This window comes from Anomaloglossus baeobatrachus, chromosome 9 (assembly GCF_048569485.1).
Source record: "Anomaloglossus baeobatrachus isolate aAnoBae1 chromosome 9, aAnoBae1.hap1, whole genome shotgun sequence".
NCBI lineage: Eukaryota > Metazoa > Chordata > Amphibia > Anura > Aromobatidae > Anomaloglossus > Anomaloglossus baeobatrachus.
In genome coordinates this window covers 200,668,957-200,737,032 of record NC_134361.1, presented here as the reverse complement: position 1 = coordinate 200,737,032, position 68,076 = coordinate 200,668,957, and the positions used below count along the sequence as shown (strand labels likewise).

Genomic DNA, 68,076 nt, shown 5'->3' with positions numbered 1-68,076 from the left:
ATACGATTAGTTTGAAGAAAACAAGATAAAGTATTACTTACGGTTGAAGCGGAGTGGAGTTCTCCGCATTGCTCTTGGGTGGAGGACACGCTGAGGTTCTCCGTCTCCGTACCGAGCGACATCTGGCAGGAATCCGAAGAAGATGGCAGACATTCTTTAGACTGTGTGGTGGTGGTGAGTAGTTGTTCTTTGGTCTCTACAGCGCCCCCTGCGGATCGTTGCTTGGACCGATCAGATCTTCGTTTGCAGGAACAGGAGACAAACAGAATTGCAACAAGAAGTAAAGTGCAACCTCCTGATAGCACGGCAATAAAGATTATAGACAAATCTACTTCATGTTGTTCCTCTTCAGACGGTTCCATGATGTCCATGTGTGATGGAGAAGCATCGGTGAGAGTTAATCTAATGGTGGCATTTGCGGACAAGGATGGTCTACCATTGTCATATACCGCCACCACTATGCTCAGGTCCTTATCCGGTATTGGGATGATTCTTCTATGTAGGTAGACCTCCCCGGTGTCTCTATTCATGGTAAATAGCTTATGTCTGTCCTCCTGGAGAGTGTAGGATAATTGAGCGTTTACCCCATGATCTGCATCAGTGGCTTTCATCTGAAATACTAAGTAATTTTGTGGCGCGTTGACCGGCACCGGGATCTCTGCTGCTCCATGGTCCAGCACAGGGAAGGTGATCACCGGACGGTTGTCGTTTTGATCAATTATCTTAATCTTCATGTGAGTACGTGTCGAATGTTTGGGAATACCATGATCATAGGCCTCAATATTAAGGCCAAGTTCCTTAATTTTCTCATAGTCCAATGACCGTACAGCCCGAAGTACTCCTGAGTCTACGTCAATGACCACAAAAGTAGACAATGACTGTCCCATTATCTTCGTATCCAACAATCTGTAAGATACTTTACCGTTGTGGCCAACGTCAAGGTCTTTAGCCGATACTGTGGTGATATAAGATCCGGCGGCATTATTTTCTGGAATGGACACTTCATACATTGGTTTCGTAAAGGAAGGGGCATTGTCATTCTCATCGGTCAACCTGATCGTATACTTTTTGATTGTCTTCAATGAAGGGACACCCATATCTTCAACCACCAGTGTGAGGTTGTATTCAGGTATGGTCTCCCGGTCTAGATGTGAGGTGGTGACTATCATGAAGCTTTCCTTGTTGGCTTGTTGCAACTTAAAGTGATCTTGCCCATAAAGAGTTATGTGGACTTTGCCATTCAGACCCGAGTCTCTGTCTGAGGTGCTGATCAATGCGATTAAACTCTCTTTCGGAGCTGCCTCGGTGATATAAGCCACCCCATGGCTGAAGAAAGTTAAGGGAGTAAAAGTAATATCTGGAGCATTATCATTGACATCTACAATGTTCACGGTAACTTTACAAGTTGCTGTTAATGGGATAGGTCCAAGATCCTGGGCCTGGACATCGAATTCATAGGAATGCTTAGTTTCAAAATCAACTTCACCCTCCAAAATCACGCCACCCGATTTTGGGTCAATTTGGAAAAGTTCACGTACCTCATGAGACACTTGGGTAGTGAAACCATACACAATCTCACCATTTGCTCCTTCGTCTAGGTCGATGGCACTTAAATCAGCTATAAGATGTCCTACAGGAGCGTTCTCCCTCAAGTCTACAGTGACCCAGGTTTCCAGGAAGATTGGACTGTTGTCATTGAAGTCCAGGATGTGAACAATCACAATTGCATTGCCAGAAAGTGAAGGGCTTCCACCATCACTGGCCTCCAGCTCTAGCCTGTATAAAGATTGCCTTTCTCTATCAAGTTCCTTCATCAGAATTAAGTCTGCATATTTAAGTCCATCCGACCTGGTCTGGACATCAAGGCCAAAGTGACTGTTACCAGAAATTAGGTAGTCCTGAATAGAATTTAAACCTATGTCTTCATCTACTGCCATCTGTAATGGGATCCTGGTACCCACCATAGCTGCTTCAGAAACATCCACATGCATTTCGGGACTGGGAAAATGGGGGGTATTATCATTAATGTCTCTCACCTCTACTTTCACAGTAATCAGTTTGTAGGTGTCCTTCGAAAAACTGAAGAGGTCCAGAACAAGGACGCAATTTAGGGTCCTTCTGCAGATCTGCTCCCGGTCTATTCTTTCTTGGATGCTAAGCCGTCCATCGCTCTCTCGGACATGGATAAAGGAGCTGTTGAGCTGCTTCATGAGACGGAAATTGGTGGCAGGACCTTCAGTGGAGTTGAACATGGGATGATGTTGTAGAACAGCAATAATAGTTCCTGGAGCTTCTTCTTCATAGGTATAAAAATGGAAGGTCTCACCATGGCATATTGTTAAGTAGAGGCCCAGTAGTAATGCTGGGGTAATTATGGAAACAATCATCATGTTTAGTCTCTGGACTTTAGGTTGGAGATTCAGTAATGCTATCAACCTTGATGTTTGAAATTCAGCATCCAAGAAGCTAAGTCAGTTGTGAGATGGTCCAGAGGAGTTATCCAAGAAGCTAAATCAGTTGTGAGATGGTCCAGAGGATTTATCCAAGAAGCCAAGTCAGTTGTGAGATGGTCCAGAGGAGTTATCCAAGAAGCTAAATCAGTTGTGAGATGGTCCAGAGGAGTTATCCAAGAAGCCAAGTCAGTTGTGAGATGGTCCACAGGAGTTATCCAAGAAGCTAAGTCAGTTGTGAGATGGTCCAGAGGATTTATCCAAGAAGCCAAGTCAGTTGTGAGATGGCCCAGAGGATGTATCCAAGAAGCCAAGTCAGTTGTGAGATGACCCAGAGGATGTATCCAAGAAGCCAAGTCAGTTGTGAGATGGCCCAGAGGAGTTATCCAAGAAGCCAAGTCAGTTGTGTGATGGCCCAGAGGATGTATCCAAGAAGCTAAATCAGTTGTGAGATTGCCCAGAGGACTTCTAAGGAAGAATCCGAGAGAATGCAAGTCTGATCCTCCTCCCACCTTTTGAGTTAGGGGCTCATGACTATGTAAATTTGTCTCTCATCTCCAACAGCCTTCACCAATCTATGTGTCTCTAGGACAAATGGTCATTGAGATGGACAAATGCAGTGGTCTCAGCTGGGGTCCGGCTAATATACCGTAGACTGTAGGGTGTAAGTCAAATACACATAGTAAACTTTTACACAGGAAACTCAATTAACACCGAATTAGAAGGGAAAAAAAAGAGTTGATTAGACTAAATGAGTTGGGTTTCAGATGGAAATGTTACCAGTAATGAGTTTGGACAAGTCTTTTGAAAGAAATAAAAACTCTGCAAATGATAAAAATGCACTTAATAAACCTTCCAAGAAAAAGGGAACGCAAATCGACCCCCGAGTAAATTAAAAAATTATCGGAATATTTACATTGTGCTTTTTTTTTTTTTAAATTAAGGGGGATTGTAAAGTCAGACCTAAACATGTTGCATTTAATTTTAGATTTTATGTATGTTATAAACCCATTTTCAATGACCAATGTTAGTTAATAGGAGGTGGGGGGGGGTTATCCATTTGGGACCCTCATCTTGTAAAAAGAATAGAGCAACTATAAAGAACATCCCACGTTCTGGAAGACCCATCATCATTGATTTCATCTGTGTAATACTTATTTTCACCAGCAGTGGCGCTGTTGTAGAATCGTATAGTTACTGCCAAGTTTCTCCATTGGGGATCCTAGCAATGGGAAAAGTCCATAATAAACTTACTATTGGGGACCTCTCTAAAAATGGGGATTATTCAAAGTGGACAACCCCTTTAATAAGCCCCGGGTGGCTTCTCTCTGCCTGCTCCCCTTGGAAATGAAAGGCTGTCCTCTGTGTCTTCTCTCCACCTGCTCCCCTTCTTGAACAAGCCGCCCCCCCGTGGCCTTTCTCCACCTGCTCCACTTGCAAAAGCCGCTCCCAGAGGCTTATCTCCGCTTGCTCTTTTTGAAAATGTTGCCCCCGGTGGCTTCTATCCACCCGCTCCCCTTGAAAAGGCCGCCTACAGTGGCTTATCTCCACCTGTTCCCCTTGAAAAGGCCGCCCTTCATGGCTTCTCTCCACCCCCTCCCCTTGAAAAGGCTTCCCCTGGTGACCTCTTTCCGCCCGCTCCCCTCGAAAAGGCTGCCCCTGGTGACCTCTTTCTGCCCGCTCCCCTTTAATAGGCTGCCCCTTTTGGCCTCTTTCCATCCACTCCCCTTGAAAAGCCTGCCCCTGGTGGCCTCTCTCTGCCCGCTCCACGTGAAAAAGCCGTCCCCCGTGGCTTCTTGCCTACTACTTCCATTAAAAAGGCAGCCCTCAGTGGCTTATCTCCGCCCACTTGCCTTGAAAAGACTGCCCCGGTGGCTTCTCTCCGCTTGCTCCCTTTGAAAGGTCTCTGGTGGCTTCTCTCCACCCGTTCCCCTGGAGGCTTCTCCCCACCTGTTCCCTGGGTGTGTATAGGGAAAGACCAATCACTGGCAGTGGGCGGGGTGAAACTTCCGGGGACCCGCCTTTCTGACTTGTCACTCTTTCGGTTTGGTCCCCAACAGCAAATTGCTTGAAAAACTCTTGGAAACTACTCCAGGAGAAGAAAACGTCCACCAAAAACTTCTTAAAGGACAGTTTTCTACAAGAAGACTTTGTCTTTTTTGAGCACCTAAAAAAAAACCCATAATTGTGCACATTCTCTTACTCTTTTTGTCATGAGTTGGAGCTCCTTTTAGGACCATATGGATAATACAGACTAAGGCCTCATTCAGATGTCTGTTTTTCATGGGCATGTTCTTTCCAGGATTCTTACGAATAGAAGACGTACCCATTATTGTCCTTGATGCTATACAACAACCCCGGGCCCTTACGAAGGAGCTCAAACAGGTGAGAAAACTGCTTGCTTTGACTCAGCTTAGGCAAAATGTGAACACTGCAGTCAATCATTGGCTGCAGTGCTCAGACGATGCCCATGACGGATGTTGACACCAGTAGACCGGCAAGGTACTGACCGGTCTTAGAGATGAGTAGCCTTTCTTATTTTTCTCACCTCCATGGACCCATGTCCAATTTTGACATGAGCATTTCCCTATTTTCTAAGCAAATTGTGTTTTTTCTTAGGTTTTACCCACAGTGAAACTTTAACCCCATAGTGACCGAGCCGATGACCAGGCCAAATTTTGGAAATCTGACCAGTGTTCCTTTATACCTTAAATGGACTTTGAGGGGTTATATATTGAAAACTCCCCCAAAGTGATGACATTTTAAAAACTGCACCCCTCAAATACTTCAAAACTGCTGGCAGAATTTTTTTTAACCCTTCAAGTGCTATACAGCAATTAATGCAAAATGGAATAAAAAAAATAATTTTGCTTTAGCCCCAATTTTTTTCAGTTTTACAAGTGATAGAGCGAAAAAATGGACCCCATAATTTGTTACCCAGTTTCTTCTGATGCACTGATACCCCACATATTGTCAGAAACCTCTGTTTGGACAAACAGACTGGCACGGAAAGGGAAGGATAGGGATAGATTGCAGGCACTATGTCGCATTTACGGGGCTCTTAAGGTGGCAAAACAGACGAAACCCCCACAAGTGATGCCATTTTGGAAACTAGACCCTTCAAGGAATTCAGTAGATAATAGGAGAAAACAAATCCCATAATTTGTTAGGGCGGTTTCACATTGCATTTTCACCTACGTTCACTGGTCCCATCGGGAGCATCCGTCCAAACCCCCACACCCCCGCAAAACGTGTTTTGGACGCATACGCCGACTGGGCCATTGACTATAATGGAGCAGACTGAGTCAGCGTGTGCTCTGTCTTGCTCCATTTTCGGGCATATACATCTTCTGCAGGCAGACACCTGAATGTAGTCTGCTACGTTTTGGTGTCCACCTGCAGAATACGTATATGCCCGAAAACAGAGCAAGACAGAGCACACGCTGACTCAGTCTGCTCCATTATAGTCAATGGCCCCATCAGCGTATGCGTCCGAAACACGTTTTGCGGGGGGAGTGGAAGGGGGGTTCGGACAGATGCCCCGACGAGACCAAAGAACGTAGGTAGAAACGCAATGTGAAAGTGCCCTTAGGAATTTTCTCCCGAATACAATGATACCTTATATGTGGTCAAAAACTGTTGTTTGGACACATGAGAGACTTTGTAAAGTAGAGTGCTATTTGACTTTTGGAGCGTAAATTTGTCTAGAATAGATTGCAAACACACACCATGTTGTACTTGCAGAGCCCCTGAGGTGCCAAAACAGACGAATCCCCCACAAGTGACCCAATTTTGGAAACAAGACCCCCTCAAGGAATTATTCTAGGGGTATACTGAGCATTTTTATCCCTCAGGTGATTCACAAAACTTTATAACATATAGCTGTGAAAATAAAAAATTGCATTTTTGTTTCCACTAAAATACTGTTTTAGCACCAAATGTATCATTTACATGAGGGGTATTAGGGGAAAATTTACCCCATAATTAGTTATGCAATTTCTACCAAACACAGTGATACCCCAGATGTGGTCAAAAACTAATGTTTGGGTACATAAAAACTCAGAAAGCAAAGAACGCTGTTTCATTTTTGGAACGCAAATTGGGATATTGTGTTTCCTTTGTAGATCCCCCAAGGTGCCAAAAAACAAACACCCTAAAAGTGACACCACTGTACAAATTGCACCTCTCAGTGTCTAATTTGTATCACCCACTCCATACGTTTCGGGGTTTTTTTCTGGAGCATTGCAAATGTACCAGCCTAGCACCCAAACATTGTGCCCAGTTTGTGCTTCTGGCAACATGCACCCCCACTACAATAATGCCACACGCATGGTCGCTTATGGTTTAGGCACAGGAGACACAAGATGGGGGGGGGGGGGGGTATTTGAATTTGGGATCACAGATTTCACTGGATTTTATTTGGGAGTGAAGTCATTGCTTTTCCAGAGTCATTGTTCCACCGTCAGTAATGTGGTACCCCCCCCCCCCCATATTTCCAGTGACAGATGACGGACCTGATTGGGGAGCGGTTTTTTTTTTTGCCTGAAAAGTTAGGGGCTTTATTGGTAACATTTTGGGGTACAGAACCTTTTTGTAATCACTTTTAATATAAGGCCGGGGTCACATTCTTCTGTACTGCACTTTTAGGAATGGGGCACGCAGCGCAATTGGGTTGGGTCTGATCTAGGATTCAAAGTAATTGTCGTTTGTACAATTTTTCCTAATCCTCTTGTGTTGGTAAAGTCCAAAAAAATCAATACTTATTTGATGGACAGTGGGTATAAATGATAATCCCTGATCATTTTTAGTAATAAAGTCCCAGGAGTCGCATATGATTCACTGACTGTGCCTGTTAGACTCTGCTTATAGCAGGATCTAACAGGCCACTGTACCCTAAATGATCTCAGAGTACCATGGCAGTGATGAGCACCTGATTAAGATCGTGGGGGCTAATCCTGCCAAAGGGGGTCTTTAAACCCCCTTTTAACCTTGTAAATGCTGCTGTCTGTATTTAACAGGCTAATTGTCCCAGATCTGTTCCAAAACTAGTTGAAGCCGATGCCCTTGGGTGTCAGCTGTCATGAACAGTTGTCACCCACAGGATTTTTGGCCGGGGGGGGGCACTATTTACTTATTCCTGATCGACATTTCAAAATGGCGATGAGGGAATAAGGTCCAGTAAGTGTTGCCATTTTTATGAGTATCTGCAGTCGCTAAATGGTTAAAGAGGAGCAATCACTTGCCATAAATATGTATTTTTTTAGCTTGGTGTAAATGCCGCTGTTCTCCTGAATCCGGCGATGTTTTTTTTTTGTTTCTGCGCCTTGCCGTTCCTGAGATATAACCCTCTCTTAATCTTGTCTTATTAGCCAAGGGGGCAAGGTCCCCAAGAACACACCCATAAAGAAGAGTTGAAGACCACACCCACTTGGTCAACAAGAGTAGATTTATACACAGGAAAGAAAAGGCCATATCTCAGGAAAAGAAAGGCGCAGGAACAAAATAAAAACGACGCCGGATTCAGGAAAACAGCGGCATTTACACCAGGTATGAAATATTGTAGGTCCTCTTTAATTGTCCTATAGAATGGCATTGGACATCAATGTATATTAATGAATTGCGCATAATTTCCTGTCTGACAATGGTACAGGTATAGGTGTGGTGGGAGAAGGTTATAAAGAAATCATTGCAATTGTTGCTGAAATTGGAAAGGATGTTTGACCATTAATGGTCTATTGTGTACGTCACCGATTCCAACAAGCCCTGAATTTACCAGACCAATACAATTAAAGTAGTGCTAATTAGTGTTAATGCCTGCAGAGCTCACAATACAAGGAGTTTATATGTTTACTAACTGTAATTAAAGGGATACTCCTTTGGGGGGGGGGTTTAAATTGGCTGTATAAATGTCAATAGGCTCCAAATCTGGCCAACAATCCAATATATTTCACTCTTGGGACATAGATATGACAAAATATGTAAAATCATTCTGATCATCACCAATATCTACTTTCCAATACATTCATAACTGAAAGGGGTTGACCAGTTTCGTTGCCATTTTTTTTTTGTACTTAAAGAGAATCTGTCACCAAGCTTTTGCCACCAAATCTGAGAGCAGCATAATGTAGGGGCAGAGATCATGATTCCAGCGATGTGTCACTTACTAGGCTGCTTAGTGTAGCTTTCATAAAATCACAGTTTAATCAGCAGTAGATTATCATTACAGGACTACTTGGTGTGCTGCAGGTAGTCCAGCAAATTCCTGAGCTCTGTATAAGGCCGGTTTCACACATCTGGCATTTCGCCGCTTTGCCCAATCTGTCACACTCCAGTACAGTACAATACAGTACAATGGCATCGCGGCAAGCTCCGGTTACATGCTCCGGTCACATGACAGCATGTGACTGGAGCTTTCTGCGATGCCATTGTACAGTATTGCACTGTACTGGAGTGTGATGGATCCGGCAAAGCGACGAAATGCCGGATGTGTGAAACCGCCCTAACTGCTAGATCTGCAGCAGAGAAAACATTGATTTTATCAAAATGACAGCAAACAGCTCAGTAAGTGACACATCGCTGGAATCAGGGTCTCCGTCTCTACAGATGGGGGAGCAAAAACCTGGTGACAGATTCCCTTTAAATGAATATATTTGAGGCTAAAAATCCTTTTTCAGTCGGGTTTCAGTGAACAATTTGCATGTTGGCCATTGTTAGGATTGTCTATTGCTATTGTGAAGCCCCGCAGGTGCAGTGTCGGTGCATTACCTTCAGGGACTCCACGCAGCTGGATCCTGTCACCGGTAGCAGGTAGGAAATCTTCTTCTTGTCGTGACGCCACTCTCAGATTTGCGGTCAGTGGGGACCGCCACTGCAGGTTAAGGGCTGCCTGGGGCTGATGGTGGGTGCAGTCGGATGTAGTAGCCTCCTGAGAGTGAGGCAAGCCCCAGGGCCCCGTGTAGATGTGTAGAACTACAAGGCGCAGAATGACTCCACACAAGCAGGATGTCTTTCAGGGTTTTTACTCACAGTTGATGGCAGGGTGAGTAACCCGGGCATAGCTGGGATGAACCAAGTGGGAACCAGGTGTCCTTCAGGCTGACTTGTGAGGGTGACTACTAACTCGCCTTCCTTAGCCCTTGGTGGTTTGGGGTAACCCCGACTTTTAGTCCCTATGGGGGTCACCCAGGGAAGATGCTGCAGCCTCTCTCCCCTTCGTTTGCCGTGTGCTTGTCGCCTGGACCAGGCCACTCCAGCTGCTTGCCTCCTGTGACCTATGGGCCCTAACTGTGGCTACGTGGCTGCGGCTTTTGGTAGTGTTGTGGCGTGGTCTTTGAGAGCCCCACACCGGCAGGTTTAGCAAAAGAAAGTTGGATCTATCTCCGCTCCGGGATCTGCCGCCCGTTTGGGCCTGGTACTCTCTAGCAGTCTCCTTACTTCCCACTCCGTGCCCTCTCTTTAGCTGAAGATGGATTTCGGGTAGCACTCCTAGTTGACCGTTCTCCCCCGTCAGTAGCCACTGCGCGGGCGCTGTTAGACAGCAACAGCCCCACAGGTCTGCTCCTCACTGAGCCCTATGGAGTTCTGCTCTAACTGACTCACTGCCCCTCCTCTCCTGTTCTTGCCTACGCCACCTAGCAACCAGACTCTCTTACCACACCCCTTGAGAGGAGATGGAGGCCATGCTCATGCTTCACCCCCTCCTGGGATCCCTAGGGGTCCTCTCATAGGTACATGTGTGAGACCTGATCACTATGCGCCTGTGTACCACACCCCGGTCAGCCTTCTGGATTACCTGTATTGTACTGTTCCCAGTATGGGTGCAGTACTCAGTGGTGCCTGACCAGGTCAGGGGCGCCACATTCCCCCTTAGTTATCACCAGCACGTCCTCGGGCTGCAAGACAACATTTTAAAATGCGTAAAACAGTAAAAGCATGGTAAAACATTTTAAGACCACCAGCTATCATACATCACCACCCTCCACCCACAAGTCCGTTAACCCACCCAAAACCCTCTCAGGAGGCAGGTCACCGGTTTCTTTTGGTAACCAGGTCTGGGCCATCCACTTCCCCAGACCTTTCCTCCAATCTGCCTCTCCCGTTGGCCGCGCCTTCAGCCACTTCTGGCAGGATGTAGAGGCGGCTTTCATGGGCTGGTGGTTTCAGGGTGTACCTGGCCTGGTGGATCCGCGCCTTCAGCCTCTTCTGGCAGGATGTAGAGGCGGCCTCCACAGTTGGTGCTGACCAGGTACCCTCTTTGTGGTGGAGAGCCAGGCCCCATAAACAGGCATGCTCTCTGGTCGCAGGCGAGCCAAGGCCCTATATACGGACGGACTCCTCCTGGTTGCAGACGAGCCAAGCCCCTAAACAGGCTGGCTCTGGTGGTGGTGCCACTAGTGTAACTATTTACACTGCGAGAGTTTGTGGCTATAGCAAGTTCATAGCCTTAAGGTTTATTTCTCACAATAGTTTTTGTGGGCACATACTTAAACGTAAACGTTGCAAAACAAACTTTTCAAAACTTTAACTTTCTAACTGCTGAACTTCTTACTTTTCTTTACTCCTCCATACCAGGGCTTGGGCCTGTTGGGCTGCGGCACCTGCTGCTTTCTTGCTCTTTGTCGTCGTCTGAGGTAGTCTCATCTGTAGGTTCCTTGTCTTTTCTTTCTTGATCTTCATCTGTTTCCTTTGCTGCATCTGTTTCTTTATCTCTGTCTTTTCTTTCTTCTTTGGGACATGGTGCTACATCTAAGGCATACCAGCCTCTTTCTCCCTGATGCATAGTGAACTGTACTGAGTCTCCAATTTTTAAATTCCTTCCAGGGTGTCCTCTGGACAAGTGGGCTCTCACATCCCTCCTATTAACGAAAATGCCCTCTTTCATACCCGGTGCCACAATAAAGCCGTATCCGCTTTTCAAGTTAAAGTCTTCCACGACTCCTCTACAAAGGGGTCCTCTGACCTGTGCTTTGGCTCTTCTCAGGAACCTTTTTTCTTGTAGGTCTCTGGCCGTGACTTCTCTCTGCTCTGGAGATGGCGGTGCAGGGGACAGCGTTGTTCTGTTGCGACGCTTTGTCTTGCGGCCTGAACTCTGCGTGGTACAGCTTGCAAGCTCCCAGGTGAGACTTTTAGGCAGATCTTCGTCAGCGGACGGTGTCAGGTCTTCCTCATCCCAACGGGAATAGGGCAACATCTCCGGCTCTGAGTATGGATCCACTGCTGGTGGCTCCGGAGTCAGCTCCTCAGCTTCCTGGCCTCCTCTCCCCCTTAGTTCTTCGCTGCACTCTGGTTGTGGCAGCGCTGGGGATGAGTGTTCCTCAGCTGGCCCGGGCGGTGGACTCTTCGGCGTGGTGGCTACAGGGGTTGCCGGAATCTCCTTGGGGGTGCGCGGAGGGAGCAGGTACTGATCCACCATCCACTTCGGAAACTTGGCCTCCATGTCAGCCTTCAGCTGCCAGTAGGTGGAGTTCTCTCCCAGCATGGGCTTCCCAGCGGGGACCTCCTTGGGCTGAGGAGCGGTGTCTGCTCTGGCCTTGCAGGCCGGGGTAAATGGTGAGGTGGTCTTTTCTTGGCGGGCCGCGCCTGTCATGGCGGCGGCCTGGTCTTGGCGGGCCGGGCAGGGCATCGCTGCGGCTGCCTGGTCTTGGCGGGCCGGGCAGGGCATCGCTGCGGCGGCCTGGTCTTGGCGGGCCGCGCCTGGCATGGCGGCGGCCTGGATCAGCGTCGCTGTTGCAGAGGGCTCTGTGCAGGCTGAGCTGGGCGTCGCTGCAGTGATCGGGGCTTGATGGGCCGCACCTGGCGTGGCTGCGGCCTGGTTCAGCATCTCACTTGCGGCGCGGACGAGCGTCACTGCTGCAGTGGGGTCTTGGCGGACTGGGCTCAGCAGGGTGGCAGCCTGGGTCAGCGTCACACCTGCGGCACGGATCAGTATCGCAGTGGTAGTCGGACCTTTGCGGGCCAGGCGGGGCATGGCGGCGGCGGCCTGGATTTGGCGGGCCGCATCTAGCGTGGCTGCGGCCTGGTCCGGTGGCGCCGCGCCTCTTCTGGGACCGCGGGCGTGGCAGCAGGGGTCGGGGCACTTGCGCTGGCCGGGGCATCTCTGGACTCACCCATCGGTGGCACCATCGGGGTCTGAGTCGTCGCCGCTCGGTCTGGCATGCGTCGCGCGGCTCCCTCCTCATAGGTCTGGACCGCCGCAGCCATCTCCAGAAGCTCCGTGCGTTCTTCTCTGAGCTGTCGCACAATCCTGGCCTCCAGCTGGTCGCAGAAGATAGCAAGCTCCCGGCACCACCAGGCAGCAGAGCCTGGCTCTGGGTATCCGCGTCTGGACTCCATTTTCTCTAGCAAGCTGCTGGCTTCTCTTCTGCTCCGCCGTCTCTGGACGCTTCCGCTTTCTTTCCAAGCGAGGTCAGGACTCTGCAGGGGATCTCTGGGTAGCCACACCTCTTCGTGGGCGTTAACTTCTTCCAGCGCGGGCTGCTGTTGTTTTTCAGCGCGCTTTTCATGGTGGCAATATGGCGGCGCTTCCAATTTTTCAAGCGGACCGCCTAGGCACATGGTCACCTGTCTGAACAGGTCTAGTCCTTATCCTGTTCGTGACGCCAGATGTGAAGCCCCGCAGGTGCAGTGTCGGTGCATTACCTTCAGGGACTCCACGCAGCTGGATCCTGTCACCGGTAGCAGGTAGGAAATCTTCTTCTTGTCGTGACGCCACTCTCAGATTTGCGGTCAGTGGGGACCGCCACTGCAGGTTAAGGGCTGCCTGGGGCAGATGGTGGGTGCAGTCGGATGTAGTAGCCTCCTGAGAGTGAGGCAAGCCCCAGGGCCCCGTGTAGATGTGTAGAACTACAAGGCGCAGAATGACTCCACACAAGCAGGATGTCTTTCAGGGTTTTTACTCACAGTTGATGGCAGGGTGAGTAACCCGGGCATAGCTGGGATGAACCAAGTGGGAACCAGGTGTCCTTCAGGCTGACTTGTGAGGGTGACTACTAACTCGCCTTCCTTAGCCCTTGGTGGTTTGGGGTAACCCCGACTTTTAGTCCCTATGGGGGTCACCCAGGGAAGATGCTGCAGCCTCTCTCCCCTTCGTTTGCCGTGTGCTTGTCGCCTGGACCAGGCCACTCCAGCTGCTTGCCTCCTGTGACCTATGGGCCCTAACTGTGGCTACGTGGCTGCGGCTTTTGGTAGTGTTGTGGCGTGGTCTTTGAGAGCCCCACACCGGCAGGTTTAGCAAAAGAAAGTTGGATCTATCTCCGCTCCGGGATCTGCCGCCCGTTTGGGCCTGGTACTCTCTAGCAGTCTCCTTACTTCCCACTCCGTGCCCTCTCTTTAGCTGAAGATGGATTTCGGGTAGCACTCCTAGTTGACCGTTCTCCCCAGTCAGTAGCCACTGCGCGGGCGCTGTTAGACAGCAACAGCCCCACAGGTCTGCTCCTCACTGAGCCCTATGGAGTTCTGCTCTAACTGACTCACTGCCCCTCCTCTCCTGTTCTTGCCTACGCCACCTAGCAACCAGACTCTCTTACCACACCCCTTGAGAGGAGATGGAGGCCATGCTCATGCTTCACCCCCTCCTGGGATCCCCAGGGGTCCTCTCATAGGTACATGTGTGAGACCTGATCACTATGCGCCTGTGTACCACACCCCGGTCAGCCTTCTGGATTACCTGTATTGTACTGTTCCCAGTATGGGTGCAGTACTCAGTGGTGCCTGACCAGGTCAGGGGCGCCACATTATCTGCCAATTGAGTTAACTGAGAATCCATCAGTGAGCTCATTCTGACAGCCTTTTGGGAATCTTTCTCTTATCTGTCTTTTTTAGCTTCTCACAGCTGATTTATGACCACAGACCACAACAAAGTTGAATGTGCAGGAAAACAAAGTCCTGTAAAAGCGAAAGGTGCAACATTTTTCATGAAACCCAATTGCAAAAATGATTTTTAGTCCCAAATATATGCACTTAAAGGGTTTTCCCCAAACACTAGTTCCTATTATGGATCAGAGGGGCCATTGACTCCCCTTATGCCCCTGTACAAGTAACCATAAGGCCTCGTTCAGACGTCCGTGAAACATAGTCAGAGTATGGACCGTGCTATAAGGACCTGAAATTGAAAGCTGTATTATGATTGGTTTCTATAGGCAGAAAGTTTTAATAAATGGACCCCTCTATATATATATATTAATAGCAGCATTATCTTGGGGTATGTTTTTCAGTTGGATTTTCTCTTTTTACTTCCATCCCCCCACCCCTCAAAATTAGTTATCAATAGAAATGAGGCTTCACTCAACACTAAGTGAAACAAGGCCTTGTTGCTCCTAGCAACCAATCATAGCTCTCCTTACATTTCTTAAACTGCTGTGGACAAATGAAAGCTGCGCTGTGGTTGGTTGCTATGGGCGACAAGGCTTGTTTTCATGATACCCATATGTCCCAGTGTGTAGAGGCCCTTAGAAAAATAAAGGAAAATGTTCCTAACAGCCCCACTATACTTTTCCTCACACACGGCTCCGTAAACACGAACAGCCGACAGCTGCCTCATATTTTTGAAAGGCTTGTACTTTTCTATTAGGCCGCTTTCACATTGCGTTCCTCTCCCCGTTCAGAGGTCCCTTCGGGGCTTCCGTCCGAAACCCCCCGGAAAATGGGTTTTGGATGTATGCGCCAAAGGGGCCATTGACTCTAATGGTGCAGATAGCGTCACCGTGTGCTCTGTCATGCACCATTTTTGGGAGTATACGTTTTCTGCAGGCAAACACACAGACGTTGTATACTGCCTTTGGGTGTCCGCCTCCATAAAGTGTATACTCCCGAAAATGAAGCATGACAGAGCACACGGTGACCCCATCTGCACCATTATAGTCAATGGCCCTGTTGGCGCATATGTACAAAAAATATTTTGCAGGGGATTCGGACAGGAACCGCGACAGGACAACTGAATGGGGAGAGGAACGCAATGTGAAAGGGGCCTTAATCATTACCACATAGGTTGCCATATCCCTCTCCTTCACAGGCCCCTTGTTCCTTACACATTTGTCCCATTTGTACAGACATTAAACAAATGGCCATTTTCTCTGACAAAATGGAAGTCCGGAACCTTGTAGCTAAAATATTAGTGTGCCTCCGCCATGTGTCTTCTGTCAGACAGCAAAAGTGTCAGATGGGCAGGAGGTGACACAATTTACCCCTTTGCTCAATTTGCTGTGTGCCTTTTTGTGGCTGACTAATACCCCCCTGAGAGTTTAATGCCATTTCGAGGGTCTGTGCTAATTTCCTCAGTATGATGCTAATTTACACCGCAAAATTGGATTTTCAATGAATCATTACTCTAAAGGGTTTATTCAGGCCACATTATGTAATGGAAAGATTCACTACAAGTGCCAGGAGTTCAAGTGTTCTGAATTATCACGTTCCTTTCAGTCGCCACAAACTGCATGCTTTTTCTTCCCCAGCAAAGTCTATGAGACTTCAGATTTTCTGTGCGCACGTTGCTTTTTTTGGCTGCAGTTTTGCGGTGACAACAAAACCGCAGCATATCAATTCTTTTTGCGTTGTTCACCCAATGGCGATTAAAAACGCAAAGAAAAACACATAGTCAAACACACAACAACAACGCTTCAAAAAACGCATAAAAAAGCACGTTTTTTGGCAACAAGATGCATTTTTTTTGTCACATGGTGCATATTTGTGGTTACGACAAAACTGCAGGGTGTGTACATACCCTTAATATCTGCTAGTCCACTTGCTCCTTTAATCATGTTATGGGGAGACCTATTACTCTGCTCCCCTCCTATTTATGCTGGTGGAATCCTTCTACCTATGCCAGCTATAGTTTATTCTGTGAGGTGTGGTGTCCCAGACTCACTCTGGTGAAAGTTATGCTTAGTTGTTGCTTTTTGCTTGTAGCGGTTGTGGAGTTTACCCCTGATGTTTTGTATTTCCTTCCTGCTCTTGTTTTCCTCCTGAATCCCTTATGCCTCTTTCACATTGCGTTCAGCTCTCCATTCAGTGGGCCCATCGGGGCTTCAGTCTGCACTTCCGCAAAACGGGTTTCGGATGTATGCGCCAACGGGACCACTGACTATAATGGTGCAGATGGAGTCACCGTGTGCTCTGTCCTGCACCATTTTCAGGCATATACCCTTTCTGGAGGCGGGCACCTGGACGTAGTAGACTGCGTCTGGTTGTTTGAATCCAGAAAGCGTATACACCCGAAAATGGTGCATGACAGATCACATAGTGACTCCATTTCCACCATTATAGTCAGTGGCCCTGTCGGCGCATACGTCCGAAACCCATTTTGCGGGGGGTTTGTACAGAAGCCCCGATAGGACAAGTGAACAGAGAACTGAAAGCAATGTAAAAGGGGCCTTATTGTCTTATGTGTGCGTGCATGCTCTGTGTGACCGAGTTTTGGGGTTTTTTTTTCCCCCCTGTCTGTCTTTTTCTGTGGTTTCAGCATACTCCTGTCCCGTCCCTCCCTGCGGAATGGGGAATTAGATCAGGACTGGTCAGGAGCAGGACCAGGAAGAAGACTCAGACATCCCCACCATTAGGGGTATCTCTGAGAATAGGGATCAGGACTGGTCAGGAGCAGGGCCAGTAAGGAGACTCAGGCCTCTCCACCATTAGGATTATCCCTTAGAATAGGGATATCATAGGGCTCCATAGCTTGAGGGACAACTTAGGAGTCCTGGTTGCCCGCTAGCCCAAAGTCATTGTGACAATAATAAGTCGCTACATGATAACGATGTTAGCCTTTACAGTGCCCATAGGGGTTACCAACCAGAAATTCATAAACTTTGACTGATTCTGAATCAACCTTTGACTTCATTAATATGAGAAAAACTTACGATCTTAATTTCATGACGCCATTGCTAGGCTGGAACCCAACTCTGTGGGGCAGCAATACATCTCCATGAACCAATTGACAATATCTTATGCCTTTTGCCCATTTATATGCAGTATTGTATCACAGAAAGATCTGTTGTGATCAATCAACGTCCAAAAAATACATTAAAATAAAGGATTGCAGAATTCTATCACAGCCATTCAAACCTGTCCTCAAGAGCAAAGTGTATCATAGAGGCAGCCTATGTAGGTGCTATATGGCTCTTGGAAATTGGGAGGCCAGACTTAGCCTTATCCACAGGCGATGTATTAAAGGGATGGGATGCAATCACTCAAATGCATCCTCTTCAAAAGGATTGGAGGTGTCAACCAGTACCAGATGTAGGGGTCCTTTAATTTAATTACCATTGGATTCTCTTTCCTCTGTGCACATCCATGTGTGAGTGTATAGTACAGTGCATAAAATAATGGGGTGGTTAATCTAAAGCGATCGCTATGCTTAATTCCAACATAAACAATCATAAATATACAACATTACCAAACCAAAGCCATGCAAATGTAGAGTGTAATGACTATACTGGACAAACAAAGCACTGTCCATCATTTGCATGATTGAAGTCACAAGTCTGGCATCAGTTAATGAATCGGCAGGGGGCAGATAGGACATCCTGCCCTTGTCCTATAGATTAGTACACTTAATGCCATTTTGGTACATTGACGATTCACATTTCATATTCACTACATATAACATCAAAATATAATTGGGATTAAGATTGGATTTGCTGGTATAGTGAAAACTGAGATTTTCCTAAAATTCTGGAAATTCTCTATTGATCTACCCATAGGGTCTGAGGGTTAGATACGGTTATGGGCAGCTATATTCAGGATTCCCCTTTATTAAATTACCGTAAATACTCAATAGTTGCACGGGTTCGTATGTTTTTCCAGTTCTTGCAAAGGTTTCATTCTGATAGGGAATTTATATTGTGAACCCCAATGGGGAAGGTGTACGACAGTGGTCCACAACCTTTCTTACCTTGAGAGCCACCTTAGGCTTTGAGAAAAGATTATGAGCCACAATGAGTTCCCCAAGTAGAGACATCCCGTTCCCCCCCACTCAATGGTGACATTCAGAGCCACCATTACCAGTGTAATAGCCCAAACTTTCCCATAGAAATCATACAGAGACAGTATTCTTGCATCCAGAGGATCCCACCTTACCCCCATTTCAGAGATAGACATTGACAGTAGAAGGCCTCTGTGGAAGAACAGTATTTGGACCCTTTACATTCCAATAGGTCGTCATAATACATGATTCCACCTACTGAAGAGGTGAAATGAGAGCCCCGTTATCTCTTGGGTCTCTATGTGGTTGCATAGATTGCACTGATGTTATGTCCATTGTTGCCCCATTTGGTATTCTCACATCAGGCACTCCCACCAAACTTTTGCATCCAGCTTCAAGCAACCCTTTAACTGGCAGTATCCTCTTATCCCCAGCTTCTTTCTTAAAACGGCCATCAGCTCGATCTCAAACCATGGCAACTTGATGAATGAACACTCTGTAGGTAGATGGATCTTGGGCAAGCCTAGATAGGTCCACAAGGGTCTCCTCCTCCTAGATAGGTCCACCAGGGTCTTCTCCGCCTAGATAGGTCCACCAGGGTATTCTCCTCCTAGATAGGTCCACCAGGGTATTCTCCTCCTAGATAGGTCCACCAGGGTCTGATACACCTAGATAGGTCCACCAGTGTCTTCTCTCCTGTTTGTATCTATGATTGCACAAGATCAATTTTCTTACAAAGTGTTCATCTCCAGCTTACCAGACTTCAAGGGGTAGTCCAAAATTTGGAAACCCACTTCTGTAGAGCCCCTGAAGCCATCAGGGAGCTGCAAGGTTCTGCATCCTCACCGGGATGCAGGGCCTACCCCTAGGAACCCGGAAGCCCAGTGCCAGTAACACACAAACACTTCACAAAATCCCAGTTTTTCCCCAACAATCCCCCATAGAATGGTACCTAGCTAGGGTCGGACCAATGGATGGCCGCCTAGAGGTGGAGCCAGTCCAGTCCACTAGTTGACCAGGTGGGAAGGGCGGACTGTGGAGAGTGGACAGAAAGACAGTGAGAGTTGAGCAGTGAAGGTGGACGTGAAGAGACGGACTGTCCTGGAGTGAGCAGTAACCTGGTGCCAAGGAGGATAGTTGCTGGTGGAGTAATCCTGGAACTACACACCGACGGGATACAGGACCCTAGGACAGGCAGAAGCTCCAGGCAGGCCTGTTAACACCTGCACAGCAAGGGAACCATCAAGTACCTCGCTGACCTTAAAAATCTGAGACTCAGTAGCAACGGGAGAACAGCCGAGGACAGGACCAGAGACTCCAACCCCACAGAGTTCACGCTACCGTCAGTCGGACAGCAATGGAAAAAAATACCGGACAGGGACCCCCAGTTGCTCTACGCTACGGGGACCCACCAACCAGAGACAGGTGCAGGGGAAGAAGGTACCAGATTACTAAACTGGCACTGGGACTAAGGGAACCTGGAGGCAAAACCAGCTGGCTTCGGTTAATCAGTTACAACCAACAAAAGTGAGTAAAAACCCAGTTGCACTGAACTCTTGTGTGGACTCCCTTCTTCCGACATTCGTCACATCACCTACCCTGTGTAACACCTGCCTGGATCCACAGACTCAGATGGGATGTAATAGATGGGCTAGAGGGAAGCCACCCACCAAGCAGGACCCCTAAAACCCTGAAACCCTTTAACCCCTATACAGGGATTTGGAATTACACAGGGCCTTGGAGATCACTACTTGTGGAAGGCTGCAGCCCGGAGAGTAGTCATCAGGCAGGGTCAAACCAGGAATAGCAGAACAGGGACAGAATCGGCAGGCAAGGACGTAATCAGCAAACGAAGCAGAGGTCAAATCCGGATCGGGCAGCGAGGTACATAAACGACAGGTAGAAGGGTAGTCAGAACACAAGCAAGGTCAGCGCACAGGAATCAAAATACAAACAGCACAGAAACCAGGAATACAAACTATCTCTGGCAGTGGTCACATGACAGGAGGGGAAATAAGAAGGGTGTGGTGTCTTCCCATAGGCTGCAGGTGAATGATGGTAACTTCAGCTGGAAGACACACGCCACCTACAGTCATCCAGTGGTACTGCAGGTTCCAGGGAAATCCAGCCTAGTGGATGAGGGGAGCTTGTGCTCAGCAGAGACACTGGCACCGACTCCTCTCCCATCACCAACACTATCCATGGTGGGAACACGGCGTCGCCTGGCGATCGGAGCAGAAGTCGCACTAGCAGACTCTGGTGGGGACATGACACCCTCTGGGGCCCGGCCCTGCTTGCGGAGGGCCTACCATCCAGGCTGCCATTAACACCAGCCGCACCAGTGGAGATTGTGCAGCGGCGGCTCCACCTACATAGCCGCAACACCGCAGGTGGCGTCACGTGTGAACATTATTCTAATCCCCTGTAAATATTCCCCTTCACAAAAAGGGCCCAGGGCACGGAAATGGGAAACGGCCACGAAAGTGACATTCTCCAGTTATACACCGCTTGGGATCGAGTACCCATATCCCTGGGCGACACAACCCTTATTCCCCTTGTTTGATCCCATTACAGTAAAGCTTATACTCCCCTCCCGTGCTGGGCTGTTTCAGCTGTACCGGCTCATGTTCATGGAGCTTATGTGAGGTTGTGACACCACCCCCTTCCCGTCGTCAGACATATAAGTAATCAACAGGAAATCAGAGCTGTGGTTGCCACGCGCTTCCTGTTGATTACTTATACATTTGAAGGTGAGGATAAGCCGGTGGTGATTGGGCGCGGGGCTTATGTGACGTCACAACCTCACGTGAGCCCCGGGAATGAGAGCGCTAATACCGCTGGAACAGCCCAGCACGGGAGAGGAGTATAAGCCTTTTCTATTTTAATAGGACCAAACATGGGGAATGAGAAGGGGTTGTCCAAGTAGTGAATAACCGCTTTAATTTCTCTCTTTAACCCTTTAGCTAATATATGTGTATCTAGAGCTACTCTTCTCACAAAAGTCAGAATCTGGAGAGCTGCTTTTCATAGGTGTTTGTTAGACATGGTCTTCAACTAACACATTATGGGCCCACGAGCCAGAGCTTCGGGACCCCTGGTGTATAATATGTTGCATTGGTGCTATAGAAGCAAATATAATAATAATTTATTGATTGTTCCAGTAACTTTTGTTTGTGTTCACATTTTTAAGGTCTAGGGTCACCATAAGAACTTACAATTGGCCATTCTTGTCTATGGGTTGCGAATGGAATATCAAAAAGTCTCCTGAGGATCTCAGGTTTTCATGAGTCTAAGACAAAACCAGTGGAAATGAGTGGATACAGAAAAGACATTAGGCATAACTCTACCATTATTACATGGATTGTAAGCTCCTACGGTGCACAATTTCTCTTATAAACCTCTTAAAAATAGGAAAAAATCAACCCCGCGATGGTGTTCCTGGAGATTTTGGCCCTGTGGTTATAGATGGTGATGGGAGGGTCTCTTGCTGTTTGATCCCCTCACCCTGACAACTGTTCTTAGTCTATATTGAAAGTATGGCTGAAGATCCAAGACCCATCACCTCCTCATTTCATACACTTGGCTCATAAAGTCACACTTGCTGCATTTGGTCCTTGGACACACATGGTTGAGGGTATGGTAGCAGATGGGTTTGGAGAAGTGGTGGCTTTCACACTTTGGCTTTGTTTGACTGCAGCAGATAGTGGCCTCCAGAAGGATCTGATCTGGATGTTATTAGTGAGGTGGCTCTTCCAGCTGTTCCAGATCCCCCTTATCTCCAGCCTGGCATGTGTGTGACCTCCTGACAAATGCCAGTGCATCCTGAGCAGATGTGGCTTATAAACCTGATGGTTCCATATCTTACATATCCATCACCCACTGATAACAGTGACAGACCATCTACAGGGTCAGCCACATGCCTTGTTTTGTTAAGCTGGCCAAGCAAATGGTTAGAGAGACAAGGAGCTTATCTGGGGGATAACACCAAATTACTGCCCAGCACTATGAAGTATGAGCGAGACCTCCTAGAAGTCACCATTGCTTTAAAGAGAACAAACTCAATTTGTGTGCTATATTAGGGCTTATAAATGTCAAAGATGGAAGGTCTAAGGTGCCCCATAGACAGTAGGTACCGTAGCTGTTGGCTGAATTATGAATCAGCTCATCAATTGCCCACTGCTTTCTCTATAACTCTTACATATACAGAATGCTCCTGTATTCTTTATGTGAGAATTGCTGCCACCGTCCTCTTTCACAGCTAAAAAAGGATCTGCAGTCTGAAATAATGTCCCTGATATCTTTTGTCATTAGACTCTCCACTACTTCAGTAGACATTCCAAGAGTAGGGAGATGTATTGTCAATTGAATTATGGTATTGTACATTTCAATGGTGTACATGGGAGTAACTGGGTACCCATGGCGGTGCCTGGTAGAAAAAAAATTAATTAACTTTTTATTGAGTTTTATGCATAAAAATGAAATAGTATAACATAGTTTTATGAGTATAAGACATATTGGATATATTTTCATGTTTCACTTAGGCTTGGTTCACATTTGCATGGCTGCATTGGACGTATACATCCACATCGTATGAAAGTGTCTGCCATATGTTGAACTATGTATTACTGAATTCTAACATATATGTTGAATGTATGTAATATATTGTTTTATGTCTGTACATATTGTTTTTTATTTAAAAACAAATACAAAAAACCCCACAAATTTATAGGCGATTTCTTTTTTTTTTTTAAATTTTATTTTCTAAACTCATTTTTTATTGGTACAGGCATGAAATTCATAGTGTGTAAATATAAAATACTTGTCTGAATGAGCCAAAAAGGGTAGAAGTTATTAGGAGCCAAAAGTACACATGGCGTTGGTTAACATTTTTGTTCTTTGCAAAAAATTCTTTGAACTGGAATCTTGGGCATACCTATCGGGGTGCAGAGGTAGAAGTTGGCACATAAGAAATCAATAAGTGGATGCCCTGTTATAGACGTATTGGGGCTAAAATGACAAAAGTTCTGCCTCCTGTGTTCCTGGAGAAGAATGGCTCTTAGGTACAGTTATAAAGCGAGGATATATACTGTAGACACTTATGGAAAATTCATTAATATGTGTCACCCAACATCATCTGTCGGGGACTCCAACGTATTAAACTATGGGCCGAATCCGTCCATATCGATGGATTCAGCCAACTTAGGAGGCCAATAGTCATGAGTGTTTATATAGTCTCCTGCTATGCACATATTGCATACATTTCAGCACTGGCACCAACATGAGTATCTGGGAGGATTTTTATCTCCTTCTGGAGATTTTCTTTGAACTGATGATTTCTAAAAACTATTCCAATTACATCAAAGTGCCCAGTGTGTTCTCCAGCAGAGGAGATCTGGAGTTGTGACTTGAGATACTGGAAAATCCATTAATTACCAGATAAGATCTCTTATCTGGCTTGTGAGGGTCTGCTGTCTGGAGAACATTGCTAGCAGAGATTAGACATGGTCTGCAGATTATAGGGTATTTAGCTTTCAAATTTCTGCCTTGTATATTCCACAGGTTCCTCTAAAGAGATACGGGTTTTGCAGCTTTTCTTCTAAATATCAACTGTGCAATTTAGGATTACAATGTATAGTTAGGCTGTGTGCGCACAGTGCATTTTTGATGTAGATTTTGTGCAGATTTTTCACAAATCTGCATGCCCATCAGACTGTGTGTGCACATGTGGCACCCCTGATGCTTCGGTCGCCACAGGGTACTGCACCTCACTTATGGTACGGTACTCATCCCGGGTCCGGAGGAAGTCTGTGTCGGTTCCACATCCATTCATTCCATACATATAGTAGGTAGCCCTCTCCCCTGGGGACCGGGCTAGGGTAGGGTCTTAAGGTTGCCAACCAAACACTGGAGCTTCCACCCACTAGCGACTGGAACTCAGGGGAGGAGCAACCACTTGGGGGAGGTAGAAGGGGGAACGGACAGTAAGTGTTGGGGAGCAGTCAAGAGAGGAGCTGGTTCACTGGTAGCTCCTGTGGGACATAGGAGAAAATACGGTTGCTGAGGGGAGAGCTTAATTGCTCCCTCGGAACCGGCGCAGTTGGGGTGCAGAGCCCTAAGGTCGCGTATACTTCAGGTTTCAGGTTGCGCCACCAGAATCTGCCGGACAGGGGAATTTCATGTCCCTATGGCCACACAAGATCCTGGAGCACAGTAGCAAAGAGAGCCCGGAGTCGTGATTACGGTCAGGCCCCAAAATGGACTTGCGCTGCCTGCAAACGGGACGGGAACTAACATACTACCACCGGAGACCCTGTGTAGCTTCATACACAGCACAGGAAGGAAGGGCTCACAGACTACCGTACCGGTGTTGACCTCCAAAGGATCCGGAATCAGCTGGGGCCCATCACGGCTGAAATCGGCACCCCGTGGGCAGCTAATGGACAGTGAGTTAAACCTTGAACTGCAAAGACTGTCAGGTCGTCCTTACCGGTGCTCCGCGCTTTGGCGCCAACGGCCGCTACCACTACTATCATCCTCCCTGGGGCCCACTCTACCTGTGGAAAGCCGAACCATCCGAGATGCGACAACACCCGCATCGGCTAAATCCTGGCCGCATACCACAGGTGGCGTCACGAGACAACTACTCCCAACATCCCCACCATCATCCAATCTATCCATTCCCTTCGTGAACACCTCGGGGTTACAACACCAGGCAGGGCCACCTGTGACATCCCCTGACCCTCACTGGCCCGGTGACGAGTATTACCCAAGGCCCCGTGGGGTGCTCCACACAGTGCATTTTTGATGCAGATTTGTCACAAATCTGCATGCCTATCTTTATGCCAGCTTTTACATTGTGGCCTAGAAATTTCATGAATCCATGACCAAGTTAATATTGCAGTAAAATTCCTTTAATCCACTATCAATGACACATAATGAGTGTCAGAAAATCAAACATTAAGATATGCCAGAGTGATAGAAAAGTGTAAAGAATTTTTAGGAATAAAGATGAAAACTCAACGTATTATACAAATGAAAAATGTCAGTGAAAATACAGAAATGATATAGATTTAAAAATTTACACTCCTTTTATAAAGGATGTTGGCATCAGAAATGGTGGCATTGATTTTGCACTCGGTCCCAAAATGTTGGTTTGATTGTTGTCCTGGTTCTGAACGCTTTGTCTCTGTGTGGGCACTTTGTGTGTTCTTTGCCTTTCTGCCAACAAGTGTTTCCTATGCTGTCATTTAGTCTGCCCTATCACCTGGAAGGTGTAACTATTTAAAGCTTCCCCAGGCTTCCATTTCCCACTGGTGATATTTCTGAAGTGGACCCTGCTTGGAACTACAGTCTGTTTGTCTTGGGTTACTCCTGGCAGATTATTGCTTTTGGTTTACCCTATTTTACTCTGTATCTTTCCCCAGATACCTAAGGAGGTATGTGGAACCCTTGTTAGCTGCTTAGGAAGCAAAGGTCCGAGTGGTCATCTGAGTTATCGAGTTAGGGTTGTTTCATTGTGTGCAGGGACTTTTCGGGTCTGTGCAGCTGGGACCCCTAGTCTGTACAAGAACCAGGTGCGTCAGGTGTAGTAGGTTTTGTAAGACCTTATTGTATGTTATTTACCATGTGTGCACTTTAGTGCCCATAACACTACTTCTAATATCAAACCTGTGTCACATTAGGTACGGAGAAGTACCAAGCGAAAGGAAAGGGAAACCTTGCGTGTAGGGAAGGGGGAGATGGTGACCCCACACAAAACCTACAGCTGGGCCTTGGGGTCCCTCGCCACCCTAAATAGGTTCTGCATCTATTCGCCGAGCCGGATACCTGACCCCAGGATGACCCTATAGCTGGGCCCTAGTTATGGAACGAATGGGATGAGCTCTTAGTCAACTCCACTAAATACTAAAGAAGACACAGGGCGCACAAACATGGGGGAGAGCAAATGAACAACTTCTCTCCAGATGTCTCAGGACAAAGTTCAGCAAAGAACAGGAACGATTCTATAGATGAGTGCAAGCCGCCTGCTTGCATCCAGAGCTTGTGAAGGAACTGAATATCACCAGCACAAGTCCAGGGAAAATGAGTGTTTAAACCAAACAAAATACAGATGATTAGCAGCTGAAGGGAAGAGGATCTCTGTAGGGTCCTAAAGGGAAAAGAAAGAAATCCCAGCAGAGGAGATAACTAGTACACTGAATACTAACAGAAGGTCAGGGAGCATTTTGTACAGCCAAATGCTGTGACCTTCTATTGCCGGGCACCACATGACTCTGTAACCCATGACACTATGTAGCTATATATACAAGGACTAGCTATGGAAGGGCAGGACACGTAAGTCAAGTACGTAGTGTTAAAAGCCACCTAGTATGGCAGCAACCATGCAACCAATACACTCACCAGTCAAACCTTACTTGCCAAATATCCTAAAATTGCTGGCATTGGGGTCATTCCTGGGGGTTTAGTTTATATGTCTCCATTTTGGGCTTTAAAATATTGGTAAGTATAACATAATGTCCATTGTATGAACCCTACTGTGTATTTTGATATCAATCAAGACTACATTAAAATGTGTCCAAATTTTTGGGATATTCATATAATTGCCTTGCTTTACTAAAGCGGCCGAATCTTCATCTCTACATGCTTGAATGAGTAGTTATGCCCTTTTGCAGAAAACCAGTTGATGCCATCCCCATAAGACGTGTGCGCTCCTAGGTGGTATAATCCATTGAGGTTTGCCCCGTGACAATTGCTGTACCACCAGCCCCCTTTATACATCATGGAACAACTGCCCTCATAGGTGTCGTTGTCTTCATCTTTGGTGCTGAACTTAATGTTGCTTAGACTTCCGATGGAATCTCCTGCGAAGTGACGGACATGACAAATATCAGAATGGCTTGTCATAAACTGAACATCCATCAGTCCTTACATCTACTGAAAACATGGAGATATGAGGGCTCCATATCAAAGGTCAAAATGTCCCACCATCCCTAATGATGTTTCTTCAACCAAGGACAGTTGGGATTTTCCTTTTGCTTAACCCATCGACCTACCAGTTTATTACTACTAGCGTTCCTTTGGAAAGTTCTGTTTTATATGGAATTAAACTTTAATTAAGGACATTTTGTCCATGTTCTCTCTCACCTGCAGTTCCTTCCTTAAAGGCGCCAATTAATAACTCATATTTCTTAGATTCATCCAAAACTTTGAAGCTCGAGTACTTGGCAAACACCTTTTTACCTTCAAAATCTTGTAGATCAACACGCAATTCCCATGTTCCTTTATAGAGAAAGATATTTTAGAAACTGGAAGCTAAAATGGTTAACAAAATACTAAGCAATGAAGAACTTGACCAAAACTGTAGCTCCTAAGCTGACCCTCAAGCTAGGAGGCCCTAAGCTATCCCTAATCTCAGGGATACTCCTGATGGTGGAGAGGTCTGAGTCTCCTTCCTGGCCCTGCTCCTGACCAGTCCTGATCTGATTCCCCCTCTTCTTAGGGAGGGACAGGACAGCAGTGTGTTTAAAAACCACAGATAAAGACAGACAAGGGAAAACCAAAACTCTGTCACACTGCACAAACACACAAAGGTAAAGACAATAAGAGATTCAGGAGGAAAAACAAGAGCAGGAAGGAAGTATAAAACAACAGGAGTAAACTCCACAACCACTCCAAGAAACAAGCACAACTTAAGCACAACTTTCACCAGAGAGTCTGGGACACCACACCATACAGACCAACATAGAATAAACTATAGCTGGCACGGGTAGAAGGATTCAACCAGCATAAATAGGAGTAGAGCAGATGTGATAGGTTGCCCAACAACATGTTGCAAACTAGCAGAGATTAACTCTTGCCAACCTGTCTATGAATCAGCACACAGCAGGTCGATGCCCGAGTCTGAGTGTGTTGATACCAGAGAAACCATCGGGTGTAGTGTCAGAATCTGCAATCTGAACAGAGCTCAATGCCACCATGACAGTCAGTGATGTGTGTGACAAAAACCTAACCCAATCAGAAAACAGGAGCCCATAAAATCCTTTGTCTTGTAGTGAACCATTCTAGGCAACATTACATGGAGCAGGTATCTAGTGTCCTATATTCAGGTCAGCCAATCTTTTCCTGGTCTTATAACTATAATTGACCTGAAAAATTTAGATCACAAGAGGTGCTGGAGGTGAATATTTAGCTGTTGCGCCAAAAATTATGTGTATGGAACGATTAGCTTTACATAGTCATTAGGTGTGACCTAGCAGAGGTCTTAAGGGACCTTGAGAATAGTGTGGTGGTGTGACGCCCTGGCCTATCAGGTCGTCACAGGGTATTGTGCAATCTGCCCTTCTGCACGGTATCCAATCCTCCTTGGTTACGGGTCCCTGGCCTTTGGTGTTGCTAAGAACAAGCTAATTAAAATCCTAGGAACACTCTGCACCACAGTGACCAAACACACCAATGGGTAGCCTGAAGGGAATATGGCCGCCCACTTGGAGGGTTGGTTAGGGAGGGTCAGGAGTAGTCAGTTGTGTGGTGACTTTCGTGAGGAGAGGTCACAAGTCAGTTGGAGGAGGTCAGGAGCTGGGCTTCTTGTTAATACTAGGTGGCAGACGTTGGTCTGGGCCTGGTAGGAGCTGGAACCCCGGTCGCAGGGGATCGTGTCAAGGGGCAAGGAACTACCGAGGAGGGCAGCCGGTGGCCTTGTGCCATCTCCGGGCAGGGGCCAGGGCACGACGGGGTACGTGGACCCTAGGCCGGGAAATAGCTTCAAGCGTCCTGGTAATTCACCCGACGAGAACGAAGTCTTCAAGAGTCGTTCTCAACCCGCTCCAAAATCGGGGTACTAGCGCAACGAGGGGGATAGGACTTTCCCAATACACAGTCCAGAAAATCCCAAGCGTGAACCCTGAGAGCAAGGTCACTCAGTTAGCCATACTGGTGAGCGGGACCTGATTACTTCTATACTACAGGGGCCAACCAGGAAAGAAGGTGCCAAGGGAAAGGTCACAGGCTAACAAGCAACACCATCGGGCATGGGATCCAGGCGTGCTCCCTCCCTGCTGCAGCAGTGCTCAGAATTTCGGTTTACGAGTTGTCGATGTCAGCGTTATTGGACTGAGTGAGTACGCAGTGGCCCCTTTCCTCCCCAATGGCATCCCCATTTCACCATCACCGAGCCCCGGGGCATTCCCCCCTACCCACGGAGGGGTTAAACACCTAGCTGCCATCCCATCGACACCGGGCGCTCCCAACAGCAGCGGTGGTACTCCCCCTTACCACACACCGTAGGTGGCGTCACAAACTCTACATACAAAACTCCCTGTAAATACCCCCCTTTTTAGTTCAAGTGGCCTCGCGACCCCTCCCGGGTCCGGAGATCTCTCAAGCCATCGCGGATCCGGATCCGAGCAGTCTTGGCTGCTGACGCTGGGGCGGTACAGTGGTTCTCAAATAAGTCCAACTTTCGGTGGATGTAGACCACCAAGACACTTCTCTTTTTTTCCCCCAAAGTTTTCCTTAAAAGCATTGGCAGAAGATAGAGCACGGCTTTCAAATGAAGAAACGCCAAGTCAACTAGTCCATGACAAACCATTATCAACCAGTTATGGATCCTTTAGCCTTCGGTAGACAATATGAGTCTATCAATAGACAGAAATGTCAATAAGGAGATGATCTGCAGGTCTATCATTACCTGTTGAGGTTATTTGATGAATATGGTCATTCCCCAGCCAAAATTCATTCAGCCGACTTCCAAACCCTTTCTTATAAGCATCCCAAGTACGGAAGAAGTCCACCGAACCATCCCAACGTCTTTGTATCACCTAAAATGTAGATTTACAAAGGCTGTAACTTAATGTTCTTGGAGTCCTAATGCAAAAAATGTGACTAAGTCACGACCTATTATATGCCATGTTGTCTTTTTATATGGCAGAGGGCCCTTTCGGTCACGTTAGGCACGAAGTCCCACGTTTGACTGATTCCTTTCTGGACCACTGTTCTGTTCAATAGGAAAGGGATACGATCGCAATGGACCTTATTTTCCAGAAAAACCTTCCGATTGTGACTTCTGTTGACGTTATATATACTTACAATCCATCCTCCTTCATCTGTGTCCATATCGCATAGGACCTTCAGAGGCCGGCTGCCATCTGGGTATATGGTGTACCAGTCACTGAACACTGCCCCCTGATTCTGTACTTCTTTGCAGTTCCTGGCAGCTATGAGACATATATAAAAATACAACCTAATTTAACAGTTTTTTTAAAAAAAAAAATCTTCAAACACCAATTTTTGGTTCAGTTTCAGTAATTATGAATCATCTATGGGTCTAAATGGAGAAGAGTTCATAAGAACACTCAGGAGGACCCAGCATACACCCAGACAAATGAGTTTCATGGGACATGTGTAATACTCCACTTCTCCTCTGGGTGTGCTGTAGATGTTCTGCTCACTTATGGAGAGGTTCCATCACCGATTACATCTGATCGCTGGTGGACCAACTTAAAACAGTCTATCCTTTTTAATCCTATGAAAAATTGTCCCAACCCAGAATCCCAGAATGTGGTTTAGGAATATTCAAAGGATAGACCTATTGTCACTCTAGGTACGCGGGAAGTACCAAGCGAATGGTGAAAGGAAAGGGAAACCCTGTGTTTAGGGAAGGGGGAGATGGTGACCCCTGACCAAACCTACTGGTGGTCCCTGAGGTCCCTCACCAGTCTAGATAGGTTTTGCAGCTATGCACCTAGCCGGTTACCTGACCCTAGGTATCATTAGTGCTGAACCGTAAATAGAGAATGGATGGGTTCAGCTCTTTGTCAACCCCACTAAACACTATAGATGACACAAGGAGGATACATAGTGGAAAGTGCATGAACTACTCATCCACAGATGACTCGGGTAGAAGTTCAGCAAAGTTACAGCAATGTTTTCCACAAATAAGTACAAGCCACCTGCTTGCAACCAGAGCTTGAATGAACTGATAATATCACCAGCACCATTCCAAGGAAGATGGGAGTATTTAAGCAGAAGGGAAATACTGATTATCAGCAACTGGATGGAAGGAGAGCTCCGCTAGGTCCTAAAGGGGAATAGATGAAAATCCAGGAAGTAATTTTCCTAGTACAATGAATACTAACATTGGTTTATTTTTTAAATTTGCATTTGGAAAATGCAGACTTTGGACTGATGGAGTTGGAGTAGATGTTCATTCCTCACGTAGAAATCTTACCATATACCGGCTCAGCGAAACCACTTTCTCCTTTCTCTCCTATAAGAAAAAAATGCATAAGAGCAGTTATCACTCCATCCTCCACAGAACCCAGTTGGCATGGCATACAACTCTTCCGAAACCGCACCCATTGTTTAGACTCTAGAAGATTGAAAATATCCCATGGAAAGAATCATGTCCAAGACCTGTCAGTATTTGCTAAAATATCAAAGCCACATGTTCTATTTACGGTATATGTGCCTCAATTCCTTCTTTTTTTTTCAAAGAGAAGCCATATTAGCAGCTATGGGGACATCATTTTGTCACAGAGTCACCCAGGCTTCGTAATGTTACATCATTGGTGCTCCCGTCCCAGGGGCTTTGACGCTCTTGTTCGCTCACTCCCCCAGCTCCTGTATTTCCTGATTTATCCTGCTGTCCTCGGGTCTCACCTGGGTCTACGTCGGCGCCCCCACACTCCTTGTCTCAGGGGCGCAAACACTGTGTCACTGCTGCTCCTTCCTCCCTGACTGTGCCTGTCACGTCCTTTGGCCCCCAAGGTCTGCACATTCGCAGCAGGGCACTCGGGAGCACGCTTAGGATGCGGCCCTGTTGCTCTCCCTGTGCTGAGAGGCACAGTGTATTTTAGGTATCTTCCCCCATTGGGAGGTGCCTGTTCAACGTGTTCCTGTAGTTAGTGTGCTCATGCTAGTTGCCAGGTCCCTGTGCTTCTACCTACACTCCTTATACTGTCTGGTGATCCTGTTTCTAACTCCACCTCGCACTGTCGATGAACCTGCCTGTACCTGTGCTAAGCCCGCCTGTCTCAGCAAGTACCCATCCACCTGTCTGTGTTTTCCGGTACCAGTCTGCACCATCCTCTACTTCATCCATAACGGTTCCTGGTCTCCATCCGGTGGCGCCAGCTGACGAGGTACCGGAATCCCCCAGAGTGGCCTACCAGTTACCTACCAGCGTGTTTAGCTATTTCCACCTCCTGTGGTTGTAGTGAATACTCGGTAGCCACTCTGGTCTGATCCTCTGGGTCAGTGACCGGTTTCTTGGACCAGTGGATCCACTCCTCCCATGCCTGGTTCACGGGGCGTGACACCTAGAAATACTGATTCTCTGCTCTTTCCTCCTTTTTTCATGATGGCTACTTCTTATATGTCTCATATACCCAACATAGCCATGTATTGATGCTTTATGGAGGCCCAAGGAGTCTCTGAGGACTATTTCAGGACCGTAGCCCCTCTTTCTGGACCACGTATAACGGACCCATTCATGCTACATGATAACTCCTGACTGATGGAAATCAGACTCCAATATCTTATTTTTTTATGTTAACGGCCCGGAAGCTCAGCTATGTGGAGATGTGGTGGAGTTCTCAACATGAAGAGCTACCTCAGCTATCCATGGTCAAAACAAACAACTACCTGCAAATATCACAACTAAGTTGGAACTTGATACTTTGGTAAGATCAAATTACCAAAGTCTCAGTATCCATGGTGAGAAAAGTCCTTGAAAGTGAGTAGTAGAAGAAAAATCTCATCCTCACCATACTCCAAGTTACCCAGACACTTTTGTTATGACATATACTATAAATTCTTTACTAACCCTTTTGTCCTGGAGGTCCAACCTTCCCTGGTCCACCTATGGATCCCTTTTGTCCTGGAGAAAAATAGTAAAACTGGCTATTGTACATGGAGAACAAGGGCCTTGTTCAGTTTCTGCTTGATCCAACCACTACTACTCTACTTGATAACCTGATGATCGTTGGGGGTCGAAATGCCAGGAACCTATCTGATCCCAAGAAATGGCCTCTGAAGACCCCATTAGAATGGAATGGTGGCACTATTCATTCTCTAGGGTAGTGTTCCTCAACTCCGGTCCTCAAGGCCCACCAACAGTGCGTGTTTTTAGGATACCCTTAGTATTGTACAGGTGATAGTTTAATCACCTGTACCGGGGATGATTCCAACACTTGTGCAATGCTAAGAAAATCCTTATGGTGGGCCTTGAGGACTAGAGTTGGGGAACCCTGCTCTAGGAGACTGCCAGAGATAGCCAAGCACTGTACTCTACTATCTTGGGTAGTCCCAAGAACAGTGAATGGACCGGTGGCGCACACGGAAGGTCACCCCTTCATTCTAAAAGGACCCCGACCCCAGGGATCAACGAGTTATCCCCATATGCTGTTAAAGTAAAACTTTCCAAATTCGGATTAACCCTTTACACCCAATAGAATAGGTTTCCTTATGGCACATACTATTGTAAATTTAATTGGATTCTTCCATTGATCCATCTTCAAACAAATGTCCATACGTTATAGATGATAACTGTAATAGAAATTCACTTTGTACCAACCTGCCTCTCCTGGTGCCCCAATATCTCCTTTTTGACCCGGATGTCCAGGATGACCAGGGCAGCCTCGAAGAATGGACAATTTATCCGAATCCCCAATTCCTAAAACTTTTACTTCTGTCGGTGATAAAGAAACATGTGACATAAATGTATACTGTACAACTAAAAAACGTGAACATGTAATATAAAGCGAAGACCACTCATCCATACAAGTCAACCGCCAGGAACCACCTATGTGTATGAAGCTGTGGGGCTATGTCCGAGAAGGATGATGGAAAATCACTACAATAATTGGTGCAGAATACATGATCGGTCACAGATTTTGGGGTGATCCCTTAATTTTGACTCACACTCATATTACTATATAAGTAAGGCTTATTTTATTATTTTTTTTTTTTTCCCTATTTTTTCAAAATTTTTTTTAATTCATTAATTCATGCAATGATTTCACACGTGCCCCCATGAGATCAATTGAGGGGAAGAGGGGACATTTTTGCGGGCGCTATTTGACTTACTTCCAAAGCAAATTGAACCTCCTGTCTGCACAGCAGAGCTGATCTTGGTCTTGATTGGGAAGGCAAACGTAGTAATAACCAACTCTGCCTTCTCCGTGGCTCCTGATGTCATGAAGCTGCACTGCTATATAGGGATATTTTAGGATGTTACTACAGAGTAACGTGCACTATTCAGACTTGAAAAGTGTATGGGTAGTCCACATCAGTGGCGTAACTAGAGTGCGATGGGCCCCGGTGCGAAATTTAGACCTGGGCCCCCCTCCGGACGTTGGTCAGTAGAGTTCTAAGTCATATATATATACATAGATACATACAGTGCATACACACACACTAGGCTGGGATAAATATACTGTATATATATATACATATATATATATATTAGGATAGGCCCACACCCAGGGGGACAAATATATCTGTATATATATAATAGGGCCCAGTCTGGGAGACAAAAATATGTATATATATATGCATGTATATATATATATATATATATATATATATATATATATATATATATAATTTGTCTCCCAGCCTGGGCCCTATTGTGACATATATTTATCCCCCAGGGTGTGGGCCTCTCCTGATTATATATATATATATATATAATCTCCTGATTATATATATATATATATATATATATAATCAGGAGAGGCCCACACCCTGGGGGATAAATATATGTCACAATAGGGCCCAGGCTGGGAGACAAATTATATATATATATATATATATACTTTTGTCCCCCAGGGTGTGGGCCTATCCTAATATGTGTATATATATATATATATATATATATATATATATATATATACATATATATATATATATACAGTATATTTATCCCAGCCTAGTGTGTGTGTATGCACTGTATGTATATATATATATATATATATATATATATATATATATATATATATATATATATATATATAGAGAGAGAGAGAGAGAGATATGATACATACATACACACACACTAGGCTGGGATTTTATATATATATATATATATATATATATATATAATGTCCCCCAGGCTGGCCCCTACGCTGCTATATATATATATATATATATATATCTATATATGCCCCCCATACTGCAGTGAACAAATACAGCCTTCAAACTCACCTGCTTCAGGGTTCTCCTGGTGGCCCCAGCGCCGACGGATCAGAGCAGTCACGGCGCTTTGTGGTGACGTCACCACACTGGGACTCTGATGTCCTGTGCGTGCGCTCATGCAGCAGTGCAGGGAAATCCTATTTCCCAGCACTACCGCAGAGGTTAACTACATTGGCGTGCTGTATGCGCCGATATAGTTAACAGTAGCGCAGCTCCGGTTGGGCGTCCTCTGAGCACGGGCCCCCCCTCCCCCGGTAGCTGCGCTACTGTTTGAAAGTAAAGTAACAGCTGAGAGGAGCCGGCTGTTTCTCTGAACGGCAGGCGCCGGCCGCGGGCCCCAAACCTGCCCGGGCCCGGTCGCAGTGGCGACCGCTGCGACCGCGGTCGTTACGCCCCTGGTCCACATATATTTTAAGGGCACCTGTCAGCCAAAACTGATGGTATAAACCAAGCACATAACCTCATAGGGATTTCAAACCTATAAAAACGCATTTTTAGTGCACTAATCGCTGCCTCTGAAATTTAACAAAATATGCTAATCAGGGTGCTCTGTGCACACTGGGTGTAGCCAAGAGGCTCCGCCCACTGATTTTGCATGCCCCACCTCCTTTACTGGTGATTGACAGTGCTACATTTCCTTGGGAGCACTATTTGCAGATAAGGATCAGACAAACCAGAGCTGTCACTCACAAGTAAAGGAGGCGGGGAATTCAAGTCCAGTGGGCGGAGCAATGCATTGAGCCTTTTGGCCACACCCAGGGCGCAACAAGGAATTGATTAGAATAATTGATTAAACTTTAGTTTTTGCAGAATAGAAGCTCATTATAACGTACGGTCAGCTTAAAAGATATAGAAACATATAAGACGTACTCACCAGGACACGATGGATCAGTCCCCGGGATCCCAGAAACCATTCCAAGTAATAGTAGTACTGACATAGACATGGCGGACTCAAGACGTGTAGATCAGTTTTCTTTCTGAATAAATCTATAGCTAAGACCTACACTTTATACATATATCTTGTGACCCCAACTACTAATTCCAAGGGATCTGTACTGGACGGGTTAAATATTTCTCGAGAGTCTGGATAGGCTTTAATTATTTACTCTTCGATAGTTGGGTGTTCTACTGAATTGGTCGATAATTTACAGCAATCAGCAGGGTAAATCCAGAGAAAAACATCCTAAATCAATGTCCACCTCCTCACTTTATTTTTTACATATTAGGGCCTTTCCACTGTTGTTTGAAGTACCTGCCCATGTTTCCCAGCTGTTTTTTATAGTGTTTGTTTTTGGCTTGACCTAATTTTGTTCATAGACTGACAGCACCACCTTTAAGTTAAAGTTGGCCATTAACAATTAACAATTAATGTAGATTAACAGCGGTATAACTAGAGTCCATGGCCATTGGTGCAAAATAAAGACCCCCGTTAGGTAGTAATGTCACCAATCCTGGGCCCCTTTCAGGTATATATATTCCCCATCCTGGGCCTTTTCTAGGTCTATATGTCCCCCATCCTGGCCACATTCCTGGTATGTATATATATTCCCCATCCTGGGCCCTTTCCTGGTATATATGTCCCCTTCCTCTGCCCCTTCTTGGTATATATGTCCCCCATGTTGGGTCACTTCCTGGTATATATATATCCCCCAACCTAGGCTCCTTCAAGGAATATATGTGCTCCATCCTGGGCCCTTTCCAGATATACATGTCTCCATTCTGGGCCCCTTCTTAGTATATACTGAAAATGCTCCCCATCCTGGACTCCTTCCAGATATATATGTCCCCCATCCTGAGCCCCTTCCTGCTATATGTCCCCCATCCTGGGCACCTTCGTAGTTTATATGTCCCTCATCCTGGGACCCTTCAAGGTATATATGTCCCTCATCCTGGGCTCCTCCCAGGTATATAGGAGACCATCCTGAGCCCCTTCCTGCTATATGTCCCCCATTCTGGGTCCCTTCCTGGTATATATCTCCCTCATCTGGAGCCCCTTCCTGGTATATATGTCCCCCATCCTGGGCACCTTCCTGGTATATATCTCCCTCATCTGGAGCCCCTTCCTGGTATATATGTCCCCCATCCTGGGCACCTTCCTGGTATATATGACCCCATACTGGGTCCCTTCTTACTTTATATGTCCCACATCCTGACCCATTTCCTGGTATATATGTCCCCCATCCTGGGTCCCTTCCAGGTGTATATCTCCTCTATCCTGGACACCTGCCAGGTATATATCTCTCTCACATCCTTGTCCCCTTCCTGGAAAACAAAGTATTTTTTTCCCAGAAAATTAATGCAATTACTCGTTTTGTTATACACATGTTTATTTCCTTTGGGTGTATTGGAACAATATGAAAAGAAAAAAAAACAGAGAAAAAAGGGGCAAATTAGATATAATTTCACACAAAACCCAAAAAAATTGGTTGGAAAAAAACTGTTGTTCATCCTCAAATTACAAGATACGGCATAAGACAATGTGTGTTTAATACATAAATATGTTGGTTTTGCGAAGAATACCTCAAGCAAAGTACATTCATATAAGCCGGGGGTTTTTAAATACCGGCTGGAGCAGCAAACTAAAATGTTCACCCCAAGTGAAGAAAAGCCAGAAACCAAAATACTCTGCTGGTCTATCACATCCAAGCTTAGAAGGTTATATGGCAACATGTAAATATGAAACTAATTTAAATGTAAAATAATAAAACTTTCTAATGTAATAATTCTCTATTGTACCATTTTATCTGTTGCAGATTGTCAGCTTTCAGCAGAATTATTAGTAGTCAGACACAAGATGGGAGACATAAAGCAGAAACGGGCTCAGGATGGGGGACATATATACCAGGAAGGGGCCCAAGATGGGGGACATATATACCAGGAATGAGCCCAGAATGGGGTACATATATACCAGGAAGGGGCCCAAGATGGGGTACATATATACTAGGAAGGGGCCCAGGATGGGTACATATATAAAAGGAAGGGTCTAAAGATGGTGGACATATATAGCTGACAGGAGCCCAGGATGGGGGACATATATACCAAGAAGGGGTTCAGGATGGGGGACATGAATACCAAGAAGGAGCCAAGAATGGGGGACATATATATCAAGAAGGAGCCCAGAATGGGACACATATATACAGGAAGGGGCCCAAGATGGGAGACATATATAACAAAAGGAGCCCAGGATGGGGGACATATATACCAAGAAGAAGCCCAGGATGGGGGACATATATACCAAGAAGAAGCCCAGGATGGGGGACATATATACCTGGAAGGAGCCCAGGATGGGAGACATATACCAAGAAGTGGTCCAGGATGGGGGACATATATACCAGGAAAGATGGGAGACATATATACTAGGAAAGAGCCCAGAATGGGGCACATATATACAGGAAGGGGACCAAGATGGGGGACATATATACCAAGAAGGATCCCAGCATGGGGTACATATATACAGGAAGGGGAAGAAGATGGGAGACATATATACCAGGATTGAGGCCATATAGTAGGAAGGGGCCCAGGAAGAGGGATTTATATACCTGGAAGGGGCCCAGGAAGAGGGACATATATACCTGGAAGGGGCTTAGGATGGGTATATATTGTAATTAAAAGAAAGGGACCCAAGATGGGGGACATACAGTATATACCTGACAGGAGCCCAGGATGGGATATATATATATATACCAGAAAAGGGACCAAGCTGGGGGACATATATACCTGGAAGGGGGCCAGGAATAAGGACATTTATATCTGGAAGGGGCCCAGGATGGGTACATATATAAAAGGAAGGGGGCCAAGATGAGGGACATATATACCTGGAAGGAGCCCAGGATGGAGGACATATATTCCAAGAACGGGCCCAGGATGGGGGACATATATATCAGAAAAAGATAATGGTTACTGTATGTGCCAAATAAGACCGTTTATTCTCCCACAATGTCAAAATATTGATTCTGTTGAAAGCTAAAAATCTGCAATTGGTTATGCTCCAAACTATGTGGCATGACCTCTCCTGGTTTGCTTAGTGTTGTTCTATTATGTTGAGATGATGCAAGTAATGGATTCTATATGTCCCTAATAAAACAGTTCATCCTTCCACAATGTCTGAGTGCTGATGAGTCTGCTGAAAGCTGAAATCTGCAACAGACACAATTTCAGATTCCCCCTGGGAGCACAACTTCTGCTTCCTTCCAACACGGGCAGAAGCCTCCTTTCTCCTTGTGATGTGCTTGAAGGACGCTAGTTGACTTAGTTCAATAGATAAGACAGGCCACTTTTCTGCCTTTGCATTAGTTAGAAGAAGGGGCAAAAATTTTCCCCGATTATAAGTTTTAATCATTTACATTTGTACAACCCCTTTAACTCTTCACTATCTCGTATCCACCCTCGTTATATGTTTTGTTGCCCATCAAGACACTTAAAAAAAATCAATACAAACACTTGGTAAGTCACAAATTGCAGGCAGTGCTCCTCTGTCGTTCTCTAAACTGCCCTGATCTTCATCTCTGAATGCTTGAACGAGTAATCATACCCTCTTGCAGTAAGCCAGTTAACACCAACCGCATTGCTTGTTTGCTCTCCTATGTGGTATAGTCCATTGAGGTTTGCCTTGTGACAGTTGTTATACCACCAGCCTCCTTTATAGAGTTGGGAACAATTGTCCTCATAAATGTCATTGTCTTGATCTTTAGTGCTGAACTTGATGTTGTTTAGTTCTCCCATAGAATCACCTGCAAATGACGAAGACGGGTCAAATATCAGAACGTCCTGTCACACGCTAATTCATCAGGTTTTACATTACAAAAAGCTGCTATATACAGTTCATATAGTCGTAGTATCTACATAGAAGAAAGATGGACCCATAACACAGATCAAAAAGCCCCCTCTACTCTAATTATGGCTTTTCTATGAAAGACATAATGGTTTTTCTTTTGTAAACCAACCAGATCATTAGTATGGCCCTTAGGACAATTCTCAATTGCTCGTTTGCTCTCTGGCGAGTCCTACACAGGTTCCGTCAGGCCACCTGTACTTGTACCAGGCCAGCATACTGGAGGTTATTTTGTCTGTCCTTCCTTCCCTTCCCTTCCTTCCCTTTTTTGCCTTCCTTGCTTTTTCCCATCCTTCCCTTTCCCCTTCCTTCCGTCCCTTTCCCCTTCCTTCTGTCCCTTTCCCCTTCCTTCCGTCCCTTTTCCCTTCCTTCCGTCCCTTTCCCCTTTTTTCCATCCCTTTCCCCTTTCTTCCTTCCTTTTTTCCCTTCCCTTTTTCCCTTTTTCTCTTCCTTCCCTTCTCCTTTTTCCCTTCCTTCCCTTTTTCCACTTCCTTCCCTTCCCTTTTTCCCCTTCGTTCCCTCCCCTTTTTCCCTTCCTTCCCTTTTTTGCCTTCCTTCCTTTTTCCCTTCCTTCCCTTTCCCCTTCCTTCCATCCCTTTCCCCTTTCTTCCTTCCTTTTTTCCCTTCCCTTTTTCCTTCCTTCCCTCCCCTTTTTCCCTTCCTTCCCTTTTTTGCCTTCCTTCCTTCCTTTTTCCCTTCCTTCCCTTTCCCCCTCCTTCCTTCCATCCCTTTTTCCCTTCCTTCCATCCCTTTTTCCCTTCCTTCCCTCCCATTTTTCCCTTTCTTCCCTTTTTCCCTTCCTTCCCTTTTTTGCCTTCCTTGCTTTTTCCCTTCCTTCCCTTTCCCCTTCCTTCCGTCCCTTTCCCCTTCCTTCCGTCCCTTTCCCCTTCCTTCCGTCCCTTTTCCCTTCCTTCCCTTCTTTTTCCCTTCCTTCCCTTCTTTTTCCCCTTCCTTCCCTTTTTTGCCTTCCTTATTTCCTTTTTTCCCTTCCTTCCCCCTCCTTCCTTCCCTTTTCCCTTCCTTCCGTCCCTTTTCCGTTCCTTCCGTCCCTTTTCCTTTCCTTCTTTTTCCCTTCCTTCCCTTTATCTCTTCATTCCTTCCATTTCTCCCTTCCTTCCTTACCTTTTTATCTCCCTTCCCTTCTCCTTTTCCCCTTCCTTCCCTTTTTCCCCTTCGTTCCCTCCCCTTTTTCCCTTCCTTCCCTTTCCCCTTCCTTCCATCCCTTTCCCCATTCTTCCTTCCTTTTTTCCCTTCCCTTTTTCCTTCCTCCCCTTCCCTTTTTCCCTCCCCTTTTTCCCTTCCTTCCCTCCCCTTTTTCCCCTCCTTCTCTTTTTTGCCTTCCTTCCTTCCTTTTTCCCTTCCTTCCCTTTCCCCCTCCTTCCTTCCATCCCTTTTTACCTTCCTTACCTTCTCTTTTTCCCTTCCTTCCCTCCCATTTTTCCCTTCCTTCCCTTTTTTGCCTTCCTTCCTTTTCCCCCTCCTTCCGTCCCTTTTTCCCTTCCTTCCCTTCTCTTTTTCCCTTCCTTCCCTTCCCTTTTTCCCTTCCTTCCCTTCTCTTTTTCCCTTCCTTCCCTTTCCCCTTCCTTCCATCTCTTTCCCCTTTCTTCCTTCCTTTTTTCCCTTCCCTTTTTCTCTTCCTTCCCTCACCCTTTTTCCCTTCCTTCCTTTTCCCCTTCCTTCCCTTTCCCCCTCCTTCCTTCCCTTTCCCCTTCCTTCCTTCCCTTTTTCCCTTCCTTCCCTTTTTCTCTTCCTTCCCTCACCCTTTTTCCCTTTCTTCCCTTTTTTGCCTTCATTCCTTTTCCCCTTCCTTCCTTTTCCCCCTCCTTCCTTCCCTTTCCCCCTCCTTCCTTCCCTTTCCCCTTCCTTCCTTTCCCTTTTTCCCTTCCTTCCCTTCTCTTTGTTTAGGCCACCACCCCTTCCATTAAGCTCAAGTCTCATGTTTTTCCTCTGGAGAGGCCTACATAGGTTCCCCTGGGAAGTTACACCAGACCAGTCCAGACATTTTGGCTATCTTCTCTCTCACCTGCAGTTCCTTCTTTAAAGGCTCCAATTAATAACTCATATTTCTTAGATTCATCCAATACTTTGAAGCTTGAATATTTGGCGAACACCTTCTTACTTTCAAAATCTTGAAGATCAATACGTAATTCCCATGTTCCTTTATAAAAAAAAAAACGTTTTATAAAATGGAAGCTAAAATGGTTAAAAAACAAAAAAAAAAAATTACAATAAACTTGTCCAAAAGTGGGGTCTTGATTGTGGGTATAGGTCACTGCGTTTGGGCTAGGTCTTCTGTTCCTTCTTATGACCCATTATTTAGCTGAGAAATAAATACTGCATCTTAGAGAAGTGATAAAAGAGAGACCTGTCAGCCACAAACTATCTTATGTGTGTTCCATTTCTACACTACATAGTTATTAGGTGTTGTCATGGGGTCCTTCTCCAATATTACATAATCAACAGAACGAGAGATCAGTGAAAAATCAAAAGAACATTTATTCCAAGCAAAATGAGACAGGCCATAAAAATAATCCACCACACGGAGGGTAAAATAGTCCAGTAATGGGATAAATGTCCAGAGATGAGTCACAGTCCTCCAGCAGTCCTTTTTCAGCCAAATGGGGATTTCTCAATGTACACACAAGGAATACAGAATGGACAAAGCTCCACTCCCAAAATACGAACCCACACAAAACCACACGCAACCCACAATATCCCACCATCACAGGTGTGTCCTAGAAAATATGGGAACTGATTCATAAGAAAATTCCAAAATTGGGTACATGTAGACCACCAAAACTTACAGTATCAGTCTTTGCAAAGCTGTGAATCTTTGTTTTATACAGTACTCCTTTATCCTATCTTGCTTTCTACACTCTTAAACCCCATTCTGAAAGAGCTGTTTTACCTTCCTAGCTGATGCTCCTTTAGAAGCTGCTTTGACAATCATCCATTCTAGAACATTATCTACAAACGTTCTTATTGTCTGAGCATGGGGAAGGGGAGCAGAGAAGCTTGAGAAGAGCCAGTGTTAGTAAAAAGTGTGCGAGCAGCTTCTAAAAGAGCATGAAATAGGCAGTTAAAACAGCACTTTCATGGTGTTAGAGAGTGAAGGAAGCAAAATACAGATATAAAGTATATTACAAAGATTCATAACTTTGCAAAGGCTGATCAATAATTGAAAAAAATAGTTAGGCTTCAACTTTTCTTTTCCATTCAATGAATCAGGGACACATCATGGAGCACTACCCTTAAATAATGGAGCACCAGATCGAATAGTCCCTAATAAGCCAGCCCTTTCACTTTGGACACACAGTCCCAAGAGTGAAGGGGAAAAAAAACCCAGAAAATAAATCACTCATTACCTGTTGAAGTTATTTGATGAATATTTTCATTCCCCAGCCAAAATTCATTCAGCCGACTTCCAAAACCCTTCTTATAAACATCCCATGTGCGGACGAAATCCACCGATCCGTCCCAACGTCTCTGTATCACCTAAAGCAAGAAAACGATCAGATATTTTCAAGATGTGCATAGTTATTGGTGCAGGTTATAGCTAGGAGTAGATAAAGTCTAGACCGTGAAAGGTAACCCCCAACCAACCCAAACTATATAGGGTTCTACAGCAAAAATGTCTTCCCCAAAGGAAAAAGGGCCTGAGTGCACCCAATATAGTGTCACCCATGCAACCACTCAATAGGAAGGGATATGTCACGCACATGACCAGCAGGGTTTACCTAGTACCTGGTAAAACCCCAGAAGATGTTACCATACTCAGGGGACACAGGGATCACAGTAAAATGGAGGCCCATGATGCTAGGGAGAGGGGTGAGGGGACACCTCCTGAATAGTGTTGAGCGAGTATGCTTGTCACTACTCGGTACTCGCACGAGTATCTCTGTACTCGGGCTACTCGGCGGGGACCGAGTAATTTCGCGATACTCGTGCTGTACTCGTGATCTCCATGTTGGCGCTCTTTTTACAGCCATCCCTTATGCAGGGATTGGCTGGCAGACCACTGCAATGCCACAGCCCTGTTACTTGTGGAATTGCAGTGATTGGCCGGCCCTCACAGCATGACCGTGCCTTTAGCCCGACACTTCCCCGCTCGGCTACGGCCCCTCCCGCACTCCACTCCGCGTGTATATATATATGCACGCTTACACACACACGCACGTTTTTTTTTTTAATTTACAGTTTTATGGTTTCTACATGCTGCCGGGGGTCATTTCAGAATAATACTCGGGTCTCCCATAGGATAACATTGGGCTCGGTGCTCGGGCCGAGTACACGAGTATTTTGAGATGCTCGGCCCGAGCCTCGAGCTCCCGAGCTTTTTAGTACTCGCTCATCACTACTCCTGAACTCGCCTCAAGCTGACTCCTGAGCTCCCTAGCATCCCTATATAGGTTCTTTCAACCTATCAGTGAGCAGGATACCTTAGAATCTCAGCTAGCCCTGCACTCACCCTGGCTAGTGAGCAGGCTGACGAGATCACTAGTCTCGCCACTACAATATATTGACACAAGGGAAGGAATACAAAATGGAGAAATAGACATGCAAGGAAAAACACTCCAGACGGCTTCCACCACTGCTGCACCCAACAAGACAAACTTCTTCCACAGCAGGCTGCTTCCAAAGTGGACCACATAGAAATGAGGATTCAGTTTCTATCACAGGCATCATATGATCAGATCACAAGCCTTAAATAGGGAAGGGGAGTGATCCTAAAGAGCCGTACCTGAGATTAGCAGCTACAGCCCGCAGCCAGGCGCAGCACCACAAGCAAGGAGATGCTATCAAATAACAGTAGTGAACCTTCCAGTAGCGAGTCGCTGTGACCTTCTGACACCAGATTCACTCGGGGTCTCCGCTGATTGAGATACACTCATGACAGGAGACTATTGCAATGGGTCCAAAATTTCTAAGAAAACCCCTTCTCATTGCGAGTTCTGTTGATGTTTTAAATACTTACAATCCATCCCCCTTCATCAGTGTCCATATCGCACAGGACTTTCAGAGGCCGGCTGCCATCTGGGTATATGGTGTACCAGTCACTGAACACTGCCCCCTGATTCTGTACTTCTTTACAGTTCCTGGCAGCTATGAGACATATAGAATAAAAGGGGTTGTCTGGTTTAGAAAATTATTTTCAAGCACTCTTAGGGCATACTAAGTTACGGGGTTAGGGTTCCTTATAGTCAAAGAGGAAATGGGTACAAAGAATAATCAGGAGGACCCCACACGTTTGACACAGAAACCATAAAGTAAAATAAGCTCTGAGTGCAATACTTTATTTCCCCTGCGGGAGTGCTGTGTTGAAGCAACACACTTGCTGAGAAGGTCCTTCTATCTCTGATCCCATTATCGTCATTGGAATCCTCTATTAAGAAGAGAATGTTTTTTTAAATTCCATGTATAACATAATGAAGAATGGTCAGGTCGTCACTTTTTGCAGGTTCACAGAATTCAAGGCAAAAAGAGGTTAAAAGAAGCGACAAAAGACTAAACATACGCACAGCAAGTCGTTTTGACATTGCTGGGCACTTGATTGTTTTTTGGTTGTTTTTAGCTTTTTTTATCAGGTGAAAAGGTTATTGCGTGCTCATACCCTAAGTTTGGCGGCAATTATATATGGTCAAATTAGGGCATGTTACCAATGGGCTAAAGGAAGGAATTTCTTATAATGTATTAAAAAACAATTTTTTTTTTATTTTGTGTTTTTTTTTTTTATTTTATTGTTGCTAGTATTTTAGCATTTTGGACAATTTTGGATCTAGAACAGATAGCAAAGGAGTGGAAGACATTTGCTTCTCACATAGAAGTCTAACTTACCATATGCTGGTTCCATAACACCACTTTCCCCTTTCTCTCCTAAAAGAAATACATGTAATTGCATTATAACAGGCTTTATAGGTGCAGCTTTTACCCCACATCCCCCCCACTGCTTTCCAGGTTTGCCCATAAATCAGTTAGATGTTGACTAAAATTTCACAATTTCTTGTTCTAAGCCACCTTTCACCCTTTACTGACTGTGTTACGGTGAATGCGGAGAAAGCAGGGGACCCTAGCTATCCCTGATCTCAGAGTTACCTCTGAAGGGGAGGATGTCTGAGCCGCGTTCCGGGCCCTTATCCTGACCAGCCCTCATTATACCCCTCCCTTCAACCCCTGGGGTGGCCAGGGCAGAAGTGACTGTGTATCATAGTGAGTGGTGAGAAAGTAGGGGAGAGGGGCTCCTTGACTGGCCCTTAGGTTAGCTATCCCTGATCTCAGATTATCTCTGAAGGAGAGGATGTCTGAGCCGCCTTCTTGGCCCTGCTCCTGACCAATCCTGATCTTATACCCCCTCCCCCCAGCCCTTGGGGAGGTCCAGGGCAGAAGTGATAAAGCCAACAGAAGTAGACAAACGGAAGAATTCCACAACCACTCCAAGCACAAATCAACACAATCACCAGCACGACTGGGACACAACAGCACACAGACCAACACCGCAATAAACTGTAGTCAGCATGAGTTGACAGATTCCACCATCTTAAATAGGAAGCAAGCTAATGTGATAGGCTTCCAACAACACGTAATCCCCGAAGTAACAAGCAGGCTGGTAGAGGATAACTCTTGCTAGCCTGATCATGAATGATCCCACAGCTGGTCGATGCCCGAGCCTGCCGGTGTAACTCAGAGACACCAGAGAAACCATATGGTGAAGAGTCAGGATCTGTAATGTGAACAGCGACTGATTCTGCCAAAACTCCTAATGACACTATGACCACATGACAGCAGTCATAGTAGAAGCTATGGGGGTCATCATTTTGTCATAGAGTCATTGAATGCGGATTCTCTGCTCATTCCTCCTCTTCTCTTTTTCTGGTGGCCTCATGTACACAAAAAAGCTATAAATTGGTGCTTTACAGTGGTACAAAGTTCTTGACTCACCTCTTTGTCCTGGAGGTCCGGCCATTCCTGGTCCTCCTGGAGACCCCATTTGCCCTGGAAAACAAAATAGGAATAGGTTTATACACCGTGAAGTTCGTGAAGTTGGGCTTGTAGTCAAGATCAACTCTTAGGCGGGCTTTGCACGCTGCGACATCGCAAGCCGATGCTGCGATGTCGCACGCGATAGTCCCCGCCCCCGTCGCAGGTACGATATCTTGTGATAGCTGGCATAGCGAACATTATCGCTACGCCAGCTTCACATGCACTCACCTGCCCTGCGACCGTCGCTCTGGCCGGCGACCCGCCTCCTTCCTAAGGGGGCGGGTCGTGCGGCGTCATAGCGACGTCACAAGGCAGGCAGCCAATAGCGGCGGAGGGGCGGAGATGAGCAGGATGTAAACATCCCGCCCACCTCCTTCCTTCCGTAAAGCCGCCGGTGGCAGGTAAGGAAATGTTCCTCGTTCCTGCGGCTTCATACACAGCGATGTGCGCTGCCGCAGGAACGAGGAACTACATCGTACCTGTCGCGGCACCGGCATTATGGAAATATCGGTGAATGCAACGATGATACGATAACGACGTTTTTGCGCTCGTTAATCGTATCATCTAGCATTTACACAGTATGATGTCGAAAGTGACGCCGGATGTGCGTCACTTTCGATTTGACCCCACCGACATCGCACGTGCGATGTCGCAACGTGCAAAGCCGCCCTTAGCCCCTTTTAGGTTTTGCTTGACACCATCACATCCCAGTAAAGGGTCTCACCATTTATTAAGATGGGAGAAAACCAAAAACTGCAATAGTTATTCTCTTGGTACCAACCTTTTTCTCCTGGTTTTCCATCGTCTCCTTTTTGACCCAGAGGACCAGGATGACCAGGACAACCTCGAAGAATGGACAATTTATCCGATTCTCCAATTCCTAAAACTTTTACTTCTGTCAAAAAAACCCAAAAAAAATTACAAAAAATATAAAACTGTAATAATTAAAACATGTAAAACACATTGTGTGTAAGATGACGGCGGTGTTCTCACAATGTGACCGCATTTCTTTTTTTTCCTTGCTGTTTTTTTTAACCATTTTTTGAGTATTTTCCAAAAATTATACAATCATAATGAGTAGAAATGGCATTAAAAGTAATGAAAAAAATATTGAATAAAACTATTATCAGAGAAAAAAAATTAGAAAAACTCACCCGGACAGGACTGATCGCTGCTACAGAGGCCAGAGACTATTCCAAGGAGAAGCAGTGCTGAGACGCCCATGGTGGCCTCAGGAGATTAGATCCGTCCTCCAGAACTTCTTCAGAATGTAGCTGAGATCTTCCCGTTTATATGTCTTGTGTCCCCTTACGCTCCTCCCGAGGGATCTGGACTTTCCCAGCCGCGTCCTTGAGAAATATTTCCCAAATGTGATACATAAGGGGTACTTCACACACAGCGAGATTGCTAACGAGATCGCTAACGAGATCGCTGCTGAGTCACGGTTTTTGTGACGCAGCAGTGACCTCATTAGCGATCTCGCTGTGTGTGACACTGGGTCATTTTTTGGTCTTTGCTCTCCCGCTGATAAGCACACATCGCTGTTACACTGTAACACATATATATATTTTTATTTTTTTTATTTATATATATATATATATTTTTTTAAACTTGTTTTTATTGAAGTTTTAATAGTAACTTTTAATCATCCAAAAAATCACAACCTGGCAACACAGGGTTCAGAGAATTACATAAAATGTTCCTACAATTAATAGTAGATGTACATAGACAATATAAACAGATAAGAAACCAAACCACTAAGGAGAGGAAAAGAAAAAAGACAAAAGGTCCAGTCACACTAAGCAACTTACCAGCGATCCCAACAACGATAGGGATCGCTGGTAAGTTGCTAGGAGGTTGCTGGTGAGATGTCACACTGCGACGCTCCAGCGATCCCACCAGCAACCTGACCTGGCAGGGATCGCTGGAGCGTCGCTACACGAGTTGCTGGTGAGCTCACCAGCAACCAGTGTACCAGCCCCCAGCGCCGCGTGGAAGATGCTGCGCTTGGTAACTAAGGTAAATATTGGGTAACCAACCCGATATTTACCTTGGTTACCACCGCACGGAGCTACACGTGCAGAGAGCAGGGAGCAGCGCACACTGAGCGCTGGCTCCCTGCTCTCCTAGTTACAGCACACATCGGGTTAATTAACCCGATGTGTGCTGCAGCTACATGTGCACAGAGCAGGAGCCGGCACTGACAGTGAGAGCGGCGGAGGCTGGTAACAAAGGTAAATATCGGGTAACCAAGGACAGGGCTTCTTGGTTACCCGATGTTTACCGTGGTTACCAGCCTCCGCAGAAGCCGGCTCCTGCTGCCTGCACATTTAGTTGTTGCTGTCTCGCTGTCACACACAGCGATCTGTGCTTCACAGCGGGACAGCAACAACTAAAAAATGGCCCAGGACATTCAGCAACAACCAACGACCTCACAGCAGGGGCCAGGTTGTTGCTGGATGTCACACACAGCAACATCGCTAGCAACGTCACAAAAGTTGTTCGTTAGCAGCGATGTTGCTAGCGATGTTGCTTAGTGTGACGGGGCCTAAAGGGATAGAGGAGAATGAAGGGGGAAGGGTTGGCCCATGGCTCCTACTTTTGGTTCTTCAAGGATAGACGCTTCCATCCAATCCATACGAAATAGAAAGGGTGATTTTTTAAGAATAGCTTGCTTCTGCAGATTTGTCTATGGATGATGAGTGTTCGAAATTTCAGTTCAATAAGCAAGTAAGAAACGGCGTGACCACTCGAAAATTCAGCTCTCTGAAAAGGCCATTGTCGCGGGCGGCGGGGCGCTGCGCTCGCACTACACGCTCGGGTCCAGTGCTGCTGCTGCTGCTGCTCGGTGGCTCGAGCGGTGGGCCGGATCCGGGGACTCGAGCGGCGCTCCTCGCCCGTGAGTGAAAAGGGGTAGTTTTGGTTTGGGGATTGAGTCCGTGACGCCACCCACGGGTCGTGGTGAAGATGGGCACCACCGCTGCTGGTGACAGGGATCCCGGGAGCGATGGCGGGGAGCAGCTGGGATGTTGTTTTCCCCCTCCTTGGGTAGGGGTTGGTGGTCCCGGGGCTCGGTGAGGTGACGGGGAGGCTGGATAGCTGGGGAGGTGCAGGGTCGCAGGGAGCGCGGTGCCTGATGGCGCCGGTGTACTCACTCAGGCAGAAAGTCCCACAGTCTCCGGTAAACTAAACGGCTGGATGGACGGGTCCCGCAGCCGGCTGCCGTGTCTTTTCTCTCCCCGGACAGGTGATGGCGGCTGTCTTTCCCTGCACCTATGTAATGTTCTGGCTCCGATGGCTTCCCAGCGGTAGCCCGCTCCCCGGCGTATAGGTGCCAGAGGAGCCCGGTTTTCCGCAGGCGCTGGCCCTCGGATCTCTAGCCTGTGGCGGTGGCTGTATATCCTCACGGTGCGGATGGTTGCCTTCTAACGGGTCTTTGGCTGTTAGGAAACCCCTGGGGTTCCGGTCACTAACGGATTTGACCTTTTTCGGCGGCTCCAAGCCTGGTCGGGGTCCGCAGGCCCTGCCTGTGTGTGCTGGCTTCACTTCGCTCCCCGGTTCGGTACCGGCGGGCCACTGCCCGACCCCGGTCCTACGGTTCCACGTCGATCCACCACTCCTGCAGACGGCCACCACCGTCTGCCAACTTTGCTGACGGTGCCTGGGCTCCTTCCCAGACACCAGCAGTAGCTCCTCACACTTTCACTGCTCAGCACTCCACTTCCCTAACTCCACTGACTGCTCCTTTTCCCGCCTCCAGGCCTGTGAACTCATCAGTGGGTGGGGCCAACAGCCTGGCTCCACCCCACCTGGTGTGGACATCAGCCCCTGGAGGGAGGCAACAAGGATTTTGTGTCTGACTCTGGTGTTACTGTCCGGGGGTGGGGTGTGTGAGTGTTTTCCATGTGGCTACCTGGCTAGTCCAGGGTGCCACACCATCAGGTCCTTGAGTTTGATTTCTTGAGGTGGAACATATGGCTTGTCTCATTTCTTTCTTTGATATATCCATTCAAGAGAGTCTTTTTGGGTTTATGATAAATTGGGTAAGGGTAGGGAGTCAAGAAATAAGTCTATTGCTGTGGTGTCTGTAGGAGAAACTGTGTAAAGATTTACATCATAATTCTGGAGGACTTCAATCATTTTTGATTCCTTCACTATCGTATTAGTAAAATAGAATGGAGGTTTGATGGTGGTCAAGTGACCTGTGCCAAAAGGGATCCCACGTTATTATCTTAACGCCTAACGATAATGATTAATCAAGATGGCAGAGTGATGCCATTGGACCTGATCCTGGACTATGAGCTCAACAGTTGTCTTATTTATTATTATTATTTATTATTATAGCGCCATTTATTCCATGGCGCTTTACAAGTCAAAACAGGTATACATACAACAATCATTAACAGTACAAACTGGTATAGGAGGAGAGAGGACCCTGCCCGCGAGGGCTCACAGTCTACAGGACGAGAGAGGACCCTGCCCGCGAGGGCTCACAGTCTACAGGGAGTGGGTGAGGATACAATAGGTGAGGACAGAGCTGGTTGTGCAGTGGTCTACTGGACTGAGGGTTATTGTAGGTTTTAGGCTTGTCGGAAGAGGTGCGTCTTCAGGTTCCTCTTGAAGCTTTCCACAGTAGGAGAGAGTCTGATATGCTGGGGTAGAGCGTTCCAGAGTATGGGGGAGGCACAGGAGAAATCTTGTATGCGATTGTGGGAAGAGGAGATAAGAGAGGAGTAGAGAAAGAAATCTTGTGAGGATCTGAGGTTGCGTGCAGGTAGGTACCGGGAGATTAGGTGACAGATGTATGGAGGACTCAGGTTGTTGATGGCTTTGTAGGTCATAGTTAATGTTTTTACCTGGAGTCTTTGGGCAATGGGAAGCCAGTGAAGGGATTGGCAAAGTGGCGAGGCTGGGGAATAGCGAGGGGAGAGGTGGATTAAGCAGGCTACAGAGTTTAGGATAAATTGGAGGGGTGCAAGAGTGTTGGAAAGTAGGCCAGAGAGCAGGAGGTTGCAGTAGTCGAGGTGGGAGATGATGAGGGCATGTACTAATGATTTTGCTGATTCTTGGTTAAGGAAAGCACGGGTCCGGGACATATTTTTGAGTTGTAATCGGCATGAGTTGAAGAGGGCTTGGATGTGTGGCTTGAAGGATAGAGCAGAGTCGAGGGTTACTCCAAGGCAACGTGCTTGTGAGACTGGGGAGAGTGAGCAACCATCAACTTTGATGGAAAGGCTTGTTGGAGGAGTTGAATGAGGAGGAGGAAAGACAATGAATTCTGTTTTGTCCATGTTAAGCTTTACGAATCGCGCAGAGAAGAAGGATGAAATAGCAGACAGACATTGTGGGATTCTGGTTAGTAGGGAGGTGATGTCAGGTCCAGAGAGGTAGATCTGTGTGTCATCGGCATAGACATACTGAAAGCCGTGGGGCTCTATGAGCTGTCCCAGGCCGAAGGTGTAGATGGAGAACAGCAGGGGTCCTAGAACTGAACCTTGGGGGACACCAATGGATAGAGGGTGGGATGAGGAGGTGTTATCTCCTCACAGGGTTCTTTGTTTTTAAACCTGGGGTTACCTATGTGTGTTTTTTTGGCTTTTAGAAAATCAGTGTGTAGGGTTTGACAGTGTTTTTTGTTTTCAGTCATTTGGATGACTGTGATGAAGGCATAGCTGAAACACGTCTCATTTTCATTGCTGCAGATAATACTTGCACCCACGGGGCAAGGGGTTAAATTACTCGTCGCCGGGCCTGGTGATGTCGGGTCTGGGGATGTCACGGGGTGGCCCTTTCACCCGGTTTCGTGGCCCCGAGGTGTACAATAAAGGAGGGGGTGGTAACAGAGGTTTGATTTCGTGACGCCACCTGCGGTATGTGGCCAGGGAATAGCCGCCGCTGCTGTCGCTGTCCTCCGGGGCAGATGGTAGTAGCACCCGAGATGTTTCTGCTCCCCATAGGTGGAGCGGGCCCCAGGGAGATGATGGGGGTAGTAGTGGTGCGTTGGGGTGAAGGGCTGAGGGCGCCGACAGTAACCAGACAACACAGATTGGTAGTTTCCTTTTACCTTTACTGGTAACAGGTTGCAGTCCCGAGGTTACCGTGATCCGGTCAGCCTGGTAGCAGGGAGGAATGTCTCTATGCCAGGCATGTTGGAGGCCTTCCTTTATGCGCATTGGATGTCGGATCCCCGTGGCTTGCAGCTACTTGGGGACCCTGGTTCTTGGTTGCTTAGTGCTATGTCCCTCTCTGACGGGCAGAGTGAGCCGGTTATGGGGCCTGCGTTTTCTTAAGCGGCCCCGGACTCTATTGTGCTACTTCGCCTTAGGGCTTTGTTGGTGGGCCAGGAAACATGGAATCTCCTGCCCTCCGGGTTTTACTACCGAGCCTATAGTACGCAGTGATCTAGGACTCCGGTGTCCTGTACAATGCACTCAGTCCTGGAAAGCTGCAGACAGCTCTATTTCCTCCCCTCCAGGGTTCTGAGGTTTCATTTTCTGTTCTTACTGACTAACCCCTTCCCATCCCAGAATGCACAAGGGAGACTAGTCCCAACCAGGACTTGAACGCCCCCTTCTTGTCTGAGTCAAGAAGTGTTGTGTGCAATGGTACCTGACGTGGAGACCTTCCCCGCTGCTTCCAGGCATAGCATTGTCCTCCAGGTGAAGAGAACAATGCCACTGTGTCTCCCATGACCACTGGGGTGCCACATTTGATCTCCATAAAGACAGTTAAAAAAGAATCAATACAAATATTTGGAAGTTCACAAATTGCATGGCGTGCTCCTCTGTCATTCTTTAAACTGCCCTGATCTTCATCTCTGAATGCATGAAGGAGTATTTATATCCTCTTGCAGTAACCCAGTTAATGCCTTCCGCATTGGATGTTTGCGCTCCTATGTGGTATAATCCATTGAGGTTTGCCATGTGACAGTTGTTATACCACCAGCCCCCTTTAAAGGTTTGGGAACAACTGACCTCATAAATGTCATTGTCTTCATCTTTAGTGCTGAACTTCATGTTATTAATGTCTCCCATAGAGTCACCTGTAAAATAACACATGGGTCAAATATCAGAACGTCCTGTCGTAGGCTAACTCATCAGGTTTTACATCTACGGACTTTATTCTACTAAAAACTTAACTCTATAGAGATAGTGACCTTCCATTATTCTCACTTCTCGTGTTTCTTCTGGTAAGGCCAGCACAGGTTCCCCCTGGGTCGATACACCAGTCCACGTGAAGGACATTTTGGCCTTCCTTCCGTCTTCCCTTCCCTTCCTCCTCTGGAGAGGCCTACATAGGTTTTCCTGAGGAGTTACACCAACCCATGTGAAGGACATTTTGGCCTTCCTTCCTTATTCCTTTCCCTCCCTCCTCTGGAGAGGCCTACATAGGTTCCCATAGGGAGTTACACCACCCCACAATAAGGACATTTTGGCCTTCCTTCCTTATTCTTTTCCCTCCCTCCTCTGGAGAGGCCTACATAGGTTTCCCCTAGGGAGTTAAACCACCCCTCGTAAAGGACATTTTGGCCTTCCTTCCTTATTCCCTTCCCTCACTCCTCTGGAGAGGCCTGCATAGGTTTCCCCTAGGGAGTTACACCACCCCACGTGAAGGACATTTTGGCCTTCCTTCCTTATTCCCCTCCCTCACTCCTCTGGAGAAGCCTACATAGGTTTTCCCTGGGGTGTTACACCAGTCCACGTGAAGTACATTTTGGCTATCGTCTCTCTCACCTGCAGTTCCTTCCTTAAAGGCTCCAATTAATAACTCATATTTCTTAGATTCATCCAGTACTTTGAAGCTTGAATATTTGGCGAACACCTTCTTACTTTCAAAATCTTGAAGATCAACACGTAATTCCCATGTTCCTTTATATAAAAAAAAATTATATGAACAGTAGGATTTAGAAAATGGAAGCTAAAATGGCTAAAATACCCACTACTCTATACTTGTTCAAATGTGGGGTCTTGATGGGTATAGGTCATATCATTTGGGCTAGACCTTCTGTTCCTTCTCATGACCTGTAATTGACCTGAGAAATCAATACTACGTCGTCTTGGGGAGTTGTTAAAAGAGATAACTGTCAGCCTGACGAGTGTTGGCCATAAGCCATCTTATGTGCATGTTCCACTTCTGCTATATATGCTTATTAGGTGTATCCTAGAAGAGATGGTGACTGATCTCCACAAGAGAAGGTGCATAGCAAAAGTCAAAAATTGGGTGTATGTAGACCACCAAAATATAGAGTATCTAAACTTTTCTTTTTAATTATTGCTCAGTCTTTGCAAAGCTGTGAATCTTTGTAATATACTCTGTTACCATTTTTTGCTTTCTACACTCTTAAACCCCATTCTGAAAGTGCTGTTTTATCTGCCTAGTTGATGCTCCTTTAGAAGCTGCTTTAACAATCATCCATTCCAGAACATTATCTACAAATGTTCTTGTTGTCTGAGCATGGGGAAGGGGAGCAGAGAAGCTTGAGAAGAGCCAGTGTTAGTAAAAAGTGTGTGAGCAGCTTCTAAAAGAGCATGAAATAGGCAGTTAAAACAGCACTTTCATGGTGTTTGAGCGTGAAGGCAGCAAAATACGAATATAAAGTATATTACAATGATTCATAACTTTGCAAAGGCTGATCAATAATTGAAAAAAATAGGTCAGTGATTAGTTAGGTTTCAACTTTTATTTCCCATTCAATGAAACTGGGACAGATGATAGAGCAGTATCCTTAAATAATAGAGCACTATATCAATTAGTGCCTAATAAGCCAGTCCATTCACTTTGGACACACAGTACCAACTGAGGGGGAAACAGAAAACAAAACAAAAAAAAAACCAGTCATTACCTGTTGACGTTATTTGATGAATATTGTCATTCCCCAGCCAAAATTCATTCAGCCGACTTCCAAAACCCTTCTTATAATCATCCCATGTGCGGAAGAAATCCACCGATCCGTCCCAACGTCTCTGTATCACCTGAAGCAAGGAAAAGACATGTTTGAGACGTGCCTATTTATTGGTGCAGGTTATAGATAGGAATAGACCAAGTCTAGACCATAAAAGGCTACCTCCAACCTAGAAACTATACAGGGTCCTATAGGAATAGACCAAATCTAGACCATAAAAGACTACCACCAACCTAGAAACTATACAGGGTCCTATAGGAATAGACCAAATCTAGACCATAAAAGACTACCACCAACCTAGAAACTATACAGGGTCCTATAGGAATAGACCAAATCTAGACCATAAAAGACTACCACCAACCTAGAAACTATACAGGGTCCTATAGGAATAGACCAAATCTAGATCATAAGAGACTACCACCAACCTAGAAACTATACAGGGTCCTATAGGAATAGACCAAATCTAGACCATAAAAGACTACCACCAACCTAGAAACTATACAGGGTCCTATAGGAATAGACCAAATCTAGACCATAAAAGACTACCACCAACCTAGAAACTATACAGGGTCCTACAGCATTGGTGCAGGTTATGGATAGGAATACACCAAGTCTAGACCATAGAAGGTTACCTCCAATCTAGAAACTATACAGGGTCCTACAGCATTGGTGCAGGTTATACCTAGAAAAAGACCAAGTCTAGACCATAAAAGGCTACCTCCAATCTAGAAACTATACAGGGTCTTACAGCATTGGTGCAGGTTATGGATAGGCATAGACCAAGTCTAGACCATAAAAGGCTACTTCCAATCTGGAAACTATACAGGGTCCTATAGGAATAGACCAAATCTAGATCATAAGAGACTACCACCAACCTAGAAACTATACAGGGTCCTACAGCATTGGTGCAGGTTATGGATAGGAATACACCAAGTCTAGACCATAGAAGGTTACCTCCAATCTAGAAACTATACAGGGTCCTACAGCATTGGTGCAGGTTATACCTAGAAAAAGACCAAGTCTAGACCATAAAAGGCTACCTCCAACCTAGAAACTATACAGGGTCCTACAGCATTGGTGCAGGTTATGGATAGGCATAGACCAAGTCTAGACCATAAAAGGCTACTTCCAATCTGGAAACTATACAGGGTCCTATAGGAATAGACAAAAGGGTGCTTTACACGTTGCGACATCGCTAGCGATCTCATTAGCGATGTAACACGCCAGATCGCACATACGATTTGCCGAGATCGCACATGTGACCGGCGCTATAAAAAAAAATGACCTATGTGCGATCTCGGCAAATCTTATCTGTGATCTGGCATGTCACATCGCTAACGAGATCGCTAGCGATGTCGCAGTGTGTAAAGCACCCTAAAGTCTAGACCATAAGAGGTTACCACCAACCTACAAACTATACAGGGTCCTATAGCATTGGTGCAGGTTATGGATACGAATAGACCATGTCTTGGCCATATTGACCATAAAAAGGCTACCTCCAATATAGAAACTATATAGGGTCCTACAGCATTGGTGCAGGTTATGGATAGGAATAGACCACGTCTAGACCATAAAAAGGCTGCCTCCAACCTAGAAACTATACAGGGTCCTACAGCATTGGTGCAGGTTATGGATACGAATAGACCATGTCTAGGCCATATTGACCATAAAACGGCTACCTCCAATCTAGAAACTATACAAGGTCCTACAGCATTGGTGCAGATTATGGATATGAATAGACCAGGGGTCTCAAACACACGGCCCGCGGGCTGCATGCGGCCCCTCAGGGTAGTTCGTGCGGCTCCCAGGCCCGTGCCCCTGTTCACTATCGCGGCAGGTGCAGGGGCCGCAGCCACTGTCTGCACTGTATGTCAGATAAATGTGTTGGTGGCGCTCCGCAATGTCTAGGCCATACTGACCATAAAACGGCTACCTCCAATCTAGAAACTATACAGGGTCCTATAGCATTGGTGCAGATTATGGATATGAATAGTCCAAGTCTAGACCATAAAAGGCTGCCTCCAACCTAGAAACTATATAGGGTCCTGGATAGGAATAGACCATGTCTAGACCATATAGACCATAAAAAGACTTCTTCAAACCTAGAAACTACACAGGGTGCTACAGCAAAAACGCTTTCCCCGGCACAAAGGAAAAAGGGACTGAGTGCACCCAATATAGTGTCACCCCTGCTACCATTCCATAGGAAGGGAGACTATTGCAATGGGTCAAAAAAGTCCCCAAAAAAACCTTCTCATTTCAAGTTCTGTTGACGTTTTAAATACTTACAATCCATCCTCCTTCATCTGTGTCCATATCACATAGGACCTTCAGAGGCCGGCTGCCATCTGGGTATATGGTGTACCAGTCACTGAACACTGCCCCCTGATTCTGTACTTCTTTGCAGTTCCTGGGAGCTGTGACACATATAGAACAATGAATCTTCATAGTAAGGTGTTCTCTGGTTAGGGTTCCTCATCTTTTAGTCAAAGAGGAAACGGGTACTAAAAATACTCTGGAGGACCCCACATGTTTGAGCACACAGAAACCATAAAGTAAAATAAGACAAGAGTGCAATACTTTATTTCCCCTGCGGGAGTGCTGTGATGGAGCAAGACACTTGCTGAGAAGGTCCTTCTATCTGATCACGTTATTGTCATTGGAATCCTCTAAAAAGAAGACAATGTTTTTATTTAATTCCATGTATAACATAATGAAGAACGGTCAGGTCTTCACTTTTAGCAGCTTCACAGAATTCAAGGCCACAAGAGGTTAAAGGAAGCAACACAAGACTAAACATACGCACAGCAAGTCGTTTTGACATTGCTGTGCATATGTTTGTTCTTTTTTGGTTTGTTTTTAGCTTTTTTTTATCAGGTGAAAAAGTCATTGTGTGCTCATACCCAAAGTTTAGCGGCAATGATATATGGTCAACTTGGGGCATGTTACCAATGGGCTTAGGGGAGGAATTCCTAATGCTTTATTTAAAAAAAATAAAAAATCATTTTTTTAAAATATTTAGTGTATTGTTTTGCATTTATTTTATTGTTACTAGCATTTAGGACAATTTGGATCTGAAAGAGATAGCAAAGGAGCGGAAGACATTCAATTCTCACATTGACGCCTAACTTACCATATGCTGGTTCCATAACACCACTTTCCCCTTTCTCTCCTAAAAGAAATACATGTAATTGCATTATAATAGGCTTTATAGGTGCAGCTTTTATCCCACATCCCCCACAGCTTTCCAGGTTAGCCCATAAGTAAGTTAGATGTTTGCTGAAATTTCTATCTCTGGATGCCCACCCTTCATCCTTTAATGACTGTGTCATGGTGAGTGGGGAGAACAGGGGATCAGAGATCCTAGACTGGCCCTCAGACTAGGGGGACCCTAACTATCCCTGATCTCAGAGTTACCTCTGAAGGTGAGGATGCCTGGGCCGCCTTCCTGGCCCTGATCCTGACCAGCCCTCATTTTACCCTCTCTCCTCAACCCCTGCTGAGGGATGGGGCTGAAGTGACTGTGTCTCATGGTGAGTGGTGAGAAAGCAGGGGAGAGGGTCTCCTAGACTGGCCCTCAGGTTAGCTATTCCTGATCTCAGAGTTACCTCTGAAGGTGCGGACGTCTGAGCCGCATTCCTGGCCCTGATTCTTACTAGCCCTCATTATACACTCAAACTCTGGGGAGAGCCGGAGCAGAAGTGACTGTGTATCATGGTGAGAAAGCAGGGGAGAGGGGCTCCTAGTCTGGCCCTCAGGTTAGCTATCCCTGATCTTAGAGTTACCTCTGAAGGTGAGGATGTCTGAGCCGCCTTCCTGGCCCTGCTCCTGACCAGTCCTGATCTTATACCCCATCCCCCCCAGCCCCTGGGGAGGTCCAGGGCAGGAATGATTATGCCAACAGAAATAGACAAACAGGGCAAACCAAAACACTATCTCTCGGCATATAGACAAAAAGACTGACGGCACTCACCAAACTGAGGTGTGAACAGGTGCATAACTGAACATAACATAAAATACAAAAAAGACAGTCTGCACTCTGATAATGCTAAAGTATGGAAGCCATGAATGTGTGAACATGGACCTGCATTACTGCTAAGGAAAATCTAAGAAAAATGAGATATTTAGCATATATAAATGGCCATTTGTATATCTGCCCAGTTACCCCTTCACGGCATCTCTCGTAACTGGGTACCTACTCTATGCTGAAGCCTCTCTCTGGGTTAAAAACCTCCTGTCAAAAAGGGGGGGAGCCAGCACTGCTTGAAAAATGGCGTGCGAAAAAACCTCCTGTGTATGGGCAAGTAGGAACCTGCTGTATAGGATAAGATTACCTGTGGCAAGTGGTGGAGGGGTGCACGTGATATGCCGTGAAGGGGCAACTGGGCAGATATACAAATGGACATTTATATATGCTAAATATCTCATTTTTCTTAGGTTTTCCTTAGCAGCAATGCAGGTCCATGTTCACACGTTCATGGTTTCCATACTTTAGCATTATCAGAGTGCAAACTGTGTTTTTTTTGTATTTTATGTTATGTTCAGTTATGCACCTGTTCACACCTCAGTTTGGTGAGTACCGTCAGTCTTTTTGTACCTTCTGACATGTGCACCCCTCACCCACTTGCCACAGGTAATCTTATCCTATATAGCAGGTTCCTACTTGCCTATACACAGACAAAACTGTCTTTTTCTATCTCTCAGCACACACACACACAAAGATATAAGACAATAAGAGCTTAGGAGGAAAATAAGAGCAGGGAGGAAACAACAAGACAATGGGAAAATTCCACAACAACTCCAAGCAGAAAGCAACTCAATCACCAGCAGGACTAGAACACAACAGCACACAGACCAACACAGCAATAAACTATAGTCGGCATGTGTGGACAGGTTCCACCATCTTAAATAGGAAGGGAGCCAACGTGATAGGCTTCCAACAACATGTGATCCCAGAAGTAACAAGCAGGCTAGCAGAGGATAATTCTTGCTAGCCTGATTATGAATGATCCCACAGCTGGTCGATGCCCGAGCCTGCCGGTGTAACTCAGAGACACCAGAGAAACCATACGGTGAAGTGTCAGGATCTGTAATGTGAAAGCGACTGATTCTGCCAAAACTTCTAGTGACACTATGACCACGTGACAGCAGCCATATTAGCAGTTATGGGGGGTCATCATTTTGTCACAGGGTCACCCAGGCTTCATTGAATGCGGATTCTCTGCTCCTTCCTCCTCTTTTCTATTTCTGGTGGCCTCATGCACACAAAAAAGCCATAAGCCGATGCTGCAGAGAGTTCTTGACTCACCTCTTTGTCCTGGAGGTCCGGCCATTCCTGGTCCTCCTGGAGACCCCATTTGCCCTGGAAAACAAAATAGGAACAGGTTTATACACCGTGAAGTTCGTGAAGTTGGGCTTGTAGCCAAGATTAACACTTAGCTCCTTTCAGGTTTCGCTTGACACCATCACATCCCAGTAAAGGGTCTCACCATTCATTAAGATGGGAGAAGACCAAAAACTCTAATAGTTATTCTCTTGGTACCAACCTTTTTCTCCTGGTTTTCCATCGTCTCCTTTTTGACCCGTGGGACCAGGACAACCTCGAAGAATGGACAATTTATCCGACTCTCCAATTCCTAAAACTTTTACTTCTGTCAGAAAAAACAAAAAAAAATTACAAAAAATATAAACTATAATAATTAAAACATGTAAAATAATACATTGTGTGTAAGATGACGGCGGTGTTCTCACGATGTGACGGCATTTCTTTTTTCCTTGCTGTTTTTTTTTAACCATTTTTTGAGTATTTTCCAAAAATTATACAATCATAATGAGTAGAAACGGCATTAAGAGTAATGAAAAAAATATTGAATAAAAACTATTATCAGAGAAAAAAAATTAGAAAAACTCACCCGGACAGGACTGATCGCTGCTACAGAGGCCAGAAACGATTCCAAGGAGAAGCAGTGCTGAGACGCCCATGGTGGCCTCAGGAGATTAGATCCGTCCTCCAGAACTTCTTCAGAATGTAGCTGAGATCTTCCCGTTTATATGTCTTGTGTCCTCTTACGCTCCTCCCAAGGGATCTGGACTTTCCCAGCCGCGTCCTTGAGAAATATTTCCCAAATGTGATCCAGCTGGACAATTTCTTGATCCCATCCACAAAACTCCGGCTAAAAATGTCTTGGAGGAGTCCTAATGGTGATATCTGTTCTCAGAATTTAGTAACTTGATGGATAGCTGAACATTTTAAATATTAGGTGGTTTTCCCCTTTTAAAAGGAATCTGTCAGCAGGTTTTTTGCTATGTAATGATTTAGGGGCAGAGACCCTAATTACAGGCTAGCTTGTGATTTGATGTTTCAATAAAATCAGTGTTTTATCAGCAGGAGATTATCACTACAGGACTGTCACCCTTGGGAAGGAGGACACCCAGCGTAACACAGGTTACAACAGGGATGGTTAGAGTAGAAAGGCCCTAACGGTAGGGAGAGCTGAGACCGGTCACCTCCTGGTACTAACCGGTGTCTGAACCCTGAGCTCCCCTAACATCCCTATTCGTGTCTTTCCCTCCATTTTGGCGACATCGGTCGCTATCACGTGCCTAGTCCCTAGCTATCCCTTCACTCAAATTAGGCAAATTAGTGCCTCCATTAATAGAGAGGATGACCTTGAAAATCGTTTAAGGAAAACCAATATACTGTAAGCATAGTGCAAAAGCCGGTGAGTGCACTAGACTTCACGACTGCCATAGTCAAACACAAGAAGGAAGACAGAGGGACATAGACAAAAGGATATACACCAACACCAAAGTTGCTCCAAAACCCAGGGCAGCAAACAACAGGACTCCAGCATCTTTCTGAGGTTTCCTCCCTTCAGTGGTCAGTTCAGAAATGAATCTATAACCGGCATTAGGTGATGGAACGTGTGACCAAATAAAGTGATGAGAAGTGGTCACAAACTGGCTGCACCTGAGATTGGAGTAACTAGGAACTACTAGCAAGGAAAGAGCCGATTACTGTCACGTCCCCACCAGAGTCCGCTCCTGCAACCTCTGCTTCAATCACCAGGCGACGCCATGTTCTAGTGCTGGTGATAGGAGAGGAGTCAATGCCAGTTGCTCTGGTGGGCACAGGTTCCGCCCATCCACTAAGCTGGGTTTCCCTGGGATCTGCACTACCACTGGCTGACTGTAGGTGGAGTGTATCTTCCAGCTGAAGTTACCACCATTCAGCTACAGGCAATGGGAAGACCCCACACCCCTCTAATTCCCCCTCCTGTCTGCTGGTCACTGCCAGACATACTTTTGTATTCCTGCTTTCTGGTTCCCGCTCTGTTCTGAATAGTGATCCCTGTGTTTTGACCTCTGCCTGTTCTCTGACTACCCTCCTGCCTGCCATATTTGTACCTCGCTGCCAGATCTGGATTTGACCTCTGCCTGATTTCCTGACTACGTCCTTGTCTGCCTGATTTTGTCCCGGTTCTGGATCTCCTGCATTGACCCTGCCTGACTACTACACTCATCTGGACTGCAGCCTTCCACAGGTAGTGATCTCCGAGGGCCCTACAGTAATTCAAAATCCCTGTATAGGGGTTAAAGGTTTTCGGGGTCCTGCTTTGTGAGCGTCTTTCGTCTAGCCTGTCCGTGACAGCTATCCTGAGTCTGCAGTTCCAGGCAGGCGTTACAATAACCCTTTCTGCACCATAAGAACTCTATACATAGAAAACAGTTTCACAAGGCAATGTGAACCTCAGATCCCAGACCTGTCAAAGATCTCCCAATGATGGGAGACCCTCGTGACATTGACTAGGTGCCTCTTGCCTCCTGGTCTATGTAGCCCTGACCCCAACACTGAATAGCAGCTTTCTGTCAATATACAGTGTATACAGAGAGCAGCCAATCACTGGTGTGTGGGCGGGGTTATACAGAGCTCAGTATTCCAAGTTCTGTTAGCTCCACAGCTGGGAAAACTGATTGTATCACAACCTCTGCATCCAGTAAACTAAGTAACACATCTCTGTAATCAGGGTCTCTGTCCCTACATCATTACACAAGAATCAAGAAAAATTTACTGACAGATTCCCTTTGAGCATGTCTATAGTGTCTTGTCCTCGCTTCAGCCTCTTGGACCTTGGTTTTGCTCTTTTTGGATTTATGCCACTTTGACTCCTTTTTATTATAATAGCAGGAAACTATTGGAGACCGATCTCTTCCTTGTTATTTTAGGCTTTCTGTATTTATGTCATCATGGAAAAATACTCCAAATTCCTTCCATGTCCCGCTCAATAACCTTCCATCCAGACTCTTCTCACCATTCATCATATGGACAAATGGTACACAGAGGATTGTTGTGCATGTAGTCACTATTTTTGGTGAGGAGGGTTTGATTTTGGGAAATACATTTGCTTCTGTTAAGATTATGTATAAAACCATGGAACTACAATAACCAGATTATTAATGGGGTTGCCCTGACCTTTAATATTGATGACCAGTCATTAGGACACGAGGCACTCCCCACCGATCAGTGGTTAGAATGTCCCACGGCTGACAGGTGTGCCAGGACCTGCTCACTGTGTAGTGGCCGTGGAAGTAGTCAGCCTTGTGTCCAGGGTGAGCAGTTTGGTCATTGCCTTCTTGTTTTTTGCCTGTTTTTTGCCTGTTGATTCTTCCTTCCAAAGCCTGACAGTCCTGGGAATCCTCACGGGTGCCATCCTCTGGAGCGGTGCATGCCTGCTGCTTGCGCTGTCACCCATGTGAGCTCCTGGATTGGAGGATCCTGAATCCAGTAGGCCCGGAAGAGGGAAAGCTGCTGGAGGAGCCTGAAGCCCGGAAGAGGGAGAGCTGCTGGAGAATCCTGAAGCCATTAGGCCTGTAAGAGAGTGAGCTGCTGGAGAATCCAGACATCATTAAGCCCAGAAGAGAGAGAGCTGCTGGAGGAAACTGAAGCCATTAGGCCCAGAAAAGAGAGAGTTGCTGGAGGAAACGGAAGATATTCGGCTCAGAAGAGGGAGAGCTGCTGGAGGAAACTGAAAGATATTAGGCCCAGAAGAAGGAGCGCTGCTGGAGGAAACTGAAAGATATTAGGCACAGAAGGAGAGCTGCTGGAGGGAACTGAAAGATATTAGGCCAAAAAGAGGGAGAGCTGCTGGAGGAAACTGAAAAATATTAGGCCCAGAAGAGGGAGAACTGCTGGAGGGAACTGAAAGATATTAGACCCAGAAGAGGGAGAGCTGCTGGAGGGAACTGAAAAATATTAGGCCTAGAAAAGGGAGAACTGCTGGAGGAAACTGAAAGATATTAGGCCCAGAAGAGGGAGAGCTGCTGGAGGAAACAGGAGATATTAGGCCTGGAAGAGGGAGAGCTGCTGGAAGAAAGTGAAGCCATTAAGCCTGGAAGAGGGAGAGCTGCTGGAGGACAGTGAAGCCATTAAGCCTGGAAGAGGGAGAGCAGCTGGAGGACAGTGAAGCCATTAAGCCTGGATGAGGGAGAGCTGCTGGAGTCCGGCAAACATGAGAAATGCGTAGTGGCACCATTATACCAGTATTCCAGACCGGGAGGTGTTGTGAATGTCATCCAAGGGGGTGATGGTTTGGTGCTCCCTCTGGTGGTCAGGACTGTGACTCAACAGGTGTGGGAGTTAATTGAGAGTTTGTGAAGCCCAATTGCAGATCAGCCTGGGTTATATAGAAGAGCAGTGTCTGCTGGCTGGGGACGCTTATAGATGTTGTTCCTCTGTCTCTGAATTAGCTTGGAGTTTGTCCTTCCATTTATCCTGTGCCTGTACCATTCCAGATAAGTTGCAAGTTGTTTGCTTTATTGCCTGATCCACACCTAAGGATGTTTGTTTTGCTTAAAGTCTGTTTTCTTGCAGGAAAAGAATTGTCTGTTTTGATGAGCATGGGGGTTCCCCCTTTGCAGGTCCCACTGCAAGAAAAGGGAGATTCTCCCTGTTATATTTGATTATTTCCACTTTTGTATTTTTTGTGTTATTTTTAGTATTTTGTTTCTCCCATTATTTACAAGAGTACCTGATATAGTGGGAGAGAATCCGTGTGGTCTCAGTATTTTTCTTATCAGGAGATTGGTATTTTTCAGCTGGGTTTGCACTGTCCGCAATCAGTTATCTGTCATGTCCTATCTAGGAAGTAGGGCCTAGCCTTTGCTAATCTATATTTCCTTTGTATTGTGTTTTCTTACATCATCGTTGCCTTTATATGTTGGGGGCTTTCTATTCCTTTGGGGACTACTCTGAGGCAAGATAGAAATGAGGAAACCTATCTATGAGATGTAGTAAGTTTCTCCGGCTGTGACGAGGCATCTAGGTGTGTTTAGGAACACTCCATGGCTACTTCTAGTGTTGTCCGACAGATAGGGGATTGCGATCAGCTCAGGTTCCAACTACTCGTGTTTTTTCTGCTTCTGGGATTTTTGTGATCATCCACGGTGACCAGATCATAACAGGGAGGCCCATCAAGCCATCCTTCCTTGGATCCCTCACTACCTCCGTCTGATGGTTTAGTAACTGCAGTCTCCCAGAAGGTCTCCATTCTTTCCAGTCTGTATTGACCAAAAATTCTCCGCAGTTTTGGCGGCGTTGATATTTACCAATCCACACTGGTGACCGAGGTCTATGAGCTATGTCAGGACTTTCATATTCTGAAACATGATTTAAGAAAAGGTTGGAGAGCGTGCACCATGGAGATCAAGAGGAGGGTCTCATACATGGAGGATATACAAAGCCCCATGGCTGGACCAAATAGGCGAGCTAAAATGGCAAATTAACACCTCCATTAATAGAGAGCATGACCTTGAAAATCATGTAAGGAAAACCAATATACTGTAAGCAGAGTTCCCAAACTCCAGTCCTCAAGAGCCACCAACAAGCGATAATTTACCTGCACAGGTGTTGACTTCATCTTCTGTGCAATACTAAGGAAATCCCGAAAGCAAATGAAGCAGGTGAGCGGCCATTTATCGCTTGTTCCTAATCCTGGCTCTAGAGGTAAGAGACTGGCCGGTCCCACCCAGCTCTACTAGCCGTTACTACAACCCAGACCCATTAGAAATACCTCTCAGCACTATACAGTGTGTCCACCCATATCCTGTCCACCGCCATTGACTTGAGAACGGCGGCAGCTATAGGCATAGAAGTGGTGTCTAGGTATAGTAAAGTAGCCATGCGCTACGCAATGAAACCACCTATAGCGCCACCTGGTGGAAAACAACGGAGTTAGCATTTTTATCTCCAAAACGGAACGAGATAGAGAAAAAAAGTGAATTACAAAGTTGTAGGGCATCATCACTTCAATACGAATTGACACCTTGCATACAGAAATGCTATGATTAGAGCGTGTAAACCTCACAAGGCTGCGGACGTGAAGCGATACCTCATGGAGACCTTCCTACAAGTCATTGGGTATGGTGGCTGTGTGGAGTGGCCTCCGCTCACCTGACCTGACCCCATTAAACTTCTTTCTGTGAGGTCACATCAAACAGCAGGTGTATGCGACCCCTCCACCAACATTGCAGGACCTACGACCACGTATCACAGATGCTTGTGCAAACGTGTCACCTATCATATTGCCCAACGTGCAGCAAGATACAGTATGCTGTGCAGAGTCCAGATGTGCATTGCAGCTGACGGGGGCCACCAAGAGCATCAAAGTTACATGAGCGCCATATGCGTGACCAGCATTCAATGTTTTTTTTTGGGGGGGGGGTCATGGGTTTCATATTATAGCATTTCTGTATGCAAGGTGTCGATTCGTATTGAAGTGATGATGCCCTACAACTTTGTAATTCACTTTTT

The 68,076-nt window shown here is 46.1% G+C and overlaps 4 protein-coding genes across 4 annotated transcripts in view; all 4 read right to left on the bottom strand.

The window, feature by feature from the left end:
* Positions 1-2,390, bottom strand: part of LOC142251868 (protocadherin-8-like) — a 6,215-nt gene extending 3,825 nt beyond the window's left edge. The window contains exon 1 of the mRNA XM_075324917.1: positions 42-2,390. Within this exon, the coding sequence (XP_075181032.1) occupies positions 42-2,390 (2,349 nt within the window). The remainder of the gene's footprint in view (positions 1-41) is intronic.
* Positions 2,391-23,148: 20,758 nt separating this feature from the next.
* Positions 23,149-36,592, bottom strand: LOC142251442 (ficolin-2-like). The gene is made up of 8 exons (XM_075324248.1): positions 36,431-36,592; positions 33,935-34,048; positions 33,185-33,238; positions 31,589-31,627; positions 30,448-30,575; positions 30,050-30,179; positions 27,508-27,642; positions 23,149-27,224 (listed from the first exon to the last, which is right to left on the bottom strand). Exons 1-8 carry the CDS (start codon positions 36,498-36,500, stop codon positions 26,977-26,979), a joined length of 918 nt encoding a protein of 305 aa, XP_075180363.1. The 5' UTR covers positions 36,501-36,592; the 3' UTR covers positions 23,149-26,976.
* Positions 36,593-37,886: 1,294 nt separating this feature from the next.
* On the bottom strand, positions 37,887-48,647 carry LOC142251441 (ficolin-2-like). The gene is made up of 8 exons (XM_075324246.1): positions 48,520-48,647; positions 48,147-48,260; positions 47,324-47,377; positions 46,223-46,261; positions 45,363-45,490; positions 43,753-43,882; positions 42,411-42,545; positions 37,887-40,286 (listed from the first exon to the last, which is right to left on the bottom strand). The coding sequence occupies exons 1-8, from the start codon at positions 48,587-48,589 to the stop codon at positions 40,039-40,041; spliced, it is 918 nt and encodes a 305-aa protein (XP_075180361.1). The 5' UTR covers positions 48,590-48,647; the 3' UTR covers positions 37,887-40,038.
* Positions 48,648-53,415: 4,768 nt separating this feature from the next.
* On the bottom strand, positions 53,416-62,303 carry LOC142251443 (ficolin-2-like). The gene is made up of 8 exons (XM_075324249.1): positions 62,180-62,303; positions 61,814-61,918; positions 61,576-61,629; positions 59,401-59,439; positions 58,557-58,684; positions 56,208-56,337; positions 55,099-55,233; positions 53,416-54,407 (listed from the first exon to the last, which is right to left on the bottom strand). The coding sequence occupies exons 1-8, from the start codon at positions 62,247-62,249 to the stop codon at positions 54,160-54,162; spliced, it is 909 nt and encodes a 302-aa protein (XP_075180364.1). The 5' UTR covers positions 62,250-62,303; the 3' UTR covers positions 53,416-54,159.
* Between the last annotated feature and the right edge of the window lie 5,773 nt (positions 62,304-68,076).

What these genes read in the sequence shown, in the direction of transcription:
- LOC142251442 (XM_075324248.1), bottom strand. Translation starts at nt 36,500, where the DNA reads ATGTCTATGTCAGTACTACTATTACTTGGAATGGTTTCTGGGATCCCG. An exon ending in CAGATGAAGGAGGATGGATT is followed by an intron (nt 30,180 to 30,447) that starts GTAAGTATATAT and finishes TCTACATTTTAG; the next exon opens with GTGATACAAAGACGTTGGGA. An exon ending in CTTTAAGGAAGGAACTGCAG is followed by an intron (nt 27,225 to 27,507) that starts GTGAGAGAGAAC and finishes GTCACTTCGCAG; the next exon opens with GAGATTCCATCGGAAGTCTA.
- LOC142251441 (XM_075324246.1), bottom strand. Translation starts at nt 48,589, where the DNA reads ATGGGCGTCTCAGCACTGCTTCTCCTTGGAATAGTCTCTGGCCTCTGT. An exon ending in TGTTATGGAACCAGCATATG is followed by an intron (nt 45,491 to 46,222) that starts GTAAGTTAGACT and finishes TATGTCTCATAG; the next exon opens with CTGCCAGGAACTGTAAAGAA. An exon ending in CTGATGAAGGGGGATGGATT is followed by an intron (nt 43,883 to 45,362) that starts GTAAGTATTTAA and finishes TTCTTGCTTTAG; the next exon opens with GTGATACAGAGACGTTGGGA.
- LOC142251443 (XM_075324249.1), bottom strand. Translation starts at nt 62,249, where the DNA reads ATGGGCGTCTCAGCACTGCTTCTCCTTGGAATCGTTTCTGGCCTCTGT. An exon ending in CAGCGATCAGTCCTGTCCGG is followed by an intron (nt 61,919 to 62,179) that starts GTGAGTTTTTCT and finishes TTTTTCTGACAG; the next exon opens with AAGTAAAAGTTTTAGGAATT. An exon ending in CAGATGAAGGAGGATGGATT is followed by an intron (nt 56,338 to 58,556) that starts GTAAGTATTTAA and finishes TCCTTGCTTCAG; the next exon opens with GTGATACAGAGACGTTGGGA.